This window comes from Cornus florida, unplaced genomic scaffold (assembly GCF_030987335.1).
Source record: "Cornus florida cultivar Cherokee Brave unplaced genomic scaffold, ASM3098733v1 CherokeeBrave_3.0.0_Hap2_Chr03, whole genome shotgun sequence".
Lineage (NCBI taxonomy): Eukaryota > Viridiplantae > Streptophyta > Magnoliopsida > Cornales > Cornaceae > Cornus > Cornus florida.
The window spans coordinates 46058867-46130955 of NW_026775573.1; the positions used below are offsets into that span (position 1 = coordinate 46058867).

General features: G+C 37.6%; 3 protein-coding genes and 1 pseudogene across 3 annotated transcripts; 2 read left to right on the forward strand and 2 right to left on the reverse strand.

Annotated features, from left to right (window-relative positions):
* Positions 1–6078: 6078 nt before the first annotated feature.
* On the reverse strand, positions 6079–8046 carry LOC132300414 (uncharacterized). Its single transcript, XM_059797459.1, has one exon. The coding sequence runs from the start codon at positions 7896–7898 to the stop codon at positions 6150–6152; it is 1749 nt and encodes a 582-aa protein (XP_059653442.1). The 5' UTR covers positions 7899–8046; the 3' UTR covers positions 6079–6149.
* A 3313-nt stretch (positions 8047–11359) lies between these two features.
* On the reverse strand, positions 11360–20771 carry LOC132300415 (aldehyde dehydrogenase family 3 member H1-like). Its single transcript, XM_059797460.1, has 12 exons — positions 20613–20771; positions 19493–19609; positions 16515–16773; positions 15935–16003; positions 15631–15727; positions 15025–15231; positions 14526–14641; positions 14318–14422; positions 14063–14235; positions 13896–13986; positions 13061–13210; positions 11360–11747 (listed from the first exon to the last, which is right to left on the reverse strand). Exons 1-12 carry the CDS (start codon positions 20651–20653, stop codon positions 11508–11510), a joined length of 1665 nt encoding a protein of 554 aa, XP_059653443.1. The 5' UTR covers positions 20654–20771; the 3' UTR covers positions 11360–11507.
* Positions 20772–28982: 8211 nt separating this feature from the next.
* LOC132301551 (uncharacterized) lies at positions 28983–33060 on the forward strand. Its single transcript, XM_059798794.1, has 5 exons — positions 28983–29227; positions 31638–31751; positions 31800–32074; positions 32216–32420; positions 32709–33060. Exons 1-5 carry the CDS (start codon positions 28983–28985, stop codon positions 33058–33060), a joined length of 1191 nt encoding a protein of 396 aa, XP_059654777.1.
* Positions 33061–61500: 28440 nt separating this feature from the next.
* LOC132302042 (small nucleolar RNA R71) lies at positions 61501–61599 on the forward strand (annotated as a pseudogene).
* Positions 61600–72089: the final 10490 nt, after the last annotated feature.

Below are 72089 nucleotides of genomic sequence, written 5' to 3' on the forward strand. Positions count from 1 at the left end.
AGAAGAAGGCGAAAAATAAAAAATAAGCCCACACATCTTGAACCACCTCATCTATTTTGTGAGACCCCAGTACCCATGTAATAAGGTGTGCTTGGCCGGTAGTAGCGAGCCTTATTTCGTGTAATAGCAAGCATTAGTTAGTCCTCGAACAGAGGTCGAGCTACCAAGTTAGAGGTATGGATGTCTCTATGTGTCGAGGTGTATAGTAACGTATGGGTTTGGATAGAACACATGGGGTCCATGTTGTTTACTTGAAGTGTCGTGAGTGAGCTTGGCAACATATTGAGTTGCAAGGCTTCTTGAAGCAGTGAGTGAGCTTGAGTTACAAGGCTTTACTTCGAGAAGGGTGTCGAGGAGCTTGAGTTACAAGGCTTTACTTCGAGAAGGGTGTCGAGGTGTTGGTTCCAGACACTGAGGAATGTCTTGATAGCTAATGTCAAGTGTTATGTATATATGCATTGAATATATATTTCCGCATCAGATATGTGTGTATAGGGAAGTTTGTACAAAGGAGATGGCATGAGAGTTGTGAGAGCATCCACGTGTGTATATTTATGTATATCATGACATAAGCTTACAAAATATGAGCACCAAAATGACAGGTGCTTCTTAGCTAGCAAGTGGACTTTTTTAATAAAGTGCCATGAAAACTAGTGCTACTTGTTAGAGGGTAACGTATAGGTGCACCTTTATATGCATATATATATATATATATAAACACTAATGTATGTAAGTAAGAGTAATTTGGAGGAGAGGAGCTTTGAAAGTTGTGCAACAAAGTCAAGTCCATTAAGTAAATTAAAGTCGACACATATGATCACGTGTTAGTGTAAGCTTTTGTATGAATATTTATTTTTAATATTGAATGGGACTGTTTTTATGTCTACATGTATAAATGAAGTTGTGTCGTTAGTGAGTGTGAAGACATCTGACACGGGTGAGATGGATTTACGTGTACAAAATTTTATAATGCCATCGTGATGGTGTCTGCGACCCAAGTGAAAGGCATGAGACACTCCAATAGAAATGGTAAGCACCAGTGGATTGCGACTCAATATTGTGATGAGTGAGTGGTGCGAGAGTTTGAAGGTGAGCCAAGCGGCTGCTATTCCATTGCATAGGTTCTTGTTGGATTATGTAACTGCGCGTCGAATAGGAGGCATGAAGATGCCCACTTAGAAATTTGTGGTCGGCATTCAAGTCTTTAATATTTTTTTCGTAGCATAACATATAAGGAGAATAAAGTATTGACTTAGGGCCAGCAACACATATATGTGTGAATGTATATGTATGCATGGGCATGTGCTTCGTTAATGACGTGCTCAATAAAATTCAAGCTTATCTTTTCTCACTAATCTTTTGAAATGAAAAGTAGCTTAGAATTGCGACAAAGTAGACTGTGTATAGAGGTAAAAGAAAGTAAATAAATCCGTGGAGGATTTATAAATATATATATTTTAAAATGGGTTGAATATTGAGAGGAAGTCCTTCGAGACACATTTGTTTTAACCGAACACTCGGAGGTGCTTCGCGAAGTTCTGGCCTCGAGCTGCAATTGAAGCTGCGTCGAGGAATGCGAGGTCATCGATGAAGGTGTAACACGATGTGCCAGATCCGCGAATTGTTTAAGCAAACTAACAAGCTTGCAGACATAAACTCCTATATCTCGCACAACAGTCGAGCAAATCATGAGATTTGAGTTAGGTTTCTTCGGCAACTCCTTTCTTCGTCTATGTTGTTGGAGTTGTAGTAGTCAGCTGCGGGCTAAGAAGCCTCCTAGTCTGACTAGGGCGGTGGGGTGACTCATTCGAAAGTCATGAATAGAGGGCCCGCCGTGAAATTGACAGGTGGGTGAATCCAAACTGGTTGCATAAATGGAATCGTTGGGCCATCGACGAAACTGCCGATAAGAGAATTGCTGGGTCATCTACCAACATGGGTCTTTTGTCGACAAATAGAAGCGCAGGGTCATCGACCAAACTGGGTATCGCCAGAGATCGATGGGCTATGTTGACGTGGGGTAGCGAAAAAAAAAAATGTACGGGTGAAATCGACGGGGTTTTGTCGATTCATCCCTGTTATTTTACTGAATTTCTTATTCTTGGAGTGTAAGTCGATTTGGGTTTTTTCTTACTAGAAAATTACGTTTTTTAGAAATACACAGTCTTAATGCCTAAAATTTGGAATACATCAGAAGAATTCACATTAATATAAGAAGATAAAAGGACCCACTATGTCTATTTCCTTCCTAGCTTTCTCTCTCTAAGCAAGGAGAGAGAGAGAGTGTGGAACTGTCTGTTACTGTTTGCGGCTGGGAGTAGCAAAAATCGACGGTCGTCGAAAATCGGTGGGTTGTCGCTGGGCCTCGATAAAGACGATTGTCTGAAATCGAGGGGCTATATGGAAGTGGTTGAAATTGCAGTCTGTCAAGAAATCGACAACCCCCGATTAATCGATGGCGTCGACAAAGGGGGGTGACTGGTTCATCGAATAGCATTGGCGTTTGGAAGAAACGATTGCATGAATCGGTTTTGGCAGGCAAAAAACTGCCAGATAAGTGGCAGCGAACAATGATGAACGGGGCCTGTGGTCTGACGGCGATGGCGATCGACGAGCCCATCTACGACAGGCTGACAGAGACGGTGCTCGGCGAACTTGCATCTGTCCGGACCCGTCCTTGCGTTCAGTTATCCAACCGGCGAAACCGACGAGCATGGTCGTCCATCCAAACCGGTTTAACGACGATGGTGGGTCTCGGACAAGCTGGTTTGTATAAAATTTATTTGACTTTTTTTTTTTTTTTTTGAAATCGAGTGACGATTTTTTTTTTGGAAACGACATGTGAATGACAGAAATCGAGCGACGAGTTGCATGAAATCGACTATGTGGACTCGACGGGTGCATGAAATTGATAGGTGGGTGTAGTTGACAGTCGTTGGCGTGAAAATCGATGAGCCTTTGTCGCTTAAGACTGGTTGTTTGACATCGACAGGTGTCGGTGTTTGGCAAAACGGTATTCTAAAATCGAGAGGTTGCATGGTCGACAAGGTGGGTATCGGCAAATTGATGGGCCGCCGCTGGAGATCGTCAGGTTTGTAGAGTCTGATGATGAAGTTTTATTGAATCCTTCGCGAAGGACACTTATTGCTCTACCAGCAAGACCCATTGGGCCATAAAGAGAGTAAGCATTAAACGCTTCGACGTTCGGGGCGGGTCTGACAGAGCGGCCTCTATAAACAGGTGACGCTGTGTAAGGACTCGCCAGCGATGTGTTTAAGCTATCAGTGATGGAGGTTTCGTTGTTAAGGATGGCTGTTTAAATAGACTAAAACCAAAATCTGGGTTGCTTCGTGTGTATAAATAATGTTCTATTTATTTGTAGTTAGGCTTATTCCATATTTATATATATAGGAGAGAGGTAATGGGAACTTGAGGAATTGTTCTTCGAAGTTCAATTTAACAAGAGAATTGAGATGAAGGTTGAAGCTCAGAGATCGACCTTTTCAGGCGGTCGAGGCTACAGGAGCTCGAGGTCATCAGTAAGGTAGTAGCGAAAAAGATGGGGCCTCATCGTTGACAAGGTGGTAACCCGAAATAGAAGGCTCGTTGTCGATGAAGTTAAGCCCACAATAAAAGGCGTCCTCGTCGATAGCAAAAAATCAAAAGGTCTCGATCCCTTGTCGTTGACAAGGCAGCGGGCCAATATCAAAGAATCATTGACAAGGCTGGTAACAAGTTTTGCTGGGCGTGATATGCGAACTTGAACTTTGAGAAGTGTGGTCAAGTTAACAGTTTGGAGGCTCGAGAATCTAAATGAGGCGGGCTCGTGGGTAGTTATATTCTTAGATGGCGTTTGCTTTGTAGTGTAAAAAAAAATGGGTTTGCATACCGCGTATAATATGGACAATATACACAACAGTATGAAGAGAGAAAGCTAGTTAACCTATTATGTAATGTGTTACCAGTGACTGAGACACATATCAAGTGGTGTGTCTATGGTATATGCAGCATAGCATATACATGTATCTTTTTAATAATGCGTGGATGTCAAGATTTATGGAGCTCTAAAAAAAAAAGTTTAAGTTGATATGACCTTTGATTGATTAATATACGAAGCCAATTGTAAAAGCAACTTGGTAAGAGCTACTCGCATATGTGTGTGTCAGGTGGGTAGCCGTCAAGAAAGAAACTATACATTATTTGTAAAGCTAGATTGGTATGATTTTATACCCCCCTTCTAATTTTTTTAAAAAAGACATAAGCTTTGTAGGCATAAAAGATATGTGACAGAAACCATGGCGTGTGCAGGTTAAGAATCATACATATATATATATATATGTATATATATATGTGGAGTGCGCAAATCTTGTGTTTGCGTAATACAGTCTCCTGGTGAAATGAGTATACTGTGTAATGAAGTTGTGGGATTCAAGATTTGTAAGCAATTTGTCGGAAATTCATCTCATTGATTTTGAGCATGCCATGTGACATGTAATTTATTGAGAAGTCAGTATGCCTTCGTCAGAGACATATACATATATGTATATATATATAGGTTTAGAAAATATGAGTTCTCTTTTCATGAACGTGGGTCAGAATGATCCAGAGCTTGGTGTCAGCCAAATAAATTTTGAAGATTGTGTAGTAAAATCATGGCAGTATGGAGACTTGTAAAGTTGGACCTTATTGTCCATGAATATGATACTAAAGTGTGGTGTAGCTTCGTAGGTACGACGGATCATCCAGTATTACAGTGTATGTATATATATATATATTTGGGAAGGTAACATTGGATACTCATTATTGGAGAAGTTCGAATACGGTATAGTCGTGTGTGTGTCGACAAGCATATATATATATATATGCATGCTTTAGTGAAACAACTACTGAGGATTGATTGTATGAACAAAACAAATGAGCCAATTAGTAGGCAAATTATTCGTAGAACTATTAATCGACAACAGGCAATACCAAATTAATAGTGTATGGGCCTGAGTTTTTTTTTTTTTTTTTTTTTTAAGGAATATGCTTTAGCTTTGATGCTAAATTGATTGATTGTGCATCATGTATGAAAGAAGTGCAAGAAAATATTGAGCATGAGTTTTAGAGCAATATGACCAATGTGAGGGTGGTGAGTGAAGTTGTGAGCCCATACATTCTGACCGCATTGGCTAGTCGATTGAGTCCCTCGACTTTGTGTTGATATCCCCAGTGTAGTCGCCAAATTATAAGGGTTCGTTTTCGTAACACAATAAAATAAATATAAATGGTGATATCATACACAAATTTGAGTGATTCAGACAATATAATAGAATTCGAGGTGGACTGAGAGAGGTGGAAGCACAGGCAAACTCGAGAGAGAGATGATAAAAATGGCAATGTAAAAGTACACTATGGACTCCCTTTATAGAGGTGTTTGGATAAAGTGTAGGTGTAAGAGAGCGTGAAAGCTTTTTCTTTCTGAGAGGTTATTTCCTCTTCCTTTTTTTGCTCTACCTTCTACTTGGCGTTGGATCACCTCCTTATATAGGCCAAGTGAGAGGTTGGGTGATGTCGTATGAAATCACATGTGGGACTCATTAATATTATAAAATAATGTTAATTAAGATGGGTCTAAAATGTATGGGAGTCAAATGGTATCTCTCTCTCTACGAGTCAGGTCGAGGTTCGACTCAACGATCCTTGAACTTCATCCACCAAACCAAGAACCTTCTCGAATCCCAAGTAATCCCGAATCCTGCTCCCAACTCAGGTCTTCAAGTTTTCGATCTTCTGTTTGAGGTATATTAATAATGTGGTAAGTGTCACGTAACTTAGACCGTTTGACCGTTTAACTTGTGAGCCATCGTTTCTGATGTGGCGTCGCTTGTTGACCATTTGACCAAGATTTGTGGGCCATTATTAATGACGTGGTGTAGTACCGTTTGACCAAAAAATGTGGGCCATGTGAGTGAGATATATTCAACATACACCTACAAAAGCAAATTCTAATTTTCAAAAGCAACGGAAAAAAATCCAAAATGCTAATAAAAGATGTTACCGCGCAAGCCCTGTTTCATCCTTCATTATCTAGACTAATTTCTGTTTTTTTTTTTTTCATTAACAACAAACACTACTCACACACCCATCTAGACAAATTTTCCTCTCATTTAATTTTGAGCATTTACAATTTTCTTCGACTCCCTCGTCATCTCCATCTCAGCTGTCTCTGCTTCCTCCCTGAACTTCTTATATATATCCCCTCTATAGAATTCGCGAGTTCTCACCACCAAAACAAGCGAAGCAAGAGCTCCAAAGCACGTAACAGCTGCCAATATTATAAAAGACAGTCTATAACAACGAGTACCAATGCAAGTCAATTCCTTCGTCGTGGATGATCTCTGCATTCCCTTCCTTGCAAGCTCTTTCAAGGCCTCCCGATCGTAAAGAAGTCCTGTGACCTTCACACTCAGTACATATGAGCCAAGGGGACTAGCCAATTGGCCGCAATTGAACAATGTCGCGTAATGTTTTAGGCCAAACAGCTCAGAAATTATGATATTAAGTAGCGGAATTTGTGCCCCTAATGAGAATCCAATGATCACCGATGCCACATATACTGAACCGGGGAATGGAATGGCGACGAGGAGGTGGCCGATGCAGGACAAGAAAAGGACCAGTGTGGTCATAAGGGGCCTGGGGAATTTGTACCTAACGAGTAAAATTTCCGAGACAAAGCCAACTGATATCCTCCCAAAGAAATTCCATATGCTTAAGAGTGACACAAAGGACTTAATGGTTTTAGCTGGATATCCCAGTGATTCCGCAATCTGACCCAAGTTGTCGACTGCAGTTAAGCTTGCCCCGATTCCACAAACTGTTGCAATGAATAGAATCAGCATGTCCATGCTAATAAGTGCCTGCAAGATTGTGTAATCTTCTCCTCTTTCCGGTTTGTTGAAAATGTCCGCGAAGAAATTAGATACTCGCCGTGGCTTCTTTTGATCAGGCAGCTTTCGTGGTGATGCCGGTTTTGATTCTATCATGGTAGGATTAGTAGTGTGTTGTTTCTTTTGATTCCAGAGAACTAACTCTTCCCTTACGGAAATCAAAAGAGGGACAAAGAGCAAGAGACAAACCACAGTGGCACTTCCAGCATAAGCTGGTTGCGAAAATGATACTTCATTTTGTATTATGGTCATAATCATTAAAAGCACAGCTAGGAAAATGGATGCATATAGGAAATGATAAAAGACTCTGAGCTCATTTGGTTGCTTAACAACCTTTATAGTCCGAATTGTATTGACGAAAACCACAGAGATTGCAGCCGGAAGCCACGCAACAAGAAGGATGAGAGATTTAGAGTCATTTGATCCATAGATGGCCAAGTAAAGTTGGGTCATGATAGCTCCACTTAGTCCAGTGAAACCCTTCAAGAGACCGACCAAGACACCTCGATTCTCTGGGAAGTTATTGACAGAAGTGACAAGAGCTCCCGTGTTTGCGAAGTTCTGAGAATTGGCTCCAATGCATATGTATATGCACATCTGCCAGACTTTTGGCTTGGCGATTCTTGCGGTGACTGCCAGCCATACCATGAAGAAGCCACCGAAATTCATGGCTGCGCTGATTAGTAGCACAAACCATGTTGGGGTTACCTCCGCGATTAGGCCGGAAAGGACTCCAACATACCCGCCAAGATCTTTGGAAAAGCCGAGGAGGTTGAGTGTGGTTTGATCATATTGAAGAGAGACTTTTATCTCTTTGGAGTAGATTCCGAAAAGATAAGTTCCGCCGGCTCCAGCCATGACCAGAAAGGAGGCGAAAAGGGATAGCCATGGACCTCGAACAACATGTACAATCAAACCGAAGATGTCACAGCCACGTCCCGCACCACCACTACCACTGGCTCTGCGCATACTGCTATTGAAACTGAAAAGAAAATGCAAGAGATAGAAGATGCTCCAAATATATATTTTATATATGTATCTATGTATTTGTGGGCTTGTGGAGGAGTAAAGTTAGTGGGGATAGGGTCTCTTCCTACCACCACTACTTCATCAGATTTATTAGAACTTCGCAATTAACTGTGCTTAAGTGATATCTTACCTTACACGCAAATTGGAAGGAAAGTGACTCAAATTGTACTAATCCAATCACTAAAGTGAACTTACCTTTCTTACACGCACATGGTCATCGATGGTCACTGTATAAGTCATTGTCACGGCCCATTTTCTCAATGCACGAACGGTACAAATCCTTCAAGTAACAATCCTTGGGGTACAAGTGTGAAACAACTTCAATGGAGCTCATCATATTCAAATCCTATCATTCATATGTTCTCCAAATGAACCAAGTAATCATAGCCTTGAGTACTAAAAACAAAGCCACCAATGCTGTCCCTTGTTGGAAAGAAATCTTTCTTGTTGAAATGGAGCAAACAAAAATTCTTTAAAGAGTAACATGACTGCAATCTCGGAAGCCGAATATTTATCATTGAAATCAATTTTCATCTTATCTAGAACGAGCTGAAAATAAATCATTCTCACAAACTTCTTCCAATTGAAAAATGTAGGGAGCGGCAAAAATTCCAAAAAAATTGTTTTTAGAAAGTAGACTCGTGGATATATAAAATTGAAAATTTTCGTAATTTTTAAAAATCAGGAAGTGAGTCAAATAATGTTATCAAAATCTATTCTCAAACAGTGACACGAAGTTGGATAGTATTTCCTGTCGGATTTTTAAAAAATAATTACATATCCTAAAATCATAAAAAATAAAAAATAAAAAAAAATTAGTTTGTGTTGTATTATGGATGTAATGGGTGTTCTATATGTTGCATATCCATCAAAGTGATGTCATTTTAAGGCATGGTTATGTAACACAGAGGATCGGATCACTTAGGAAGGCCATGTGGAGAATTAGTGGGGTTTGTGTTGGCGAAGCTCACTCACTTGTAAGGATATATAGATCTCTTTCCTTTTCATTTTCTTTTTCAGTTTTTCTTTTTTCTTTTTTTATTATTCTGACCAACTACAAAAAATTAGCCAGTCAAAAGAATTGACTGGCAGTGAGCGCCTACCGGTCAAGATATATTACTACCAAAACAAAATATTACTATGGACGAGTCTTTAGAAAAGGGGGGCCCAATGCATGCGTTGGTCTCCATTTGAGGAATCTTTGTTTGATTTGTAATTAAGAAAATAATTTTTAACAGAAAATATAAAACTTTTTTGAGTTAATTATAAAAACATTAAAAATATGTCTTTTTAAATTAAATTTTTAAAAAATAATTATCAAAAGCTGTCAATCAAATATATTTTTGTATAATATATAATTATTTTAATAGTGCCATTGTATTTTAGTACTTAGAGCAACACCAGCGCGTGATAATAGTGTACAATATTTGAATCTGTGTGGAATGAAAGACTCTACTGTGCACATTACACACAAGTGGGGGCCCATCTCGTATTACACACTCCACACCCCATAGATGAAGAATGAAGTAGTGCTTGCTAGTGGGTAGTAGCGGCTCGCGCAGTGGGCCATTGTGTGTGATAATAATATAAAATGAAAAAGTAATATTATGGGATAATGTGTAAAATAATTGTTGTATGTGCAAAATAATAATATAATAAAGTGTATAATGAAAAAATAAGTGCACAACAAGAACTTGGAGTCTCCAAAATAAGTGTACAATCAATTACTAATGTGGACTGTACACTTTACATAAAATTGCTGATGTGACTGTACACTTTACATAAAGTGTAGGATGACAAGAGTGTCTTGCACTGGGGTTGCTCTTACAATGGTCTAACAAAAATTAATACCAAAAGAAAAGAAAAACATAATGGACCTTTCTTAAGCATTGATGTTTAAGATGGAGAGAAATTGAGAGAGATTCTATCTTTTATTTTGAGAAGCTTCAAAATAAATTTGTTTACTTTATAAAATAAGTTGGGTCTTTCCCAAATTCTAATTAAAATTTGAATTTATTTCAAAATTAACAAGATGATTAATTTTGAAGTTTCAAAAGATGGCACCAAAACAGCAATTTTCCAAGCCAAGGAGTAACACAACACAAGCATAGAGAGAGAATTAACTATATTATTGTCTTCTGTATATGTTTCAATGGTGAGAGAATTAACTATATTCTTGTCTTCTGTATATGTTTCAATGGTGTGACGACAGGTAAAGTACTACCATCAAGGCTGTACACCCTCTAACGAGCAATGATACTTATGTTATGTTTGACAATATTAAATAATTAAATATTGTGCCTTAATTAAATATTGTGCCTTAAATTTAAAATTAGATTTGATTCAGTGCGATTAAAAATAACTTTAGAGTATTCGGGGTGCGGGGAGTTAGTTTTGGCTCTTTACATTTGTCACCATCAGCATTTTGAACTGTCGTGCCAAATCTGTATGGCGCTTGCCACAAATTAATACCATACAATGATATACAATTAATCGGATTCCCCAAAGAAAGAGAAGAGCTCGTAGGGTCGCCGGAGTTTGGATGAATGAGATGGTGATCACGGATGGTTTGAAGGATTGTTTGCCTTTGGATCATTGGATGGGATAATCAAGTTTCTATTTCTCTCACAGAAGTGGGTGAATTTGGAGAACAAGAGATTTGATGATTAAACAGAACAAGTTGATGATTAAACAGAACAAGTGCGTGGTTTTGATGACGTGGCATCCAAGTAAACTCTGCTAAAGAAATCTATTAAATTTTTCAGTGCAAATATGTCGTTTGCTAATTCATTCACTAGGAATATAATAAAAATATTAAAACACATTCTCTGAAAAAATTAAACTTCCTAAAAGAGACATACATACATTTAATTTAGAATGGATGAAATATATAGTATGTCTAGATTGAAGCAAAGGATTTAAGTTAACTAGAAAGACCTTCTTTGGTTATACTACGTCCTGTAATATTATCTCATTGATGTTATCCTCTATTATATGCTCCTATCTCATAACAAAAAAGTGCATTTATTTAGCAATAAATGGTGGCCACACCAATCTTGTAGAAAATAAATAAAGATTTCATTCTTTGTACCTTGTCAGGTTCTGTTACCAAAAGCATAACCTTCCTGTGGGATGCTAATTATTTTTGCTACCAGGGTCCAGGGACCTACGCACTACGCACGTGTGTTTTGGATGGGTCAAGCCCAACATGGACTAGGTCCAACCCATTACACCACCTGATTGTGTACACACTAACAAAAATCACTATTCATTCATCTAAGCAAGTTTAAATATTGTACTATTACCCTTTTGCAGCTTTAGGCGGTTGGCTGCCTCAAATTTACTACACTGGGTTGAAATGCTTTGTGGCAATTTTTATATAGCATTTTTTTTTTTTTTTGGGTGAACTTTACCCCTACATAAAATCGTGAAATACTCTAATCAATCCAATTTTATAGCAACTATACTTTTTTTGTATATAATCAACAGCAAAGAAAATTTATGGATTTTTATTATCTATCTATACAGAAATATTTGTGTATCTATCAATCAATCCTTAGTCCATCCTATTAGACAAAGTATTGCTCCCAATATGTCACCATTCATTATGGCCTTCAAAAATCTGAGCTTTCCATGTGTGTATGGAGGATACCTTACAGATGAATCTCCTTTAAAACTTCTGTAAAGAACTGCCTTCTTGTGACTAAATGCATCAAAAGAGTATTTACCATGGTATGACCCCATCCCACTCTCCCCAACTCCTCCAAAAGGTAAACCAGAGACTGCAACCTGCATTAATGTGTACATAGTTTTAGTTCGTATACAACAAACTAAATCAAAGTTGAACATATTATGAGAGGCGTAATGATAGGGAGCCTTAACAGTCGGAAAAATCCGACTAATTTTATGTGAGTATGAGCTGACGTCATCATGATGTCGGGGATATCAACGACATCATGATGATGTCAGCCTTTGCTCACATAAATCAGTCGGAATTGTCGGACTTTCGACTCCTAATCACTTTCCTTATGAGAGAGGATGCAAGTATCAATTGTTCAAAATATATATATATATATACCTTCATATTACTAATATGCTTAAGCAAGTTTGCTTGTAGTTTGTCATGCTATTATGCTTTTTCTGTCTAGATATATGCACATTGAGATTACTCTAAAACAGTACTCCACCATATATAACAAACTAAATCAAAGTTGAGCATGAGAGGAGTAAGATAGGGAGTCTAACAGTCGAACAAATCTGACTAATTCTATGTCAGTGGGAGCTGATGTCATCATGATGTTGGGGAAATTAATGACATCGTGATAATGTCAGCCTCCACTCACGTAAACTAGTTGGAACTGTCTGACGTTCGACTCCAAATCACTTTTCTTATGAGAGAGGATGCAAGCATGAATATTAATAATGTGCCTATGCAAGTAGTTTGCCATGCTAGTATACTTTTTCTGTCTAGCTAGATATATTTGCATTGAGATTTCTAAAACGAATACTGCAAATAATTCCATGATTTTTTTTTTTTTTTTAATGTCAGTTATGACCAAAATATAATGCAGATTGCATGAAAATGAACTAGAAACTCTAGAAAGCACTTAATGGGCAGATTTCAAAATTCAAGACACTTAAAAAAGCTTGTTTACATCCAACATTTAAGGCTTACTTGAACAACTTCTTAAACTCTAATTATAAATGCAGTATTCAAAGAACTGTGGCTCACAGCACTTGTTCAATGTAGTGCTACTATGTTTTGTTTGCGATTTCTGCAATTGAATAAGTTTTTCGAGCACATTAAATAATCTTACTTTTGAAACTAGCTCCAGACTTTATAAGATATCTGCAGAAGTGTATTCAGCACTAAACAAAAACCTCTGATGAGTTGTTAAATTATATTTAGATGGGAATAACTTAATATAAACTAAACTAACAGCAAGTAAATATGTCATTTTAAGTCCTATGATCAAGATCCAACAGCAGAACAATTCATGAGGCATACGATATTGAGAATCTATGCAGAAGATTGTTGCCGTATATCTATATATACACACATGTATGGAAATTTTGAATGAGATTCAGGAGAAAATACTCACATGGAGGATAGTGTCATTAATAAGCATTCCTCCTGCTGATACGTTCCTCACAAAATCCTTCTTCAGCTTCTCATCGTTTGTGAAGAGATATGCAGCAAGAGGTTTAGATCTTGAGTTTATTACAGTGAAACTGTCTTCCGGAGTTTCAACCTATCAAAATCAGAAGTACAATTATATTGTTAATATTTCATGTTAAATTGCAGTTATAACTAAATGTTAGAAAAAAAGAAAATAAATTAATATGCCAACATTTCTTCTAGCTTTTTTTGTTTTTGGTAAGTACATTTCTTCTAGCTTGATTCCATTTTCCATCACAAGATACTAGATGGGAGTGAAAAAAAAAGGTCTCAAAGAACAAGTTCCGGAGAATATACAGTATTCTTTCACCATGAGAAGGAACAATATTACAGATGATGGAAGCTTCGAAGCCCCAAAAATGAATGAACAGAAATGAAGTAAAAGTACTCTCCTAAAGGTTTTTTTTTATTCTTTATTTTTTTTAGGAGTACTCTTCTAGATTTCTATAAAAGTTGATATTAGTTTTCTTATGTAGCAACCATATAGAGGGTTTAAATCCTCATCCCACCACTTAGGCTCTATTAATTTAGATCTCAAAAGAAGGAAAACGAGAGAAAAAGATAAACCAAAAAAAAAAAAAAAATGAAACAGCATCCTTTCTGCCTTTCTGGACCGTTATTATTATTTTTTTTTTATAGCATTTTCATTCCTTTTCCTATTTCTTTCTGAGATCCAAGCATAACCTTACAAGCAAATCTCGGGAAAATATATATATATATATATATTTCTAAAGACAATGTCAATTAATTGATCTCACAGTGAGAATGGGTAGTAATGGCCCAAATATCTCCTCCCTCATTATCTGAGAATCTTCTGGAACATCCAACAAGATGGTTGGAGCTATCTTTCTGCAATAAACAGAAATAATCTTAGGATTGGCTATAAATCTGAAAACATGGGAATGAGACTATAAATGCAACTCACAGTTGGTCTTTGTTTCTTTGGCCTCCAAGCATGATTCTATCAGATACCTTGTCCTCATCCATAAGATTCGTCAAACGTGTGAAGTGATGTAAGTTTACAATGCGGGATATGTCCTCTGATTCCATTGGGTCATTCCCGAAGAATTTCTCCAATTCAGATCGTAGAACATCTATCTGTTGAACAAACCGGATAGTGATGTAAGCATGAGATGAAGACTACATATATAAACATTTGCTTCATAAGTAGGCATCTTACCAACTTTATGGCAAAAGATTTTGTGGTTATTAAATAATCAGGAGCAATGCAAGTTTGCCCATTATTGCATCCCCACTTGCCTGCTATTATCCTCCTCGCAACAACCTTTAGGGCAGCATAAGAAACAAAGACGCAAGAAGTGAAACGGATTAATAAAATTTAGATGACACGAACAGAATTAAAAGATAATATATAGCTCGTTTCATACTTGAATGTCTACATTTGAATCCACAACAGCAGGGCATTTCCCTCCGAGCTCTAAAATTACCGGGGTGAGGTGCTTTGCAGCAGCAGCCATCACAATCCTTCCAACTCTTCCACTACCTGCAGAATTTGAAAAATTTTAAAAATAAAAAACGATTGTTTAAAATTAAAAACCAAATGTTACTTATAGTAATGGCGAAAACAAATAATTCTTCACTACAAGTTATTTCCACCAGGACCCCAAAAATCTGCACTTGGTACACTAGACAAGAAAACATTATTTCTTAATCAAATGTACACAAGTAGTTTTCATCAAATGTAAGTAATCTTCATCAAAAGTAAAAATCATTTCAGAGTATATGTAAACAATTTAAGTTTTCATAATATCATAGAAAAATAATTGTTATGGCATTTTTTATATGAAATCAAGAAACTAAGAAATCTTTCAATCTCTTAGAATCATCTTATGCAAAAAGTTCTAACAACTATTGAAGGCTAACAACCTGTATAGAATATTTTATCCCACTTCTGCTCCAGTAAGGCAGATGTTTCAGGAACAGACCCCTCAACGACTCTTATGGCAGAGTTATCGACATACTCCTCTAATAAGTTAGCAAGCAGAGACGAAGTGGATGGAGCAATTTCTGATGGTTTAAGAACCACAGCATTTCCAGCTGCAATGGCTCCGATCACAGGCTCAAGAGATAACACTGAACAAAATTTTGAAACAAATCTTGTCACAAAATAAACCGAATTTAAATGTCCATATATTTAGATCAATCAATATCAGAAACTCCAATTGTCTCATGGATTATGCGGCTTGGTATAAACCGGAAGTATATGCATGTGGAGCATGAAATGCATTTGTAAGAGCAACTATAACATTGAGAGCAAATGGTTAACCCCTAAAACGAACAAATACGAAATGAGAAGAAATATAGAACTAAGTAAACATAAATTCGTGCAATGATGTGTGGGAAAAAGAAAACATAATTGATAAAAGCATATGTAAAATTATTTTCCTTTCTTAGTTGAATAGAAAAGAGAAAATATGTAGTATTTAGTATCACTAGATATGACTCTTATGCTAAAAGATTTGTTTTACATACTGAAAGGATAATTCCATGTGGAAATGACCAACACAACTCCTAGTGGTTCTGAAACAACTTCTGCTGATGATGGATAAGTCGAAAACGAAGTTTTGACCTGAAAAATCCCAAAATGGATCTTAATGATGCTAAATAGTTAATTTGGAGCACCAAATTAGCCGTTTGAATTTTGAATTGGAGGAAATTTAGAACAAATTTGAACAAAAATTCCTCCAATTCCAAATCCAAACAGCCGATTTAGTGCTGCGAAACGCAACATAATTGTCATTCGTATTCTTTAGGAGAATGGGTTAGCAGGAAATACCCTTTCTGGCGTCATCCAACGATTCAGTTCTTTAATTGCTAAATTACAAGAACCTTTCGTCAAAGAAATCTGGAGAAAAATTCCATATGAATAGTAAATGGATTACTCCTTACATTATAATAATAAGAACAAAGACACAGACAAAGACATAAATGTTACTATGAAAAATTAATCTTAAAAGTTATTATTATCTCCTACCAGATAGAAAAATTTGGGTCCGATTCAGTTTGCAGATTAAGTTAACGAAAAGACACAAAAGTTCAAAGGAAATCATTTTTCTTTCTGTCGGACAATACAAAAAAACTAATAAGTGCCATTTCTTACTCAAAGAAAAGTTCTCAAGAATTCAAAAAATAAAACTATTTTAAAAAAAATATATAAAAACAGATTTTTTTTAATTGAATTTTCATATAACAAAACTAAAAATACTATTTGCAGTAAATAATTTGATCATATATACATTTGAATAATATAAAATCTGTTAGTCCTATGCAATTTGAGTACAGGAGAAACACATACATATATATATATATATATATATTCCGGAGACGGGTATTGAGAAAAGAAAGAAAAATAAGACCTCGGAAACGAAAGCTTCTGTTTCGGGTTTGGAGAGATCGTTATGAAGAGCTGCAAGGATGTCCTTCTCCCTCTCATCAATGAATTTGGCGATTCTCTTTAACTGCTCCACTCTCCATTCGTAGCTCTTTGTCTTCCCAGAATTGAAACACTCTCTCAGCTCCTTCACCACCACACCTGCTCTTTCTCCATCAAACATTGAGCTCTCACTCTCTTTCCCTTTCTCCGCCATAATTGACGATGCACTCGCCCAGCAACAACTTTTAGAGAAACACACGGAATGTCCGTACACAGTTAATATGTGTGTATAATTTACCCACTAGTATAAACTAACTAATCCCTCAACTTTTAACATTTCACATATTATTTCCCTAAACTTTTACTTTTGCACAAAATAAACTTCCACTATTCCAAAACTATGCAAATATGCCCTATCAGTTGCCAGAGGAGGTAAGCAACATTTTTAATCTACCGGTAATGTAAATAGAAATGTTTTTTTTCTTAGTGTTAGCAAAAAAGATCGAGTCAAGCCAAAATATGCAATTAAGATTCCATCTATTGTTCTTTTATAACTTTACTACTACAGTTGTTTATTGATATCTTTAAGGGTAAAATGGTAATCAGATACTAACACATTAACTAATTGAGCAAGTTGCAATTTTGTATTCGTTGAGAGGCATTAGTAAATTTTTAAAAATTGAGCGAATTTTTATTTTTTATCCCAGTTTATCCTGATTAGGACTGTAACTCGGGTAAGTTGGGGTTCTAGCTTGACCCCAACCTGACATATAAAATGTTTACCCCAAGCTCAATTCTAATCCTACCTTCAACCCTAACTACTCAATTCGATCCAAATCTATTCTTCTACTTTTAAACTAAGTTTTAACTCAGGCTTAGATTTTAACTTCAAAAGTCGGGTTACCCATATGGCCAATTTGATTAAATTACTCTTAAAAAGAAAAATTAAAAACTTATTGTAATTTTTTAATAAATTACTAACAAATGCTTCTTCTTTTTTTTTCCTCAAAATACGTATATCAACCCTACAACATATGAACTATTCAAGTCAGGAGTGTCATTCGAAAGCGAAATTTTAAAAAATTACCTCCTTGATCCTTGCTAACATCGCTATGCTCGAAGACTACTAAAATAAATACTTATAAAAATAATTCTACTAAATGTTAATTTGAGTTGAGATTTTTTTAAAGGCAAATTTCGTAAAATCCCCAAAACTATCAATAAGTGATCATAAAACCCCAACCAGTTTTTAAAATCCCTAATAATATAATAAAGTTATCATTTTACCCCAACTCTGTCAATTGGGCGTTAAGGGTATGTGAAATGACTAAATTACTCTTATTATATTCCCTTTTATTTAAAAAACTAAAAAAATCGTATTTTTGAAATTACAATATTATCTTTTAGGTCAAAACGACCACGTTTAGTGCCAATACTATCTTTTAGGACAAATTATTGTATGAACCATTGTCGCCTTCACTGGAGTCTTCCCCTATGGTCACCAACGCCGATCTCTGTTCAATGCTGATCATTGGCTTCGTAGTCTAGCTCCGCCATCGCCCGATCCTAAAATCGACGATGTGAATCTTCATCGTTCTGTAGGTGGCTTCGAAGATTGCTTGGTTTGCCGTCAAATAAGCGAATTTGGAGTACGGTGAACTGGAATGGGGAGGGAATATGCAATTACCTGAGAGGGCTCGTCGGCGATGGCGACTGTGACTTGGAGTGGTGCTGCCTCATACAATAATTTCTCATCCTTTAGGGCAAATTTCTGTATATTTTTGCTCCGGCACCAAATATCCCAAAGTCCCCACCACTTTCGTCTTGTTCGGCACCTCCCCTTGCGTATACAACTTCGCTAAACCAAAATCACCCAACCGACCTCTCATGTCAAACCCCAACAAAATGTTGCTCGACTTAATGTCTCTGTGAATCACCACTTGGTCCCAACCATGGTAGAGATAGTTCAAGCCCTCTGCAACATTGGCGAGGATTTTTCTCCGATCATCCCAAGCCAAAAGCGTCTTAGGTTTGTCGAATATCCATCGATTCAGGCTACCTTTCGGCATATAATCGTACACAAGCATCAATTCGTTGCCCTTTTGACACCAACCTCGCATTTGAACCAAGTTCTTGTGTTGAAGACGACCCATACTCGAAATCTCTGCCATGAATTCTCTCAAACCCTGCTTCGAATCGTGGTTCACGCACTTCACGGCGACGACTGTGTTGTTGGGTAGTGTTGCTTTGTATACTTTGCCGAACCCACCAGTCCCGAGAAACTCATCTTTGGAGAAGCCATTGGAGGCCTCACTGAGCTCTTCATATGAATATCTGTGCGGCCAGTATTCGAGCTCCCAATCTTCAATCTCATCCTCTTCTTCTTTCGTAGTCTTTCGCCAAAATCAGTAAAACCCAGATAAGCAAACAATGAATACAACAGATGTAATCGTGATTCCGGCAATAGCTCCAGGAGAGAGCGAAGAGGACGATGATTGAAATTTAAAAACCGGTAAATTCGTAATGAAGTTAACTTTGGTAAAACGTGAAGTTAACTTTGGTGGGTTTTTATTATTACATAGTTGGGGGTATTTTCGGTATAACAGATTTAAATACACATAACTTGTTTGGCACATGTGATAGCAGGGGTATTTTCGTCACAAAAGTCAAATTGTCAAAGCAATTGTTAATCACGCGCTGGGTTAACGGCCCCAATTAACAAAGTTAGGGTAAAATGATAACTTTATTATATTATTGGGGGTTTTAAAAACTAGTTGGGGTTTTATGATCACTTATTGATAGTTTTGAGGATTTTACGAAATTTGCCCTTATTTTTTTAACTCATATCAAACCTTAATTATAATAATAATTGTCCAAATCCACAAAACAGCTGGGTTGGGGTTGCCATCCCAAGTTGCATCCCTGATCCTAATACTAGTATATACTTGAAAGAAAACGCACCAAGAATGGCTGCTATTGGTGAGAGGAATCCTTTGTTGTACTATGTGTAGTGGAGCGCCACTTTTATTTGTAAAACAGTTTCTCAACCACACCCTGCTAGAGCTTTTCGCACCAACCCTGATTCATCACATAATGCATACATATTATTATATTATATTATATTATATGAATAAATACATACTCAAAGCATACTAGTAGTAAATCTAAACAACAGTCTTCCAATTTGGAGAGAATAAGTAAAATTAAAAAGAATAAAACTATTCCAAATGACATTGGAATAGTTTTGGTCAGAGCAATAATAGGTAATAAATATGGAATATAACTCAACTAATTTTCCAAAATTGAATTTGAAATAGAATAAAATAGTGGGTCTCAATTGCATAATGTGTACCGTAAATATATTTAAATAGTGACACATATTTTCCTTCCAAAAGTGCAACGATAAAGAGTTAAGTTTTTCTAATAGTATTAGGGGAGTTGTTAATTAATAATACTAATAACAAGGGTAAATTGCTTCAAACTTTTCATGACTTATAGGGTTTTGCAGTAAATTCCTATTTAATTATTTTATATAATATATAATATTGTGGGTTATGCTTTATAGTATATAGTATTATTATATTATATTTAATTGGGCAAATTGTATAACCCCTCAAACTCGGTAAGGGTATTATATAGTATTATTATATATTATATTTAATTGGGCGAATTACATTACGAGGGGGTTATGCATTATATTATATAGTATTATTATATTATATTTAATTGGGCGAATTGCATAACCCCTCTAACTCAGTAAGGGTCGTTTAATTGGGCAAATTGGTGCACAACTCCCTCGTAATATAATACTATTATATATTATATAAAATAATTTTTGCATATGTCAAATATAATAATTAATTTAAAAAAAAACCAATTTCATTAAAAACTCATCGCCAAATATTTAACATGATTTGGGTATTAAAATTTTGAAAGGGTACCTGAATTAAGCTGTCAAAATGGCAACCAACCCATGAACACTGGTCAGGAGTGGATTGAATGGAAGAACAAAAAATAAAAATAAAAATAGTAAAAGGAAACTCACACATACAATTGTGTGAACTGGGAATATTGGGAGTACCTGCAATGAATAGCAACAAGGTCGACGGAGAGGCTGCTCATGATAGTTAGTGAGAGCTTGCGTGGGTACTACATATGCAATTAGCTCCCTGAGAATGAGAAGTATGATTTTGCTAGGCCTGGGTGAAAACTGGTCAAAAGCCTTTTCTCAGCCATTAAAATTGAGGATAATGTTATGATGGGTGGGTTTGTCCCTTATGCACAACAACCTTTGTTTTTTTTTTTTTTTTTGTTTTTCTTTTTGTATAACACGATTTCCATGCCCCCCTTTTTTTTTTTTTTTTTTTTCACATGCTTAATCTTCCAAAAACAAAAAATGATTTCCGTGTCTCTTTGGTCATTCACATAACTTTTATACGTACATAAAAGTAAAAGAGACCATGTGGTTAGGGGTGACAATATTTTACACCACACACGCTGTAACGACCCACTCCACCACATGGTATGATATTGTCCGCTTTGGGCCTGAGTTCGCATGGTTTTGCTGTTGGACTTTACCCCAAAAGGCCTCATACCAATTGGAGGTAACACACTTACATATAAGCAATTCACCTTTCCTCTACCCAGGCGATGTGGGACTGTGCACCTGTAACTCGCTAGTGTGGTAGTCTGATAGTGTCTCTCGCACCAGCCCACGACACACCCGCCCACAAGGTCTTCACAATCCACCCCCCTTGGAGGCCCGACGTCCTCGTCGGCACACTTCCGGCTGGGTCAGGCTCTGATACCATTTGTAACGACCCACTCCACCACATGGTATTATATTGTCCGCTTTGGGCTTGAGCCCGCACGGTTTTGCTGTTGGGCTTTACCCCAAAAGGCCTCATACCAATTGGAGGTAACACACTTACATATAAGCAATTCACCTTTCCTCTACCCAGGCGATATGGGACTGTGCACCCGTAGCTCGCCAGTGTGGTAGCTTGACAGTGTCTCTCGCACCCGCCCACGGCACACCCGCCACAAGGTCTTCACAATCCACCCCCCTTGGAGGCCCAACGTCCTCGTCGGCACACTTCCGGCTGGGTCAGGTTCTAATACCATTTGTACTGACCTACTCTACCACATGGTATGATATTGTCCGCTTTGGGCCTGAGCCCGCACGGTTTTGCTGTTGGGCTTCACCCCAAAAGGCCTCATACCAATTGGAGGTAATACACTTACATATAAGCAATTCACCTTTCCTCTACCCAGGTGATGTGGTAGCTTGCCAGTGTGGTAGCCTGACAGTGTCTCTCGCACCCGCCCACGGCACACCCGCCCATAAGGTCTTCACAATGGGCTCAGGCTTAAAGCGGATAATATCATACCATGTGGTGGAGTGGGTCATTACAAATGGTATCAGAGCCTGACCTAGCTGGAAGTGTGCCGACGGGGACGTCGGGCCTCCAAGGGGGGTGGATTGTGATGACCTTGTGGGCGGGTGTGCCGTGGGCGGGTGCAAGAGAGTCAGGCTACCACACTGGCGAGTTACGGGGGTGCACAAGTCCCATATCGCCTGGGTAGAGGAAAGGTGAAGTGCTTATATGTAAGTGCATCATCTCCAATTGGTATGAGGCCTTTTGGACTGAAGCTCAAGAGCAAAACCGTGCGGGCTCAGGCCTAAAGCGGACAATATCATACCATGTGGTGGAGCGGGTCGTTACACACGCTAATATAATTCGAATACGATACAAAATAAATAGTTTTGTGTTTAGCTTAATCATGTTCACGTCATAATCATGTCGACCCGTATTGACATGATTATTAAACGTGTCGTGTTTGTGTCTTATCCATCAACTCATTCATAACCCGATAAAGATACCAAAAATGGCTTGGGCTGGGTACAACCCATATCACTAAAGATTGAATGAGGAGAAAACATTTAGCCTGATCGGATGACAACCCATCAGGCTCAATATCTATTAAGACAATCTCCAAGTCCAATCTCAAAGTAAAGGAAATGAGCCTATGTTCGTAGAAGAGCCCAAAGGATCGGTCCAACATGAAAGACTAAAGAAGAAGCTTCTAGAATATTTGTAAAAGTCTATAAATAGAATGAAAAGAGAGGGAAAAGCAGTTGAGATATTTTGAAGTGTAAGGAATTGGTTTTCCAAATAGAGAGAACATTTTTCATTGCATCTTCAATGGCGCCGTATGTGGAAAATGAAGGAGAGATCCAGTTGATCCTCAAGTACACTGTAAGCAGATTGATCAGCGAAGATCAAGGTTAAATTTATGGAAGTTGAAGCTTGATTTCTGAAAATTGGACTCCGACCTGAGGAGATTGTGATATGTTTTGCGGAGATATGATCTTGATTGACGAAGGCCAGACCCGACGAATTCACGGCAAAAAAGATTTAGATCTAGCTGACGGAGATCGGGATTCGGCCAGGCAAAGGCCAGATCTAGTACACTTACGGTAGTAGAGTTCAAATTTTACCAAGATTTCTCGGTTGATGACTCTGCTCTGATCAGGAACGATGATCGGAGGTGAGAGTTCTTATCCACAAGAAAATGAACAACACGCAAAGCTTGACAAATTGATGAGCCTGATTGAGGCTCTAAGAAGAGAAAATGCAGAATTGAGAGCCAGAATGGAGCGACGAGACACTTCGGTAAGAGAAATAATTTTGCAGCTAAATGTTGTTCACCAGGGTGAACAAAAGGAAACGTTCACCTGGATCTGCACCATGAAGAGTTCAAGCCGAAAGTTTTTCAACCGAATGTCCATCACATGGAAGATCGAGAAGGATCTGTCCATCTGGATCCACATCGGGAAAGGATCAGGCGAGAGGAACCTACAGAGTTTGGCCACAATAAGGCTACACCGTTATGGCAGAGGGAGTTAACTAAGGAAAGATTGTTCAATCCAATTTACCATTCGTCAATGGCCATGTATGACTATAGGAGTTCAGGCAAGAGACCTGTTGAACAAAAGATACTCCCGAAGGAGAACGAAGCCCTCCACATGGCGGCTCGGACTGTTGATTCACCATTTACAGATGAGATCTTGAATGCTTCAAATCCAAGAAAATTCTCCATGCTAGTTTTTACTTTATTCGATGGAACGAGCGATCCGATCGAGCATGTTTATCACATTCAGATAAAGATAACTCTGAATACAGAAAATGATGCTTGATGTGCAAAGTTTTCCCCACGGCCTTACTGGACCGGTGTTTAATTGGTTTAAAAACTTGGCAAGAGGATCGGTGGAAAGCTTCCGGAACCTGTGCAACAAATTCATAAGCCAATATTATGGAAACAAGCGGCCGGCCAAGGACATATCAAGTCTGTTTACAATGAAACAGTTAGAAGGCTAACGTCTCCAAACTTTTCTCACTAGATTTAACCTAGAAAAGAGCATTGTAATAGAGTGCCATCCATCCACGGTGGTTCAAGCATTCAAACTGGCCATAAATTGAGGAACACCATTCCACACAATTCTAGCGGTGAATACGCCGAAGACCATGGATGAGATAAACCAGAGAGCTAATGGTTTTGTGCGCTTAGAGGAAGAAAAAGTTGCTAACGCAAGGAAGACATCAATGGTCGCAGTGGGAGAAAAGACCAGAATAAAGATCAGTCAACAGCAAGTTGCACCATAGCGTCCGATCCCCTAGAAATCAGAAAAGAGGCCTAGGGAGGAAGAATCGATCACTCCACTCAAAGTCAGCCTGGCGAGGTTATTCTAAGAAAATAAAGACAAGTTTCACCCTCCTCTACCGATCAAACAACCGCTTAAACAAAGAGATCAATCCAAACATTGTGCTTTTTATAGTGATTTTAGACATCTGACTAATGAATGTAAGAATTTAAGAAGATAAGTGGAGATGCTAATAAAAAAGGGAGAGTTCACTGTTTTCATTCAAGGACCAGCAGTAGAGCAAAACCAACCGGCAAAGTAAGTGAAGAGAAATCAAAAGTCAAACTATCATAACGCTCAACCTGTTCGTATAATATATGCAATTCATGGCTAGCCTGAGTTGACCGAAGAGTCAGAAGAGACAATGGAAGGCATATCATTCTACCGTTATGCATGAAGCAAAAAACTTTGATCAAATCAAGTTCACCCAACTGCCAAGAGAATATAATAAGGATGCCGATCAGCTAGCCTGTAGTGCATTGAGTTCTGGAGAGTCACTGGTAAGGGTGATTCTAGTTGATGTGTTATGTCAACCCTCCTTCTTTGAGGAACCACTGGGCTCGGATCCTCGGCAAGTAAATGTCATACCGTATGAGCCAAGCTTCATATGAGATGGTGTGTTGCCTGAACAAAAAGATGAGGTAAGGAAAATCAAATTAAATGCTGCAAAATATGCCATTATCCATAATAAATTGTATAGGAGATCTTTCTCGGGTCTATATTTGAAATATGTTACCCCCTCAGAGGCTAGGCATATTCTGCGAGCTATCCATAAGGGTGTATATGGCAACCACTTAGGAGGAAGATCTTTGGCGCACAAAGCAATGACACAAGGATATTTTTGGCTGAACATGTCGCGGGATATAGAAGAATTCTCTAGAAGATGCGATAAGTGCCAAAGGTTTGGACTACTGATCCACCAACCACCTGAAGATTTGCATGTAATGGTCAAACCATAGCCTTTCGAGCAATGGGGGATGGATGTGGTTGGCCCTCTGCCAGAGGCTAGATTACAGAACAAATTCGTTCTGCTTGCGACAGATTATTTTACCAAATGGGTAGAAGTCGAGCCGTATCCTAGTGTAACCCAAACTCAAGTAAGACTCTTCATCTGGAGCAATATCATTTGTTGTTTTGGTGTGCTGAGATTGATCATTATGGACAATGGAACTAATCTAGACAGTAAGCAAGTAAGGAACATACTAGTAGAGTATGGAATCAATCAAAAGTTGGCAGCAGTTAGCCATCCGCAAGCAAACGGTCAAGCAGAAATCACAAACAGAACAATCTTTGCATGTATCAAAAAGAAGCTTGAGGACAAGAATGGTAAATGGTTGGACGAGCTTTCGAACGTTTTGTGGGCTTATAGAACAACCTCTAGACGACCAACTGGTGAGAGCCTATTCGCTATGGCATATAGTACTGAAGCAGTAATACTGGTTGAGCATTTAGTTCCAACTGTTCAAAGTTTGGCATGGGATCAAGAGCAGAACGACAGTATGCTGAAATTTAACCTTGATTTACTAGAAGAAAAAAGAGATCTAGCAGTAATAAGGCTCGTTTTTTTTTTTTTTTTTTTTTTTTATCAATAAACACTTATTAATAGTCACAACAAAAAGGTAAAGCATAAAGATTTTGCACCCGGTGACTTAGTTTTGAAAAAGAAGGTAGGAATCGTCAAAAAGATGATGTTACCCTGGGAAGGGCTATACAGAGTTATAGAGGTTATAGGAAAGGGGACATACAATCTAGAGACCATGGCTGGAAGATTGGTCAATAATCCATGGAACGCAATGTCACTAAAAAAGTACTACCAATAGAATAAGATTACAAGATTAAATTCCATTTTGAACAATGTTCATTTAGAATTGTGCGTATGTGAATGTATCGATCAATCAAGATTTATAAAAAGAGTTCATCTTGTTTCAAAATTGGTTGAGCAGAAAGCACTTAGTAAAAAGTCAAGTAAGTGGCAAATGGCATTATTAGCCGAATTTCAAAAACTTGCACAAAATGAAAAGTCAAGTGGCAAGTGGCATTCTAATCGAGCGCCAAGCACTTAACTAAGTAAGTGGCAAATGGCACTATTAGCCAAACCCCAAAAACTTGCACAAAATAAAAAGCGAAAAGTTAAGTGGCAAGTGGCATTTTAGCTGAGTGCCAAGCACTTAACCAAGAAAGTGGCAAATGGCACTATTAGCCGAATGCGAAAAACTTACACAAAATGAAAAATCAAGTGGCAAGTGGCATTTTAGCTGAGCACCAAGCTCTTAACCAAGTAAGTGGAAAATGGCACTATTAGCCGAATGCCAAAAACTTGCACAAAATAAAAAGTGAAAAGTCAAGTGGCAAATGGCACTATTAGCCGAACGCCAAAAACTTGCATAAATGAAAGCTTGAGTGGCAAGTGGCATTCTAGCCGATTGCCAATCACTTAACCAAGTAAGTGGCAAATAACAATATGAGCTAAACGCCAAAAACTTGCACTAATAAAGGCTAAAGTTGTTGGTCCTAGCTGTCTTAAGGAAGTTTGCCTATTTAATATCAAAAACTTTGTTTTCTGTTGATTCAAGCATGATCTCTACTTGCATTGTGGTTTGAAATAAGGTTTAGGGGTAGCATTGTCAGTTTCTTATGGATACACATGTTATACACGGATCTGAGATAGTGTATTACAATTTGCTTGCTTGTGTTACTGAAATTACTGTGACAGTAAAGGTTTGGCTCTTCAAATTTAGCTACAGGTGTTCACAGGGGTATTATGGTCTTTTCTCAGTTGTATTCTATGTATATACATGTGACTTGATAGCTGCATTACACTGAACAGCTTTAGTTGAGCCTATATTGTGAATTATATAGCTGAAGGAGTTCTATTTTGCTGAGAAGGTTAAAACTATTAAAGGGGTATTTTGGTCCTTTCTAGCTGTGTTCAAGAGTGTGTCACGTTTCAGTGGTCCTAGAATGATTGCATATGCAAGTGTGTTACATTTCTTAGAGGCTAAGTCTAGATAAAATTAAAATGTCAGCATATAACTTGTAACTTGTTAAAGCTGGTGAGAATAGTGACAAAACAGTTGAGGTGGCAGGCCTTCATTGGTTCATTGCCTTAAAAAATATCTAAATTATGCTCTCCCAATGATTGGTAGAAGGTGACAGGTGTATTCTAGTAGCTGTACAAGGGTTGCAGTGTGTATACTGATATATATATGCTATGATAAGGTCTTTAGCCTTTTGAATAGATAATGAAATAGAGTTACAGTTGAGAACCCTCGAGTATACTATGTTAAGCAAGTTTTTCTCTGTTGTTTGATGATGATCCATGTAAGAAAAACTCATTGAATCAACTCTAGGGGTGTTTACTAATTGCTGAGATGATGCTACTGTCAAACTTACTGGTGCAAGGGCTAGATTGAGTAGTGGTTTTGAGTTTCAAGCTGTTGTAGTCATTTTTGAGGGCTGTCACAGGTATAAACAAGTTATTTACACTTGCTCAGTATTTTGTTTTGGATAAAAACTTGCTGGAACTGAATTTGAATCTCTAGATCATCATTTAAGCTTATTTTCTGGTTGTATCTGTGATTTAAGTATAAAATGGTTAAGACTATCAGTTTCATGAATTATCTTCCTGCTAGCAATTTTATTTTGATGATTTGAAGCTGTTGAAATTGGTTATGGAACAATATATTGGCACATTGTGATATTGCTCTTATAAAACCCTAAAACAGTGCTGTATTGTGCTTGTTCAAGCATTGTAACTGAATTTGTTGATATACTCATGCTATGCTTGACTGTTTAAAGATATGAACATGAGTACTACAGAATAAGACTATGGAAGCTACTGGTGAACTGATATCGAAGGGAAATTCCAATTTTACCCCTCAAACCCTAGCTGCAGCATATTAGTGTTTTGAGTAACTTGGAGTTTTGAGTTGTTTATGTTATTCCACTGATAGAGAAGACTTGATTACATTGTTTTACATCTGTAATGGTGTGTATGGTGAGCTATGAGAGCTTATTTGGTCCAAGCAAGGTTGCTTAGGATAAAGGGAGTGCCTGCATGCACTATGGTGTACTAGTGTGTGCATTGGTTGTGAAAACTAGTGTCTATTCTTGTGTTTGGGTGTGTGCAGAGAGTGAGACAGCTGACAAGATACATGCAGCTAGTAGCAGATTGCATATTGGCTGAGGCTAAGAACCAAGGTTTTCTCTAGTTGAGAGGGTTTCCTTGTAATCCTTGTTTGCATTTCTATATATGTACTTGCTTTCTGTGATGACTTAAAAGGAAAGGTTTTAACCAATTCACCCTTCTCTTGGTCCAACAATTGGTATCAGAGCTTTGGTCTGCATTATAAGGTTCTAACAGGCCTGCAGTTGATCCTAGAAATGGATGAAGGTCAGGTTATCACCAAAGCCCTAGGGTTTAAAGGTTTAAACTATGATTCTTAGAAAACTAGAATGGAAGCTTTTCTAATGTCTTAGTCTTATGATGTGTGGCATGCTACTATACATGGTGTTATGATTCTCAGTCTAGATAACCACTCAGCTGAAGACAAAATAGTTGTGGCCAATTATGGAAAGGCAAAACATGTTCTTTTCTATGGCTTGAAACAATAAGAATTCACTAGAGTCAAAAATTACAAGACAGCCAAAGAAATGTGGGATTCTCTTTAGGCAGCTCATGAGGGTAATAATGTCATAAGGGATAACAAAATTTAGCTATTCAAAGTCCAATATAAGATTTGTAAAATGGAAGAAAAGGAAACTATTGCTGAGTACATATTTAAAATCAATAACCTTGTCAACAACATAAAATCTCTTGGAGAAGATATTAAAGACTCTGATGTATGCAAGAAGATACCCAGGTCTCTTACTTCCAGGTCCAATCCTAGGGTTACTATTCTAGAAGACAAGGATTTGACAAACATGAAGATTGATGAACTTCAAGCCTCTTTAACAGCCTATGAAATGAGGATTGGTCCTCCAACTTTACTGTGAGGACTTGCATTTTTGCATTTTTATCATTTTCCACACATGGTGGCATTCATGCATTTTATTTTTATTATTAGAAATTATGATTCAAGTTGCAAATGTGTTTAATTTAATTTAATGTTATTTGTTTGTTTCCTAAATGGCATTATGGACTTTTTGTTTTACAAATGGTATATATGGTATTTGATTATTTTATAAAGGGCAAAGTTGACTTTTATTATTTCAATTGGCATATTTGGCATTTGGTATTTCTTGGAGGGTATTCTAGTCTTTTGTTGTAAGAATGACCTAGATGAAAATTTGTAAATATGTGAAGGGCCTTTTAGTCATTTCATGGGGGCATGCTTTGGCTAGATTTATGCTTGACATGTGGAGGGACACTTGGCTGTATTTTGGGTGTGTGTATGGTGACTATTGTAAGGTGATTAAAATGTTTTTTTTACAAACTAAAACAATCTGTAGAACACATTTTTCGTACCTTTGTTTTCCTCTTGAAAGTCATTTCATTTGCAAGCAAATTTGGAGCTGTAGTGATAGGATTTTAAGAAGGGTTTCTGAATGAAAAGTGTAGTTGATGTCTTGGGCTTCATTTTGGTATCCACTTTGTGTTACTTTCTTCATTGTTGGGGTCTTACAATCTGCCTTGAAAGAAGTGGGTTTTGGTAGCAAACAAAGAAGAGATTGTTCTTCACTTTTCATCTTGGATAGCTTTGATTCATCATTTGGGTTGCTTTAAATTGTTCTTGCAAGGGTTTTCAAGCTTTTGTGAGGTAGGATTACTTAACTCTCACACCGTTTACCTTTAAGGAATCAATTCTATGTGTGTTTTGTGCTTAAAACATAGGCTACTCTTTGTTTTTTTCACAATTCTGGAATCACAGCAACCTGAAATTCAAAGGATCATATCTTTCTCATTTTAAGTCCAAATTGAGTGGTTTTTGAGTCTAAATTGATTAACTCGAAACAAGCTTTCCAATGATATCAATTTCAGCCTTAAATTCCAACTATGTAAAAAGTTATGACCCTGTAAACATAGGTTGTCAGGTTCGCGCATTAAATCTGCAGAATTTCCTAAGCATCGACCTGAACTTCAACTGGCCATAACTTTCTCATTTGAAATCCAAATTGAGCAAGTTTTGAGTCTAAATTGATTAGCTCAAAACAAGATTTCTAATGATACCAATTTTAGGCTTAGATTCAAACTGGAGAAAAAGTTATGACCTTTTAAACATAGGCTGCTACTTGAAAATTAGAACACTGGTTGTTATGATATTTCAGAAGTTGGGTACTTGTTTTCTAAATGTTATTAAGCACTATGGAAGTTGTTAGGTGGCAAATGTGAAATAGAAAGCATGTTTTATTGTGTTCTATAATTGTGCTTAGTTAGACTGTTAATTTAACGTGCTCATGTGTGGATTAAAATGCATACCATGATATTGTATATGAACCAAGATTTCCTTACTTACTTCATTACTTGTATATCATATTCTATAAATGTACATGCATCACATGAGCATGGGGATGATGTTGAAATGAAAAAGGAAGTGAAAATGTTTCATTAAATGGTTTTGAAAATCGGATAACAAGGAAGTGCCTTTTATCTGTAAATTTGGAAAAGGGATTTGAATCAATGATTTAAAAACCAGATAAGGAGTTGCCTTGTCTGTGTAGTTAATGGGAATCTAGAGGAGATGTAGGGAGTGGCTCTTCGCATAGTTGTGTCACTAGAGCCCCAAATAATCACAAGGAGTGGCCTTGTATCAGAGATAGATGACCAACTCTCTTCTCGTGGTACTGGGGAGTAGCCCTGGGCGGATTACATTAAATTTTTTTGTAATGGAAATGGGATTTTTTGGGAAGTGAGAAGTGTCAGTGGCATTAGCATTGGCATTGGCATTGCATGACACTTTATTTTATTATCTCATATTATATTCTGTTTTCCCGAGCTTGTATGATCCCATTATCCTTTGTCTGTTCTTTGTCTGGATTCACGGAGGTATTAAGGAGTGCATTTTAAGTAACTCCCGCTGAGCTGTGGTTGCTCATTCCTATTTTATACACATCTTTTCAGGTCATGGCATGGATGGTGTGGAGGGTGTTCCTCATCAGCTGTAGACAGAGTCGGGGCTGGTGTTGTTGTGTTTTGTTCCGCATGATAGACTATGTTTTGTTTTATATTTCTTTAGAGTATTCCTGGCATGTAATAAATGTTATTTCAGACTTTAAAACTTTAAAGTTGTAATATGTGCGTCTTACCTATTTACTTTCAGTCTTGGTTTTATAAAAAGGAAATAGATAGGTGGATGTGTGGTTGAGACAGGTTACAGGGATATTAGTGATTGTGAGACTGTAATTGTTTACGTGTTGTGTTCACAATCCTGACTACGGTCTAGGGGCGTGACCTTTACACAGAAGAGAAACTACTCTCAAAGCCAAGGAAGTTGTTGAGGAAGTTGATACAAAGTCTGAAGATGATTTAGAAGAGGATGAAGTGCTTTTTCTTGCTAAGAAATTCAAGAAATTCAGGTTTAAGAAGAAATCTTAACTGTAAAATCTAACCTGTTATGGTTGTAGTAAACCTGGTCATGTGGTGTCAAACTGTCCTAGTTCAAAGGGGCAATATCAAAGGAAGTTTGAAGGGCCAAATAACAAGGGAAGGTTTGAAAGGAAGCCATTAATTACTGATTGGGATATAGCTCCTGAAGAAGAAAAATCTGAAGAACCACAAGAAGATGATTGTTTCTTTATGGCCATTCTTGAAACACCAATATACTCATTCCAAGTTGAAGAAGATAGTGACACTGAGATAGAAGAAATCCTAGAAGAATGTGAAAGACTTGCTGTGAAGTGTAATCAACAGAATTCTCAGATCAAAAGACTCAATGCAGATCTTGTAAAGTTAAAACAAATCCTCACCAAACACTTCAAGCTTAAGCTGTCAACCTTGTGTTCAATCTCTCTTATATTTCTGAACCTGTTAATGCCTTAAGGTAACACTCAATGGTCTACTAAGAGGTGTAAAGAAGAACTGCCTCTTATTCTTGAAGAGAGATCCTTAAAAATGGCTAAGATTTGGAAGCAATCTACTAAGCAAATTGGAAAGACTAGAATTGGCTATGTGTATGATACAGCCTTACAGTTTAAACAAAATCACTCTGTGCTTGTTAAGGCCACAACTGGTGAAGTGTATGCTAGGTATCCTATTGTAAAACCCCTAAGGTCCAAGTTTGATTTACTTGACAACACTTACAATACCTTAAGTTTTGACAGAAGAGATTTTGTTACCACAGCCATATAAAACTTCAAGGTTACTAAGATATATGTTAAGAAGTCTGATTTAACTCTAGCTCAGAGAACCAAGGACAAAGGGTCAATTGTGAAGTCTAAGATGATGTAGATTCCTAAGAAGCTGAACTCTGTGAGTCTCCTTATGTATACAACATTCAAAGCCTGTAACACTCAGGATAAATGGTATGTTGACAGTGGCTATTCAAGACACATGACAAGTGATGGTTCCAAATTTGTCTCTCTTAAACAATTTGATAGGGGAAATGTTGTCTTTGGAGACAATAAAAAGGCAAAGATTATGAGCAAGTTTGAAGAATTACCTGAGATCCAAGAAGTTCTACTTTTTGAAGGACTTAAACACAATCTCCTTAGTGTTAGCCAAGTTTGTGACAGTAGGAAAAGAATTTGCTTTAATAAGGAAAAGTGCAATGTGGTTGATCTAAAGTCCAAACAGGTCCTATTTACAGCTTGTAGATCTTCAGGAAATGTGTATCTTGTCACTGAAGAAACTCAGTCCACTCAATGCAATCTGACAACCTGTGATTAAGCTAAGTTGTAGCATAAAAGGTTAGGACACCTTCATTCAAAGAATCTATCTAAAATTCTTAAGTTGAAAGCTGTGAAAGGATTGCCTGACATCAATTTTAAAGAAGACCATCTTTGTAAAGCCTGTCAACAAGGCAAACAAACCAAGTCTCATTCCCTTCCAAGGAAACAAACTCTTCAAGAGCTCTTGATTTGATACATATAGATCTCTATGGCCTTACCAGAACCACTAGTGTTGGTGGAAGTAAGTATTTCATGCTTTTCATTGATGATTATAGTATAATGGTATGGGTTTACTTTTTGAAAGAAAAATCTGAGGCTATTACACACTTCATTAAATTTGTTAATCTTGTTGAAAATGAAACAAGTTGTACTATGAAGAGACTTAGGTCTAATTTTGGTTCATAATTCATTATGAAAGAATTTGAGCATTATTGTGATAACAAGGGGATTAAGAAAGAATTCTCAGCTGTGGCTACTCCTCAACAAAATGGAGTTATGGAAAAAGAGAAAGGGCAATCCAAGAAATGGGAAGAACGATATTGCTTGAAAAGGGTTTGGCAAAAGGATTTTGGGCTGAAGCTATGGTACCTCTGTACATAGAATCAATAGGGTTCTTCTCAGACCAAAAGTCACCCAAAACACCTTATGAATTATTATATGGAAGACCTGCAACAGTTCACTACTTCATGGTGTTTGGCAGCAAGTGTTATATACTGAATCACATTGATAATTTGGGAAAGTTTGATTTAAAGGCTGATGAAGGCATATTCTTGGGATACTCTACAAAAACAAGTCTTATAGATGCTATAATCTCAAATCTTCAAAGGTAGTAAAGAATCAATGTGAAGTTTGATGAGAATCCTCAGTCAACACTTCTTGAAAACAACACACTTGGGTCAAATGAAACCAGTACTTCAGTATCTGAACTTAAAAGTCCAAGAGAAATTACCTATCCAGTGCTGCAAAAACAGGTCCAAGTTGAGAACATTATTGGTCCACCTCAAACTAGATTTTAAACAAGGAATAAAAAGAAACTAACTGATCTAGTAGCTAAAGATGGTAAAGAATATAGTCATTTTGCTATGTTGTCATCCATTGAACCAAAGTCCTATTTTGAAGCTCAGAAAAGTGAGGATTGGAAAGCAGCTATGCAGGAAAAACTTAATCAAATTCATAAGAATGATACCTGGACACTTGTACCTAGACCTGAATATAAGAATGTAATTGGCTCAAAGTGGATTTACAGAAATAAGTTGGATGAGAAGGGGTTTGTTATCAGAAATAAAGCAAGATTGGTATGCAAAGGTTATTCACAAAGGGCTGGAATTGATTATGATGAAACTTTTGCTCTAGTTGTTAGAATGGAATCCATATGAATGCTTTTGTCTTTTACCTATCACAAGTAAGTTAAAGTGTACCAAATGGATGTTAAGTTTGCCTTCGTAAATGGAGACTTAAATGAAGAAGTTTACTTGGAACAACCTGAAGGCTTTGAAGATTCAGAGTATGCCTCTCATGTGTTCAAACTGACGAAGACATTGTATGGTCTCAAACAAGCCCCTAGAGCCTGGTATGAAAAGCTACATCAGTTTTTAGTTGAACAAGGATTCCACAGAGGCAAGGTTGATAACACTCTCTATGTCAAAATTCATTAAGAACAGTTTCTAATTTTGTAAATATATGTTGATGAAATCATGTTTTGTGTCCTAGACACCTCATTAGCATCAGAGTTTGCTAATCTCATGAAGACAAGGTTTGAAATGCCACTCTTGGGCACTCTCAGATATTTTTTAGGCCGACAAATTACTCAAACATCCAAAGGAATCTTCATTTCTTAACAAAAGTATGCCTCTGAGCTACTTAAAAAGTTTAAAATGGATGAGTGTAAGGCTGTCTCAACACCACTGTGCCCTACTACCAAACTCTTACTAGAATGTACCACAGAAGCTATCCCTTCAACACTTTATAGGTCTATCATTGGAAGTTTGCTATATCTTATAGCTTCAAGGCCTGATATAATGTACTCAGTAGGTTGGGTAGCCAGGTTTCAAAGTAATCCAAGGGTTTCTCATCTACAAGCTACTAAATTTTTTTTAAAATATGTCAAGGGAACCATTTCCTATGGTCTATCCTATTTTATCTCATCTTCAATGTCTATTACAGCCTTCTCAGATGTTAACTGGGGTAGATCTTTACCTGACAGAAAAAGTACCACTGGTTGTTGTTATATTCTTGGTTCTAATGTGGTTTCTTGGCTAAGTAAGAGTAGGATACTGTCTCTCTTTCAACCTCTGAACCTGAGTATATAGCTACCTCACAAGCTAGGTCATAACTGCTTTAGATGAAAACAACACTCTTAGACCTTGGAATCCAATTTCCAAGACCTCCTAAGCTTTTCTGTGACAACCAAAGCGCCATTGCTATCAATAAAAATCCTACATTGCACTAGAAGAGTAAACACATTGACATCAGGTATCACTTTTTCAGGGATAAAGTTCAATGAGGCCTTATTAATATCACTTATTTACCTACTGAGGATTAATTAGTAGATATTATGACCAAACCTCTTCTCCCTCAGAGATTTTCAGCCCTCAAAGAGCTTCTTGGGGTTGTTCCTCCTTATTTATGAGCCTATTAGTGTTGGTCCTTTTCACCTTTTGAACTTCAATGTCAAAAAGGGGGAGAAAAGGACTGAAATAAGGATAGTTTGTATCTTTAGACTATTTCTTTTGCATTTGGGTTGCTCTTACTATATCTCTGTGGTTCTCAGTCTCATAGACCTTATTCAATTAAGTTATTGTTGTCATTAAAGGCAAAAAGGGGGAGATTGTTGGTCTTAAGCTGTCTTAAGGAAGTTTTCCTATTTAATGTCAAAAACTTTATTTTTCTGTTGATTCAAGCATGATCTCGACTTGCATTATGGTTTGAAATAAGGTCCAGGGGTAGCATTGTCAGTTTCTTATGGATACACATGTTATGCACTGATCTGAGATAGTGCATTACAATTTGCTTGCTTGTCTTACTGAAATTATTGTGACAGTGAAGGTTTGGCTCTTCAAATTTAGCTATAGGTGTTCACAGGGGTATTATGGTCTTTTGTCAGTTGTATTCCATGTATATATGTGTGACTTGATAGCTGAATTGCACTGAACAACTTTAGTTGAGCCTACATTGTGAATTATATAGCTTCAGGATTTCTATTTTGATAAGAAGGTTAAAACTGTTAAAGGGGTATTTTGGTCCTTTCTAACTATGTTCAAGAGTGTGTCATGTTTCAGTGGTCCTAGAGTGATTGTATATACAAGTGTATTACATTTCTTAGAGGCTAAGTTTGGATAAAATTGAAATGTCAGCATACAACCTGTAACTTATTAAAGCTGGTGAGAATAGTGACAAAACAGCTGAGGTGACAGGCCTTCATTGGTTCATTTCTTGAAAAATATTTGAATTGTGCTCTCCCAATGATTGGTAGAAGGTGACGGGTGTATTCTAGTAGTTGTACAAGGGCTACAGTGTGTATACTGATATATATATTGTGTGATAAGGTCTTTAGGGTTTAAGCTTCTTGAATAGATAACAAAATAGAGCTGTAGTTGAGAACCCTCGAGCATACTATGTTAAGCAAGTTTTTCTCTGTTATTTGATGATGATCCATGCAAGAAAACTCATTGAATCAACTCTAGGGGTGTGTACTAATTGCTAAGATGATGCTGTTGTCAAGCTTACTGGTGCAAGGGTTGGATTGAGTAGTGGTTTTGAGTTCCAAGCTGCTGTGGTCATTTCTAAGGGCTGTCACAGGTATAACCAAGTTATTTACGCTTACTCAGTATTTTGTTTTGGACAAAAACTTGCTTAGACTGAATTTGAATCTCTAGATCATCATTCAAGCTTATTTCTGATTGTATCTGTGATTTAAGTACAAAATGGTTAAGGCTATCAGTTTTATGAATTATCTTCCTACTAGCAAGTTTATTTTGATGATTTGAAGCTGTTGAAATTGGCCGTGGAACAATATATTGGCACATTGTAATATTGATTTTGTAGAACCCTAAAACTATGTTGTATTGTGCTTGTTCAAGTATTGTGACTGAATTTGTTGATATGCTCATGCTATTCTTGACTGTCTAAAGATATAAACATAAGTGCTATAGTGAAATAAGACTGTAGAAGCTACAGGTGAACTGATCTCGAAGGGAAATTCCAATTTTACCCCTCAAACCCTAGCTGTAGTAGATTAGTGTTTTAAGGCAGTAACTTGGAGTTTTGAGTTGTCTATGCTATTTCACTTGTAGAAAAGACTTGATTACATTGTTTTACATCTGTAATGGTGTGTGTGGTGAGCTATGAGAGCTTATTTGGTCAAAGTAAGGCTGCTTAGGACAGGGGGAGTGCCTGTATACACTATAGTGTGCTAGTGTGTGTATTAGTTGTGAAAACTAGTGTTTATTCTTGTGTTTGGGTGTGTACAGAGAGGGAGATAGCTGATTGTGTAACAAGATACATATAGCTAATAGTGAATTGCATATTGGATGAGGCCAAGAACCAAGGTTTTCCCAAGTTGAGAGGGTTTTCTTGTAATCCTTGTTTACATTTCTATTTATGTACTTGCTTTCTGTGATAACTTAAAAGGAAAGATTTTAACCAATTCACCCCCCCTCTTAGTCCAATAAAAGTGGCAAGAGGCATTCAAGCAGAGTGACAAGCACATAACTAAGTAAATGGCAGGTGGGACTATGAGCCGAATGCCGAATACTTGTCAAAATAAAAGCCAGATGGCACGATGAGCCGAACGCTAAACACTGGGCAGAGTTAAATTAAACACTGGGCAGAGTATAGGTCAAAATATGGACATTTGGCAAAACTAAATTTTCATTTCATTCATCACTACCAAATAGTTCTGGGTATACAAAAATTGACATTAGAATGAAATAAAGTGAACACAGAGGTGTGCAAGACCTTAATCTGTCCTCTCTTCTCCTACAGTCGATCCATTGTCCATTTCACCATCATTGGCAACTTCATTGTCTCTGGTTGATCTGTTATCTCCTTCACCATGATTAATCATTTCCTCGCCTCTGGATGGAGAATCCAGATGAATGACCTCCTCAGATGGCAGAGCTCTATCATTAGTTACAACAACAGGAGGAACAACAGTGGTAATGGGAGAGATACTTAGAGGACGAACGGAAAGAATAACCCCAAAGGTCGTAATTTCATTGCACTCTATAGATATACGTTCGGCAGCGTCAGGAATTTGATCGGTGTAAACGTTCGACGGGTTAATCTTTAAAAAGTCATCAACATCATTTGGACCAGCATAGGAGCTCGTTTAACCTTCAGAAGGAGAACAATCAATGAAACCATCTCTGTACCCTACGGCGTATCTGAGAGCCCTAATTCAAGAAAAATGAGCATAAAGAGCCTTCATACCACCATCAACTCTGTTTATAACATCTAACAGAGCGGTACGCTCATTTAAAGATATCTCTTCAGGAATAGATCGGGTTAGCTGCTCAGAGATTAAAAAGTGCTGGAGGTTCCCCTTCTTAACTTTCAGCACATCTTTCTCAGTTTGCATAACATTCCTTTCCTTCTTCAAGGCATCCATCTTATCATGAAGAGAGTCCTGCTCGTTCTTCAGAGCATCTTTTTTAGTCTTCAAAGTATCTATTTCTTTTTCTGATTTAGCTAGCTTAACCAACAGTTCTGTATTTTTGGCCTCTACTATTGCTTTACTCTTGACGGATCTATCAAGTCCAAGGAAGAGGGCTTTTACTCTTTTGTTTGCCCATTCAAGATTCCTCTAAAAGGTGATCATTTCGAATAAAGTTTTCATAAGGACACAAGCATTTTGATACATTTAGTACGAGTATGAAAGGGTCTGAACGAGGAAACAATAAAAGTTTGTCAAAGGGCAGAAAAGAGTTACCTCAATAGCAGCCGAGGGAAAACGGTTGAATATTTCATTGAAGGACATTTCTTTTTGGGTTTTTAGGTCTTGTGGGGTCCAAATTCTTTTGTAGAAAACAAATAAAGTGGCACCATCATTGAGCACATAGTTTGTAGGACCTATAATCGACCCATCTTCTTGTTTGAGTATAGGGCGCCACTGAACCATTGCTAGGGAGGAGGCAGAAGTTCTAGTTGCTTCACCTCCCGGATTGGACACTTGTGATAAAGGGAGAGTAGTGGTAACCCTGAAGGTCCTAGCCCTTCGAGAAGAAGGAAGGTCATCCTGATTGGACCTACCCTCAGGCTGGGGTCTCTTGCCCAGGCTTTTTTTTGAAGCAATTGTTCAGACAGGAGTAAATCCCTCAATATTTGGAACAGTTGATGGAGAAGCCTCAGAAGGATTATCGTTTGGCATGGTAGGCGAAACCTCAGTTGGAGTGGATGTGAGAGGTTTAGGAGTAGGCTGGCTAGGGTTTAGAGAGACAACATAAGTAGTTGGAATGGCTACAGGAGTAACTGGGTAGCCATAGAAACAACTCCAGAAGGATTCATCCTCCTGCTGAAGGAAGGGATATGTATTTCTTCCATGGTGGCACCTAAAATTGATTTGTCGGAAAGATTTTTTGGAGTGAGCAGATCGGAAGTGGAAGGAATGACGTTCAACACTTTTTCCTTCAGAAAATCAAGTCTAGCTTGCAAACACTGAAAACCAATTCATTATGAGGAATGCTAAGGCAATGGCAAAGGAAAGTGCAGAAACGCGGAAGGCAAATTTCACAGGGGCAATTGTTCTTTTGTTTTTAATACTTTTTGTATAAGGGGCAAAACACTCCAAAAAAGTGGTCGGGATAGGGGAAATTCGAGCAATTAAAGTCTGTCAAGCTCCACTAACCCCAATTAAATTACTTCTCCAACCTTTTTCAGAGGCGAGTTTATCTGTGCATATGGATTGTTTTTCGAGGGGAAAGAAGTGGAAGTACATGTCATTTGTTCTGATTTTGGTAACTCGATAGCAAAGAAGAAGGTTTAGGATGTTAAGATCTAGATTTCTATCACGATTTAAGATTAAGAGAACTGATATTACTTTAAGAAAATTGAGGTTAACTTGAAAAGGGAAAATCCCTAATTTATTAAAGACATAACAAAAAAACTGGATGTAAATGGAATTTGATTATGTTTAAGTGAAGAAGGGAGAAGAGGATCTCTCCGGGAAAAAGACCCTCACCAGTTCTCTCATCCAAACCCTCAGGATAGAACCTAATAGAAACGTCGTTGGGTATTTCATACTTCAAACGAAGAATTTCTAAGTTAGGAACCATTGCAATGGTGGAAGAAACTCTCGGATTTAGGTTTCCTTTTTTTTTTTTTTTTGTTTTAAAAAAAAAAAAAACATAACGAACAAAATCCTCAAAAAATAACAAGGGATTGGGACTAACTTTAGGAAGAAGATCTGAAGAGTACACTGCAACAAAGTGAAAGATGAAGAATCGCAAAAGGAGCGGTCCCCGGAGAAGACCTGGTTATTGAAGGAAAAGATCAAAGGAGATGATAATCGAAGATAAAGATGGGAAAGATAGGAGAAAGGAAAAAAAATGGGAAGTCAGGGGTTCTAAAGAAGAAATGACTTAATAACCAAAGAGTCAGGGAAATGATGATATTTCAAATTTCGAAACATGGGCATCTAAGCCAACCATTTGCTTCCCCACATCATGGCCTCGAGCAACCGTGTCATTATTAAAGTCTCTTCAATAATTTCACCCAAATCAATTAGAGAGAGATTAAGGGGTATGTGAAGATACCAAAAATGGCTTGGGTTGGGTATGACCCATATCACTAAAGATTAGATCAGGAGAAAACATTTAGCCCGATCGGATGACAACCTATCAGGCCCAATATCTATTAAGACAATCTCCAAGCAAAATCTTAAAGTAAAGGAAATGAGCCTGTGTCCACAGAAGACCCCAAAGGATCTGTTCAACATGAAAGACTAAAGAAGAAGCTTCTAGAATATTTGTAAAAGTCTATAAATAGAATGAAAAGAGAGGGAAAAATAGTTGCAATATTTTGAAGTGTAAGGAATTGGTTTTCCAAATAGAGAGAACATTTTTCATTGCATCTTCACCCGTTTAGTTAAATGTGTCGGATAAATGTATCGTGTTTTGTGTTAAAAATAGCCCATTTAACAAAACGTATGAGATAATGTGTCATGTTCATGTCAAAAATAATTTAAACGTATCATATCGTGTCGTGTCAAGTCTTGACCCACTTAGTGAATGGGTTACGCGTGTTGTGTCGTATTACCCATGTATAATCGTATCGTGTTCGTGTTAAGGTTTCTTCACACGACTAATAATCGTGTCGCATTCATGTCGACCCATTTAACAGAATACCTATGTCTTGACACGACACAAATACGACCCGCCAGCACGAATTGACACTCCTACCTATGGTGTACATGATTAAAATTAAAAATTACTTTATATATATATATATATATATATATAGTCAAATAATGCTTATGAATTTTTTAGCATCCAAATGAATACAAGAACTTCAAACTATATCATGATAATAAATGTCATTTACCAAAAAAGCTATGTTAATGGTTCTAAAAATATATTTAAATAAGTGATGTAAGACAAAATTTTCGACGAGTTTGTTTTGATTCGAACAGAAATATTCTCGAGTGAAAACGAACCAATAAACAAAAAACACTAGCACTAGCTAGTTGCTTATGCTGGTTTTCGGCCAAATCCATTCGTTTAAGATCTTAAAATCATTTTTCTTACTCCAATAGGAACACTGGAATAATTCAGGATTTTTGTTCTTGGCCTAAACGAAATCGCATTATTACAAATTTTGGTATTTGGTGTTCTTTACTGATTCTCGAGTGAAAACAACCCAATAACCAAAAAACACTAACACTAGTGTTACAAGGGGAAACTTGTCTTATAATGGATTTGGATGGGAAAATGTATGAGTATAAATGGGTAGGTATGCAGCACTACCCAATAGCTTAAGCTTTTGGGTAAATGGGCAAACATTCACCCGTTATAGTTAGTATCAGAGCCAGACCCAGTTCTTGATTCAGTGTCACGCTAAACGCCTGGCTAGAAAGATGTCCGGGTAGCTACACTCGGGTAAGAAGAGTGGCCTAACCGTAATGAGGGCGTTGCGAGTTCAGGTGGGGGAGAATGCTGCAAGAGGAAACTTGTCCCATATTAGAACTGGATGAGAAAATGTATGAGTATAAATAGGTGGGTATGCAGCAGTACCCAATAGCTTAAGCTTTTTGATAAATGGGCAAGTTCTCACCCGTTACAACTAGTTAGTTGCTCATACTAGTTTTTGGCCAAATCTAGTCGCTTAAACTCCTGAAATCGTGTTTCTCACTCCTTTAGGAACATTGAAATATTTCAGGATTTTTGTTCGTGGCTTAAAGAATTCACATTATTCTGAATTTTGGTATTTGGTGTTTTTTAGTGATTAGGTTTCTTATTAGAATTTATTTTTAGACTTATTTTTACAGTTTTGTTTATATTTACTTATGATCTTAGGTTTGCTTATACTATTAGTTTTCTTTTTAAGTGTTAGTTTCTTCTATTCTAAATATGTATGTACTCATAACCAGTTCAATTATGAATAACATATCAAAATATTTGGCAATTATTTTTTAACTCTATGAATTTAAAGTTGTTCTCTTATTCATTCATGAAAGTTACATAGCTTTATCAAGAAATAATCAGTGTGACCAGGCACGGATCTGTTAAGGGCTCAGTGGGGACATGCGCCCCCACTGAAATTTTTTATTTTTACATTTTATAGCCATAAAATTATACTTTTTTGTATTTATACCCATAAAATTTTGAAATTGCCCCCACTGAAATTATGAAAAAACCCCTCTATATAAAGTTTCCCTCGCTCATATGAATTCCTAGATCTGTCCCTAAGTGTAACCATATAAACACGCCCAAAAATATATATATAAAAAAAAATAGGGAAGGAGCAAAAAGTGATTAAATTCATTTTTTGCAGATATAAAGTGTTAAACCTTTAGGGACTTTGTAGATTCCCAACTAAGAGAACACTCTAATCTCCTTTTCGAAGCTCCAAGCTCCAAGCTCACCTTTAATGGCTTATTGCCCCTAAATGCTTCACTACTATGACCATATCTTGAAAATAGCAAACTTAAAGTGGTGGGACTCTTAAGAGTATAGTAAGCTTAGAGAGCTATGTAATGTGAATAGAGAGAATGTCTCATATATCATGTAAGAAAAGTTATGGTTAGTAATCCATAATACAACATTTATATAGAATTGTCCTAGGAGTGCTCTCCCCAAGTCTTACTAATATAACTCCCTTGCTGTATTTTAACCTTGGGCTAGAAGTGAGACCTAGTTGGGCCCATCCACTTGGATTTATTAGGTTTTTTAAAAGACCTAGTCATCTCATTACCAAATTAAATGACTTATTAACTAAATTTAACTCCACCATATAAGAATGGTTGTAGTGAATAGTAAAGCCACCATGTTAATTTACAAGATGACCCTTCGTGCATAATTAGCCATCAAATTAAATAATGCCATCAAATCATTGTCTTTGATTTTCTGATTAATCTGCTAGATAATATAAAATTTTTTCTTTGATAAAATAAAATAATATATTTAATAAATAAATATTTAATAAAACCATTTAATAGAAAACACTAAAGCCATGTTTGGTGTGGGTGAATGGATTCAAATAAGGGGGAATGTAATGATTTTCTATCCATTCTTGTGTTTGGTGTGCATTATTAAAGGTGGAATCGTCATTCCTCACCATTCTTAGAGAATGGTTATACGATAGCCCGAATGTCATAGAACGTGGTGTATAAGCGAGTAATCCAAAAATTGACCCGATAACAAGTCCGAAATGCGGAAGCAAGAAAAAAGAAGAGGTCACTAGAGATAGACACTACCTCTAAGATAACAAAGTGACCTCCTAAGACGTCATGAAACTCAAAGAGAAGATGAATGCAGAAGCTAAGAATGAAAGAAACCAAAAACAAAAACAGGGCTAAAATGGTCATCTTACCCAAAGAAAAGGAAATTTATCTCCCAACAAGTCAAATGAGATCAAAACAACCCAATGAGTCTTTTGGTAACCTCATATGAAGTCCTAAGGTCATTGGAAGTGAATTCCCATGGAAACCCTATCCCGATTCGAATAAAATCCTGACACTATTCCACTAAAAGATCATATCTCTCAGTAGGAAATGAATCTAAAAATGGGATTGGTACCATTGCAAATCTGACTCAAAATTCTTGAGCTTAGACTCAAGAATCACCTAATTTGGACATAAAATGAGTAAGTTATGGCCCCGATAAAATCGGGTATGAAAACTATCCAAGTCAAAGCTGTATGTGACGGCCCCGAATTCCGAAGAACATGGTCCGACAGCGAGTAACCCAAATGACTAACCCAAAAATGGATCCAAAATGTGGAAACTAAGATAAAAGGTCAAATGGTACCTTATGGCACCAATGACACAACGAGAAATATGGACTAAGTCAAACTAGACCATATTTGCCATAAGATGGCTCATATAAGGTCAAAAATGTAAAATGGAAGTATACAATTGGATTGAATATGCTAAGACAACAAACCAAACAAAGTCTGCAAACAACAGCATTTCGGCCGACCAAATTGGCATTTCAGTCTGCCAAAATGGACCCAAAAGAACATCATACAAACAACGCGTTCTGGTCACTTGAAATAGGGAACCGGTTAACCGATTGTTACCCAAACAAGCCCTTGGCTATTGGAATTAGAAAATAACTGTTAAATTGAAATCCCAAATGCAACTGGTCATCTGAAATGATGTGTCGGTCGACCGAAATTGCTCAAAAATCAATAAAAACTTTACTGATGCACCAAAAAATGAAAAGGAACCAATAAGTCTTATTTTACCATCATGCGTTGGTCCGACATGTAAACTTAAAGGTGTACAAGTGCCAACAAACAAAATATACATAGAGAAATGAGATACAAGTGGTTTTAAGGCCTCATTACATATCAAGTCCAAAAGTGTAAACTATGCACCCAAGGTTGCAAAAATATACAAAAAGAGCATGCTAAACACTTTGCATGCATCCAAAGCAAAGGTATCCATGACACTAAATCCAAAACCAACTAAGAGAATTGGCCATCCATAAAGAGAACCTCTTTACCAGAAAAATATAAAATCAACTAGGGTAAGTAATTTAAATTACTAATAGAAAATGCATTTGTGTATAACCTAAAGTTTTGATGGATTTGCAAGTATAATATAAATGAATACATGTGGATCATGCCTCCTAATGTCAAAGTTCTAAGTTGAACTAAGGGATCATCCTAAAGCTACCTTGGAACATTTTGCGTATAATCCACAATAAATATTGATATAAACAACATTGGAATAACCAATACAGATAATAAGTTACAATGACTTAGTATTATCAACTTGGAAACAAAATGCGAAATCAAACATTAGGAATATACTTGGACATCACGCCAGAATAAAACCAACAACAATAGTTACTTTTGGGTTACTAGCCCGTGGGTAACCTCCCTCAGTGCGCATTAAATTGGGAAGACCTCATACCTCTTGCACTAGAGTTGTACTCTAGCCATGTCACGACAACGACATCCCAAGGATCCAAAATCAACAATTTATACACAACGTATACTAAGTATACATTGCACTTAACCACCTTTCATGCACAATCAAATTTTGAATCCATACAATCCATGCCATAAGTCCTTAACTTTAATGGCATTTATAATGACAAGTCACAATGTGAATCAAATCAAGTTAGTGTTATAATGTTAACATATGAATTCCATTTATGTTAGTATACAATGAGTTTCAAATCCATAATTTAAACAACAATATAATATCAACTACACAATCAAATCATTGGCAAGAATAATATAGAATTTCTATAATCACACTAATAAAATCTCTATATTTCAAATCATCACCAATTGAAATAATATCAATATAAGATAAGAGTTATACATAAGCCTTAAACAATATAAAGCCCTAAGGTAATTTCATGTAATATACATCTATATACAACCCTCGAATGTAAATAACATGCATACGATATATATTAACTCCAAATAGCACATAAAAACACTAAAGGTATAAACATAAGACACCCCCTACCTCACTAGAGAATTGTATTTCTAGAATCCCAAAGAAATGGAAGCAAAAAGGAAAAGCAAGACAAGGTGTGGTGGAGGAAGGTGTGGAGGATCTTTTGTCTCCTTAGTGCAAGACCAAAAGATGAAAAGAAGAGACTTGAAATCAAGCTTTTAAGGCTAATGATGGCTTTAGGTGAGAGGTTAGAAAAGACAAGCAAAAGTTTAAATATTCCACTAAGTAAAACACATGGTTAGTTACATATACTATACTAACACTACCTCTTTCTCACACACACACATCACACCCCTCCTCACAAGGCTAAAACTAGGCCTTACACTTGTTACCATCTTAGGCTTCCAAGTGTCCCCAACCAAAAGTCAACAAATGGTCAATGGAAAAGGTGACACTTGTCACACTTTTCAGAAATTGCAAAGAGGTCCTTCCTCTAAATATCTCAAAGAAATATTTGCAAAAAAGTCCCTAAAACAAAAATATCTCAAAAACTTAATAACATAAACAACACCGAAAAATGAAAATGTTTCTGAAGAAACTATGCATCCATATCCCTAAAAAATAAAAATAAAAGAACATGTTTTTCAATGAAATAGAGACTTACCCCAGTAAAAGATAAAATAATGCAACGCACGTGGTGTTAGAAATCAATTTCGAGCACCGAAGCCTACCTCGGAAGCAACAAAACCCTAAAGCAATGCGAAAAAAGAATAAATCAAATAAATAAATAAATAAAATAAAATAAAATAAAAAATGTTAGAAAATTGAAAAAGAAAAAGGAAGACTCAATTTTCGTAACCTCCCCTCTTTAAAAGGATTTCGTCCCCGAAATCAAATCATACTTGAAATCGCGAACAATCTGGGATACTAATTTGGAAACTCCTGCTCGAGCTCCCAAGTAGCCTCCTCGACCCTGTGATTTCTCCATAAAACCTTAACCAATGGAATGGTCTTGGTCCATAAGACCTGTTCTCTAGAGTCAAGAATCTACACTAGACCCTCCTCGTATGTCATATCCTCATCCACAATAACATTTATCCATCGTAAAATGTGTGATGGATCTGGCTTGTACTTCTTCAACATGAAAACATGAAAAACATCGTGAACTCTGTCAGGATGTGGCAGCAATGCCAAACGATAAGCAACCTCACTAAACGCAGTCCAAAATCTCGAATGGTCAAATGAACCTATGAGATAATTTGCTACTCTGTCGAAATCATATAGGCCCCTTGCGGGGAGAAATCTTGAGAAAAACGTGGTCTCCTACCTCAAAAGACAAGGATCTCCTCCTCTTATCGGCATAACTCTTCTATCTTTTCTGAGCTGTAGCCAACCCCTGCCGAATCAACTTGATCTTTTCTGTAGTCTTAATGACAATGTCAGGACCTAAGGCGACTGTACCACCTACCTCGGTCCAACAAACTAGAGATCTGTAAGGTCTGCTATACAACGCCTTAAAAGGTTCTATGCCGATACTGGCTTGATAACTGTTGTTGTAAGCAAACTCAACCAAAGGCAAGTAGTCTTCCCAACTTCCCCCAAAATCCAAGATATAAGCCCATAGCATATCCTCTAATATTTGAATAGTACACTCTGACTGACCATCAGTCTGAGGATGGAATGTCATATTGAAATGAAGCCCCGTGTCGAATGCCTCCTCAAAACCCTTCCAAAAGTGAGACATGAACCGAGAATTCCTATCTAAAATAATGGATACTGGAACCCCGTGAAGCCTGACAATCTGCCTCACATATAGTCCACTAAGTGTCTCTGCGTCAACTGTCACTGTCATAGGTAAGAAGTGAGCCGTTTTAGTTAACTTGTCAACTATAACCCAAACGGTATCATTCCCTACCTAGGATCTTGGAAGTCCTATCACGAAATCCATTGTAATGTACTCCCAGTTCCATTCTGCTATTGGTAGTGGTTGCACCAAACCTGCTGGCCATTGATGCTCTATCTTCACTTACTGACAAGTAAGGAATTTAGCCATAAATTGAGAAACATCCCGCTTCATACCCTTTCACCAAAACTGTTATCTTAAATTATGATACATCTTCGTACCACCTGGATGGACGGTAAGTCGAGAATGGTGAAAATCCCGAAAGACAACATCACGATAAGACAAAAGAACGAACATCATCCCCCTGTACCTAAGACCACTATCTGAATGTAAGGTCCAACCCTCTACATTCTTACCACCTGAAATCCATGTGCGGATGGACTTCATTGCCCTATCCTCCTGCTATGCCTTAATAACCCTGCTAATAAGAGCTGGTTGAGTCACAAGGCTAAACAAAATAGCCGGTGAAACATCCTCACATAATTGAAATAAAAGATCGGCAAGCTCTTCTAACATCTTCAATTTATGAATGGAAATGCTAGCAAGAGTCCCATGTGATTTATTACTCAAAGCATCAGCCACAATGTTGGCCTTCCCCGGATAATACTGCAACTCAAGGTTATAGACCTCCATGAATTCCACCAATCTGCGTTGTCTCAAGTTCAAGTCCTTCTATGAGAAAAGGTACTTGAGACTCTTGTGATCGGAGAAAACCTCAAACTTCTCCTCGTACAAGTAATGTCTCCATCCCTTAAGTGCAAAGATCACTGCTGCCAATTCTAAATTATGTGTTGGATAATTCAACTCATGAGTTTTCAACTATCTAGACCCATAAGCAATTATCTATTTTGTCTACATTAAGAAGTAACCCAAACCTTCTTGTGAAGCGTCACAAAAGATCACATAACCCAAACCACATTCAGGTATTATCAAAACTGGAGCTGATGTTAATCTAATCTTCAAGTCCTAAAAAATGAAGTTACAAGCCTCATTCCATATGAAATTGACTCCCTTGCGAGTAAGTCTAGTCATAGGTGCCAACGAGAGAAATTCTTAACAAATCTTTGGTAATAGCCAGCTAGGCTAAGAAAACTCTGAATCTCAAACACACTCTTCAGACATCCCCAATCCATCACAGACTCAATCTTAGATGGATTAACTAAAACACCACCCCCTAATACAACATGACCAAGGAACTTTACTTCAGGTAGCCAAAACTTGCACTTCTTGTATTTGGCAAACAACCGGTTATCCCTAAGGATCTACAAAACTATTCTCAAGTGATACTCATGTTCTTTTCTCAAAGATAAGTACACAAGAATGTCATCAACAAACACCACCACGAATCTGTCATGATAGTTACTGAATACATGGTTCATCAAGTTCATAAAAGGTGCTGAAGCATTGGTTAAACCAAATGGCATCACCAGAAACTCGTAATGGCCATACCGTGTATGAAAAGTGGTCTAGGATATATCCTTATCCTTAACCCTCAACTGATAGTACCCTGACCTTAAGTCAATCTTAGAAAAATATGTTGCCCCCTTTAACTAATCAAACAAGTCATCAATTCTCGGTAACGGATAACTGTTTTTGATCATAGCAAGATTCAATTTGTGATAATCGATGCAATGTCTTAAAGACCCATCCTTTTTCTTCGCAAAAAGTGCTCCGCATGGTGAAACACTAGGACAACTGAAGCCCTTAGCTTTCAAATCATCCAATTATCTTTTCAACTCATCTAACTCTGTCGGTGCCATGCGGTATGGTGCCATAGAGATAACATCAATGGCAAACACAACTTCCTGTAAATGAGGTAGCTCTATTAGCTCATTTGAAAAGACACCAAGAAACTCCTCAACGACTACCGAAAGAACATGGCCAAAACTCCTGTCTTTATCGACTAGCAAACTAGCCAAGTAAGACCTATGGTGACTCCAATCACCAAAGTTAAAAACAACTGCCAAGTGAGGATCACTCCGATCTCCAAAAAAATGGAAACAATCTCCCTTGGGAGTGCAAACAAAAACCATCCTACAGAAGCAATCAATCGTATCATGCAAGAAAGACAACCAGTCCATCCCAAGAATGATATCAAAGCTCATCATGTCGAGAAGGACAAAATTGAACTCTAAAGTCTGCCCTGTTATCTCAATAGCACAACCCCAACAAACTCTGTCCAAAGAAACTAGACTTCCAACTGGCGTGTCAACACAAAAAAAAAAAAAAACTGTCCTGAAAGGAAATCTCTAAACCCAATAAATGTGCAAATGATGATGAAATGAAAGAATGCGATGCACCCGTGTTAATCAAGACTCGAGCCCAAGAACTTAATATAGGAAAGATACCTCGAACAACTGAAGGTCCTGCGAAAGTATCTATCTAAGGAAGAGCATAGACTTGTCCCTAAGCCCTTGAACTCTGCTATGAACTGCCCTGATGGCCTAACTGATGTGTGGAAGTACTAGGCATCGAGTCTCTGGTTGGATAAGTGCCAACTGAGGTAACTGGCTGTGGTGCCTAAGGAATTCTAAACCCTGACTGAACCACTGTGAACTGTGCCGGTGCACCCTGTGAACCTGTGCCACTCGTTGCCTTGACCTGCAACTATGGACACTCTCTCTTGAAATGGCCTAGCTACTTGCAGTAGTTGTAAGATCCTTAAACTCCCTTCGAAGAAGCTGAAGGTTGATTGGCCTGAGGATAAAGCCATGGGCAACCAGGCCTAATGTGGCCTGGCTACTGACAATGGAGACAAATCACTCCTCAGACAGATCTTAAAGATATGGGAACTGTAGGTGCAGAACGAGCCTATTGTGGTGCCCCTTGTGAGTGAGTTCTATCTCCATCTCTAGCATTCTTCGACTGACTCCCAGAAGAAGAAGCCTCTCTGTGAAACTGCTTGTGTGTGCCTTTGATCCTCAACTGATCCCGATCCTCTACCTCAAATAACATAGCCATTTGGACAACCTCTCTGTAGGTCCTCAAATCAAGAAGTGAAACCCGTGGCCTGATATTAAGATAAAGATCATCCTGAAACTTCATTGCCCTGGTCTCGTCTATCACTGCTATCTCCTCGGCATAGCAAGAAAGAGAAGTAAACTGCGTCTCGTATTCAATGACATTCATAGTGCCCTGATAGAGACCTACAAACTAAATCCTCATCTCTCGCCTCATAGGTCTCGGAATGAAGCGCTCAAAGAAAAGTTTGCTGAACTCAACCCAAGTCATCGTCTCCACATTGTGAATGTTAGTGATCGATCTCCACCAAACCTCTGCATCACCCATGAACATGGAAGAGGTTAAAGAGATCCTCAACCTATTTATAGGCACTGCCAAACTGTCCAACTTATGAACCATAAGGTCAAGCCATTCCTTTGAAATCAACGAATCTGAACTCCTACAAACTGATCAATCTTAATCCTCTAAAGCTTCATGAAGTAGTCCAATGCCTCATTAACTACTGGTGTCGGTGCTGGTGCCAGTGCAGGTGCAAGTGTAGGAATCTGCATCCCCACAAATTGTTTATGAAACAGCACCTGAATGGACTCAGAAATCCCAAGAGTCACTCCATGAGCAATCTGTTCCTCATTCATAGGAACCCATTGTGGATTAGCATCTACACGTTGAGGTTGAGTTCTAGGCCTCTCAGAACCCCTTATGAGCTCGGTGTCATCAACATGCTCCTCAACAGCCTAACGTGAAGACTCTTCATGTATAACAACCATGATGCTAAATGCACGAAGAACAGGGTTAACAACAACACAAGTCGTTATGACTGAATGTAACTCACTCAGTGAATGTATAAAACACGAAGCAGACAATGTATGTAACATACAATCATACTAAAACAGTTAAGGAATGTGTTTAAACACTTAAGCACGTAAACACATCAAAGCATGTCAACAAAAAGCATGTGATAAACCCAAAATCCTATATGATAGGGAAAAATAGACCTAACCTACCTTGACCTAATGATAGAGGCAACTAAGTGTTAACTAGCCGCCAGACCTTTTCGACTTTCGAATGATGATATTTCCATTCAATAAGAATAATAATATTTCATTATCAAGGATAATGAAAGATGATGTGGTTCAACAGGGTAAGGATAACCTTGGCATAATTTGAGGAAGTCAAAGGAGTAAATCATATCCTGACAAATCTGGTAACAAATAGATCTCCTTTAATTTTGCACAAGCGGATGTTAAGGGAGACCTCAACCATCAACATTGGCGGAACAAATTTGATTCCAATTAGCAGCCATAAATAGGGTACCAAGCCTTTAAAGAAGGTACGAGAAAAAACCCCCTAAAGAGAATATACATAATTATTATGTGATATAATTACAAGTACTAACTTGATCGTCGGAGGGTCCTCGGCTGGCACCCCACCAATGCCATTCGAGATGACGTTAACGGTGGCCATTCCTATATGCTAAAATAATGTAGTGAATGCATGGTTCAAGAAAAGCCTTTTGGGTCAAGTTTAAATTTATAAAAACCACTACTACCACAACTACTAATGTAGCAAGGGTGAGCAGGGATCGTCCCAAGGGATTGGAGGGCTATTAGTAATGGAAATAATGCTTAGGGTTAGTAGGTCAAGTGATGAAAGGTAGATTGTTTGGTTGATTAAACTACAATTAAGATTAAACAAGCTCAATATAAAACAAGTAATTAAAGGATAAAAAAAATAAGAGATGGAGGTCTTGGGACTTAGAGATCACCACTAAGCATCACCTTTCTATACACTCAATTCACAATTAATGAGGGGGAAAACATATATTGCAACAATAGTGAGTGTGTGTGGTTGTTTCAATAAGCATGGATGATTAATTAAGTATATATTGTCTAAACAGCACAATGAATAGCACAATATATCAAACTAAGCCATTAATCCTTCTTTAAGCTCACAATCCAAACACATCACATAATTAGAGAAATATACTACTTGCATTCATAATTATGGAACATCAAACAACAAGCATGGATTGTCCTCCCATTTAACAACTAAGGTAACTACACTACATCTAAGCTAATGACATGAAAATTAAATTAATTAAACAAAGGGAGAGGCATAATCCATCAAGAAATGAGTATAAACCATCAAATAAACCACAAGAGCATTATATTAAGCACTATGTCTTGACAATCTCTAGATCTATAGCATCAACACACATAGACATGCATCAACAACATAACAGATAGAGATAAACATATGAACATCTATTCTAACATACATAAACATATGGATAGAATGAAATGAACAAGATCTATTGATATAAAGATGTCAAATCATTGAATAAACAAGATCTATGTATATAAAGATATCAAAACATGTATTACAACAAAAATCGCCTAAAAAATACATAAATTAAGGTAAAAAAAGCATGCTTAGGGTTAACTCTAGCCCCAAGAGGATGTCTAGCCACTCATGGATGGTGTCCTCCAAACCTCAAGGGCTATCTCCACGGTAGAAATGCTCTTCTTCTTGAGTTAGATGGAAGACCTCCCAAAAATGTATCTCTAGCCTCCTCTTCTCTTTTCTTTCTCTCTAAGAATAATAAAAAATTGTTTCTATCAACTTCTAAAAGCATATGTGTATATGTGGCTCATAATCCTTATATAGGTAGCTTAAATGTCACACCCAATGGTCTAGGCTCGTACACAAGGGCTCCTCCAATGATTGTACCATGAGACAACTTTTAATGAGCTGGAAAATGATTTAATTCGCACTTGAGAGGGTTTGATCGATCGAACCTATGCTAAGATTAATCGAACTTGGCTGAGATCTATCAAACTTTGGCTGGATCAATCCTCCCATGGCGGCGCCTTTTTGGATAAGGACAGATCTGAGATATTTTGGGGAAAGAGACAAAAGTGGTATGTGGGGTGGTATAACAGGATAAGATGGAATCTTTTCGATCGATCTGAGAATTGTTGGATTGATCGAACTTTGTGGGATCTTTGGATAAGGACAAAAGAGCTTGGATCCATCTTGGAGAGTCTAGATCGATGAACTTTCGATCGATCGAAGTATTCTTGAGATCGATCGAATATGTTGATTTCCACACTTTACTTCATTCTGCTTCCACTTTGCTCCTTTCTTTCATCTAGCTTGAGTTAGCTTCTTTTAAGCTCTTATTTGGCTGAATTAGCTTATTTTTGGGATAAGCACCTAAAAAGGACAATAACACGAAATTAGTCTAAAACGGGAAAGTAAGATAGATAAAGGTCCTAGAATGTCTAAGCTTAAGGGGTTTAAATGCGCACTTTTCTGTGCTCATCACACCCCCAAACTTAAATATTGCTAGTTCCTAGCAATAAACTATAAAGTAAAGGAATGAAATGAACAACTATACAATTATGAATCTAGAAAGCAATAAATGGATAACGCCACTTTCGTAGGGAACACGATTACATTTAGCATATGCAACAAGCTTTTTAAACCCCTAGGTTAACCCTAGTGGACGAGTGAAGTCTCGTGAGGGTTTCCAGAAATAATACTCATAAACATTAATCTCATTCTCACAAAAGAGGCACCAATATTGCAAACAAACATTGGGAGAAAACTACCTCAAGTATGCAATTTTTCAACCATTTTCAAGCAATCTCCCAAAATTTCAACATCAAACAAACAAATATGGTCCTCCACACATCAAGAAAATGATCATGCGAATCAAAATAACACTAGAATCCTTTTTGAGTGGACCAGCATCAAGTGTGTTGCTATTTAAGCCAACTAAAAAAATGATCACATCCTTACCCTCAAACTAGTATACAAATCTAGTCTCGATCATTAAAACAAAGAGTGGACCTTTTATTAAAGTTTTATTGTTCTAGGTGCACTTATTCTTTTAACTTGAATTTTTTTTTTTTTTTTTTTTTTTTTTTTTTTTTTTTTTTTTTTTTTTTTCCCCTATCCCTAAGGATAAAAGATGGAAGTATGGTGCAATGTGTTGATCTATTAAGTTTTCTAGCGATCCATGAGGTCGAGCGTTAAGTCAATGACTCCCAAACCGGACTGCTTTAGGGCATTAGGCCTTCAAACACCCCTAAGGACTTACAACATCAAATTAACTAGGCTACAAATCAAAATAATCTCCATTTAATCATTTCCCACTCTCGCCTTTTGGGAGAAGTCCTCACTTTTTTATTACTTTTGCTTTTTTATTTTTTATTTTATTTTATTTTATTTTCAAGTAGAATTCAATTATTAACCTAGAGTTTGGGCCCTCCACCTTTAGGCGTGAGAAATTCAGTGCTTGATGAGGCTAGAATCCCCGCTACTCAATGAAAAGGGGTTGTTATCCATTTTTGTCAAAATGAAAGCTTTCAATGCACTACTAGCCCAATTAGGATATAACCAATTCAATAATCAACAAAGCATGTACCCCATAAATGAATGCTAGTGTGCACCTGTGCTAGTGTAGAATCATAGAATGAATCTTAAAACAATCACAAAATCAGGATGATGTGGACCACAAGTGCAAGCAAGATATTAATCTTTCAAAAAAATTTACTCCTAAATGGCATCCACAAGGCATACAAGGAGTATTGGACTCTCAAGTCAAGTAATTTTTAAAGTTTAAGCAATATAGTTCTCAAAAGATCAAAATCATAGCTAGTTGTGGACCAATCATAGATAATCCCTCAAATACATAAGTCATGCTTAAAATTTTGAATTGAAAGCAAATACTGCAATTAACACCATTATCCTTAAACTTAAATGGCACAATGTCCTTAATGTGCAAAGAGAATAAAGGAAATAGTATACCAGTGTAGCTATGGCGAAGAATGACCGAGACACAAGTATTTAAAGTGGGTGGTATAACCCCCATAAACTTGGAATTAACTGTGGTCCTAAAAAGATGGCATTTGGATAAAATTCATTAGATAACAAAAGGGATAATAATAGTGCACAGTGCACATGCAAGTGTAAATGGGACAAGAATTGAAGTAAAGATAGAGGAAAAAGGGTGGTCTTGAAAATTTGGGCAGCACTCTCTCTCACTGAAGTCACTAAGATGCACCTGGTGGAGTCAATCATAGACAGATATATTAATACAAAGATATGACATCCAAAATATAGCATGTATAAAAAGATAAAAATAATGTACATCACAATGTTTGGGCCAACAGTCTGGCCGCAAAAATATCATAATAGTAGCAATGTATCATAAATATATGAAATGAAGGTATAGAGAAAAAAAGATTAGGAATATCATGCTGAGGAGGTAGGACGGGCAGGGCACGCTCCGCGAATATCTCAGGATATGTCTCACAGTGCAGTCATGACATCCATATGAAGAGATGAAATGTCAGCTCAGATAGAGACAGTGTCTGCTCGGATAGAGACTACGGCATCCTCCAAAGCCTGGATATACTCCCCAAAGCCGGGTATCTGTGCTGGAGCCTCAGGTACCACTGGATCAGGAAAATGACGTGCATCCTGAGCTTGCTCTGGGAAATGTAATGGTGACCTCGCTAGAAAGTGATGTTGTAGATCCTCTGCTGGACGCTCCTGTTCTAAGTGAATGCCCATATGTACTGCAGCTGCCGGTGCGACTGCTGGATTATCTGCTGCTGGATCTGCTGCTGCTGTTGCTGCCATCTCCTCCTCCTCAGCCTCCTCAGCTGCTATCACAGTGTCTTCCAGAAGACTCTTGATAAGAGCATTGTAGCTTTTATTCTAGTCCTTCTTGCCAAAGTGACAAGTTCCTATCTTTGGGTGCTCATCTGAACGGAATGGATAGCACTGATCTTGCAAAATTTGAGTAATAAAGTGGCTAAAAGGAAAGTACTTAGCCTGCTTGGGCTTGGCTTTGCTGATGTAGTCCCTGTAGAGTTTCTTCATGACGCTCCAATATAAGGCCGGAATAGAAATCCAGTACCCTATGTAGAAAGCATACAGGGTAGTCAAATAATCTCCTCGCCTCTGAATCTTGTGGCCGGCCATAAATACATTTCAGTAGAAGACCGAATCGAAGAACCACAAATCATCGGGCAAATAGGTCCGAGTAGCAAATGTCTCACCCTCACTGTAATGGCCTGTACGTGCCACAGCCATGTCTGGATAAGAAGGCCTCCTCTCCAGAATGGGATAATCGAGCTCAAGATCAGAAGGGCAAACATGTGGGCATTGGCAAGACTTGGCTAGAGTCTCCACTATAATGCAGATAAGATGGCCATCGACCGTAGTGCATAGCTCCATCCGGTTACTTGGGGCAGGTTGAAGGTTTTGGAAGAACATCCGAACAAGCCTTGGGTAAACTGGGTATGTGACAGGGGCTAGAATAGTTGAAATGCCCCTTCGGTCTATATTCTCGTAGGCTGCCTGGGTCAGAATGTACCGGGAGAAGAAAGAGATGTCGAAAACTAACTCATGTGCCACTGTAAGGTGTGAGTATCTCGGCAGAAGTCTATCTAAGGCCTGGCCTGGCTGTGCATGAGGCGGAGATGGAGAAGGCGATGGTGTATGCTTAACCTCATCATTGGATAATGAAGATGCAGAGGCTGAAGACTATAGTCTAGAGTCAGCTAAGGGGGATTAAGTTGGATCTGCCTCGATATAATCCTCTAACTACTCCGGCCGCTCATCCTCAACAGGCTGCTATGAATCCTGGACATGAGATGGTCCTGCCTGATGCTTAGGCTACTCCTGAGCATGAGAGGGCTCGCCTAGACCCTCTATCCTGGGCCTGACTCGGCGTAGATGATGCCTACATGCAATAGTCTTTACCCTAGCCATGGCCTGCAAAACAGAAAGAAAAATACTTGCAATATAAGTTAGTACCGTCATGAAGAAATGAAGCACAATATATAGAAACATGTATGTCAAATAAGATAGACAACACAGAATATGAATCTACGTAAGTGATGATGGAGCTAAATAAATAGTGACATTAAGTGAAGCATGCTAAACAATATAAGTATGGAATGCATCCAATGTGGAAAACACAGGCATTAGGCATGTATGAGATAACATGGAATCACAAAAGAGAGTGTGTGAAGTGTGGGATGCAAATATGTGAAGTTCGATTGGTCACAAAAATGTGAGATTGATCTCTATGAGATCGATCTGAGATAAGTTCGATCAATTTTTGAATGATCGATTGAAGAAAACTTCGATCGATCGAACTGGTACGGGAAATTCGAAAAGTCACAGATATGTGATGTGGATGGCACGGGGGCACCCAAGCAAGCTTGTGGGGCCCTCTCACACAACAACACAACAAAATTAGTCACTTGTCAACTCAAAATCATAGTTGGAAACAAATATATACACAAATCTATATAAAATATGTATATATATATATACATACTTAAATCTTCAAAAATGGAAAGGATTCAAGCATGACAACTCAGATCTAGCTAGGAAACATAAAAAATATGCAGATTGAAACTCAAAACCCAAGTTATAATTCAACTTACCAAAATGGACAAGAGAAGTGGTGGTCGAGAGAGAGACGAGTAGATCTGAGATGAGGGAGAGAGAATCGAGGTTCGGGAATGCCGCCGGAGGTCTCGCCGGAGGTGGGAGAGGTTAGGGTTTGCAGCGGCGAGGGAGATAAGGGCTTAGATCAATCTTGAAATCAATCTAATGACCCTAGGGTTTTATTTTAAAAACTAGTCCCGACAAGTTGATCGATCAGGGAAAATTTTCGATCGATCGAAGATAGATCGATCTGAAAAATGTTGAGATCGATCTCCCCTCACTAAACAACAAATTTTTTTTTTTTTTTAATTTCAATTTAACATGCAGTCAAAACAAAAGTTAACAAAGGGTATAGATCAATCAAGCTGAGATCGATCGAGAAAATGGTTTGATCGATCTAACAGGTGAAAACCTGCAAACAAGTTCGGACGATGCACAGAGAGGCCTTTTTTCATGGATCTCAAAAATTTTCTAAGTGTGGAGTGAAGATCAATCCAAGGATAATTTTGATCGAAAGAAATTTTTGAACAATACATAGGGAACTAATTTATGTAGGAAACTTCAGATCAATGGAACAGAGCAATGATTGGATGCAGGGATGGGTGTTCGATCGATCGAACCTCATTTGAGATTGATCGAACTGGGACAAAATGCCTATTTTCAAAATGAAAGTGCATGCATACTCAATCAAAATCCTAGCCTTGTGTATGAATTCTAAAACATATCTAGACGACGCAATAAATGAAAGATAAAATAGAAATGAGGGAGGAATAAGGTTGTAAACCCCACGAAGCATTTACTAGTTATTAACGTCTCTAGCAAGACGTTGGGCTCTTTTAGCCCGGATCAAATATCTTGTTATGCAACCCCTCCTTAATGGGGTGATAGGTACTTTGAATTCCACCCAACAAACAGTTCCCTAAAGAACTTGTTGGATTAGGTTCAAAGGAGATTGTTAGTCCTTTGTCAATGTGATCTTTGGGCTTCCATACCCTCTCAAAGCAAGATTTTGAAACATCATTCTTTAGTTTCAAGGTCGAAGATGAACTTTTTGAAGTTTTGGTTTCAAGCAAAGACTCTATTCTTTCACATTCATTATCTAGACATTTTTCTACAACATTTACTTCTTCATGTTTGTCAAATGAATTTGGGATCGGATTGAAGATATTCAACTTCACTTTCATATGCCCAAATGAGATTTTCATTACCCCCATCCTATAATTGATGTTGGCATTAGCGGTTGCCAAGAAAGGACGGCCAAGGATAATAGGAATTTAACTCTTGGGATTCGGAACTGGTTCCATGTCAATGACAATGAAATCAACCGAGAAGAAGAATTTATCAATTTTAATCAAGACAACCTCAATGACACCCCTAGGCTTTTTGATGTATCGGTCGGCAAGTTGTAAAACTACCGACGTCGGTTTCAAGTCTTTTAAGCCTAATTTAACATATACCGAGTATGGAAGAAGGTTAACACTTGCTCCTAAGTCTAAGAGAGCCCGATTGATGACATGGTCACCAATGATGCAAGAAGTAGTAGGTGAACCAGGGTCGTTGAACTTTGGGAGGGTGTTATGTTGCAAAATAGAGCTCACTTGCTCGGTCAAGACCATTTTCCTAGGTGCTTGGCTCTTGTTCTTCCTCTTTTGGGTGCAAAGATCTTTCAAGAACTTGGCATAAGCCGGAATTTGCTTAATTGCATCTAAAAGTGGAAGATTAATCTTCACTTGCCTAAACATTTCAATGATTTCATTGGTCTTGGTCTTTTGTTTATCAAGATAAATGGATCCTTTTAAGGCATCCGGAAATGGAGCTCTTGGCTCAAAAACTTTTTCAAAACTTTTGTTTGAAACATCATCAACACAAGAATTTTTAAAATCCTTTTTCAAAACTTTGTTAAATTCATCCTTCAAATCAATTTTGGACTCACTTTTCAAATCAGTTTCTAACAGTTTCTCATTTGAATGATCATGCATATTCAATGAAGGAGGAATATGATGAAAAACGTGACGGGTGTCAACTTTTGGTTGCACCAGTTCACTCTCTTCATTGGACACACCTACTTGGTTGTCCACAATCTTCCCACTTCTCAAGGTTGTCACCGTATTGACATGCTCAATTGTGGGACCTTCCGATGAGGAATGAGTCTCCACAACACATTGTTACTTTGGTGGTGCATTCAACGGCATTTTCCCATTCTCTTTAGCATTTAAGGTACTAGCTATTTGCCCTACTTGGGTTTCTAGCTTAGCAATAGATTGAGAATGAGAATGAAGCAATTGAGTGTTCGCCTCTAGAGTGCCTAAAGCAGTCAAAACTTTTTCTTCAAAAGTGGGACTCCTAGAATTTCATTGAGAATACGATGGTTGATTAGGAAAATAAGAATTAAAGAATTGGTTTCCATGTGATTGAAATGATGATGATTGAAAACCTTGGGAACCTTGGCTTTGCATTGGAGGCGGAACATACTTTCCTTGAAAACCACCTTAGGGAGGGTTTAAGCTTTCCCCTTGGCTTTTCCAAGAAAAGTTCGAATGGTTCCTCCAACTTGAATGTAATGAGTGCCATAGGGATTATTACTTTGATTAACAAATGTAGCATTGACTTGCTCATGGAGCTCACTTTGCACATGTCCATGGGGACAATTGGAATTAGAATGTAAGACACTTGAACAAGTGATGTAAGATTCATTAGATGCACAATGATGAATATGAGTAGGGGAGGAAGATACTTGATTCATCAAATTTTGGTTGATCAAACCTTTGAGATAAGGATTTTATCTCGGCGGCTATGTCATTGGAGTTGTCAACTTGATATAAGCCGACATTCTTCCTTCCACCTAGGTTTCTACCATTTTTAGAAGATAAGACCTATGCATTGAATTCTCACTCATACTTTCATAAAATTGCCACACATCATTTTCATACTTATCAAGATAAGAATTATCCATAGATGCATCAACCATACCCTTGTGATTATCCGGTAAACTTTCGAAGAAATATTGAACTAATTGCCACTTAGGTATGTCATGATGTGTGCACTTCCTAAGCAAGTCATTGAATTTTTCCCATGCCTCATGAGACATTTCCCCATCCCCTTGAGAAAATTCTCTAATTGAAGTTCTCATGGCATTGGTCTTAGAAATCGGATAGTACTTTTTCAAGAACTCTTGTTGCATTTCCGCCTAAGAGGTTATCGAAAAAGGCCAAAGATTGTTGAACCAATATTTTGGCTTGTCTTTAAGGGTGAAAGGAAAAATTTTTAGTCTTAAAACTTCTTCTGGTATGTCTGTGTATTTCACGGTGGAACACACTTCAAGAGACTCATCGAAATGCTTATAAGGCTCTTCATTTGGAAGTCCATGACAATTAGGAAGCATTTTGAATAGTTTATGGTTTGATTTCATAGTGATGTGCTCTAAATAGGGGTAATTGAATGCAAGTAGGTGTATTATATTCATTAGGCACATAGTGGTCTCTTAAAGCAAGAGGGGGATTTACAACCGGTGGTGCTACTCGAACACCGTGGTTAGCTTGAACCATAGGAGGTTGTGGAACAAAGATTGGTTGAGGCATTCCCAATGGAATTTGGCATTGTTGTTGTGGTGGAATGAATGGTCTAGGCATGCCTAATGGTACTTGGGTGTTTTAATGATGCACATTAGGGTGGAGGATGCCTTGTTGGTCTATTTGACCAAGGTCCTCCACATGGTCGTCATTCAAATTCTCCATTGGTGAAATGGTGTGATGAGAACTACCTCTTCCCCTAGGATTATGAATAACCGACTCAAGATGAAAATTAAGAGGGACAAGAGTAGGATTTAATGATCTACGACCATGCATGCACTAGCAAAGACAAATAATAAACAAATCAGCAAGTAACAAACACTTTGCCCCTACAACAAATCAATCAACAAATATCTACATACAATGATCCCATACTCCCATGCTTGAACAACATGCAAGGAAAAGTAAATAGCCTCCACGCGGGCCGACGATTTAACTAGAGCTTGAGTTAGAAAGATCTAACAAAGGGTCCTTAAGCAACTTTAATTCATTTTCAACTTCCAAGCTTTGCTATGCTTTGCATTTTTTTAGATTTTTAGTCCTTTCTGTGCTTAGCTTAGCTCCTTGCTTTGAATTCTCCTTTGCTCAACTTCCTTCACTCAATTAACCTAGCCAAATAAGAACAAACATAATAAGTAACCAAAAATAAAAATAAAGTAAAGACACAATCAAAAGAGTACTAATTCCTAAATGTTTCCAAAACACGGCATTGCCAATTCGATCCGCGGCAACGGCGCTAAAATTTGACGGTGGCCGTTCCTATACGCCAAAATAATGTAGTGAATGCATGGTTCAAGAAAAGCCTTTTGGGTTAAGTTTAAATTTATAAAAGCCACTACTACTAACGTAGCAAGGGTGAGTAGGGATCGTCCCAAGGGATTGGAGGGCTGCTAGTAATGGAAACAATACTTAGGGTTAGTAGGTTGAGTGATCAAAGGTAGATTGTTTGGTTGATTAAACTACAATTAAGATTAAACAAGCACAATATAAAACAAGTAATTAGAGGATAGAGAAAATAAGAGAGAGAGGTCTTGGGACTTAGAGATCACCACTAAGCATCACCTTTCTATACACTCAATTCACAATTAATGAGGGGGAAAACATATGTTGCAACAATAGTGAGTGTGTGTGGTTGTTTCAATAAGCATGGATGACCAATTAAGTACATATTGTCTAAACAACACAATGAATAGCACAATATATCAAACTAAGCCATTAATCCTTTTTTAAGCTCACAATCCAAACACATCACTTAATTAGAGAAATATACTACTTGCATTCATAAGTATGAAATATCAAACAACAAACATGGATTGTCCTCCCATTTGACAACTAAGGTAACTACACTACATCTAACCTAATGACATGAAAATTAAACTAATTAAACAAAAGGAGAGGCACAACCCATCAAGAAATGAGTATGAACCATCAAATAAGCCACAAGAGCATTATATTAAGGACTGTGTCTTAACAATCTCTAGATCGATAGCATCAACACACATAGACATGCATCAACAACACAAACGATAGAGATAAACACATGAATATCTATTCTAGCATACATAGATATATGGATAGAATGAAATAATCAATTGGAAGAATTAAACCACACAAATCATTGACTAAACAAGATCTATGTATATAAAGATGTCAAAACATGTATTACAACACAAATCCCCTAAAAAATACATAAATCAAGGTAAAGAAAGCATGCTTAGGGCTAACTCTAGCCCCAAGAGGATGTCTAGCCACTCATGGATGGTGTCCTCCAACCCTCAAGGGCTTTCTCCATGGTAGAAATGTTCTTCTTCTTGAGTTATACGGAAGACCTCCCAAGAATGTGTCTCTAGCCTTCTCTTTTCTTTTCTTTCTCTCTAAGAATAATAAAAAATTGTATTTATCAACTTCTAAAAGCATATGTGTATATGTGGCTCATAATCCTTGTATAGTTAGCTCAAATGTCACACCCAATGGTCTAGGCTCGTACACAAGGGCTCCAGCAATGATTGCACCATGAGACAACTTTTAATGAGTTGGAAAATGATTTAATTCGTACTTGAGAGGGTTTGATCGATCGAACCTATACTGAGATCGATCAAACTTGGCTGAGATCTATTAAACTTTGGCTGGATCGATCCTCCCATGGTGGCGATTTTTTGGATAAGGACATATCTGAGATATTTTGGGGAAAGAGACAAAAGTGGTAGGTGGGGTGGTACAACAGGAAAAGATGGAATCTTTTCGATCGATCTGAGAATTGTTGGATCGATCGAACTTTGTGGGATCTTTGGATAAGGACAAAAGAGCTTGGATCCATCTTGGAGAGTCTAGATCGATGAACTTTCGATCTATCGAAGTATTCTTGAGATCGATCTAATATGCTGATTTCCACACTTTGCTCATTTTTTTCATCCAGCTTAAGTTAGCTTCTTTTAAGCTCTTATTTGGCTGAATTAGCTTATTTTGGGATAAGCACCCAAAAAGGATAATAACACGAAATTAGTCTAAAATGGGAAAGTAAGATAGATAAAGGTCCTAGAATGTCTAAGCTTAAGGGGTTTAAATGCACATTTTTAAATGCTCATTAGACGTCCTTTTGTTTTGCAGGTAAATGACGTCGTTCCGAGTGGCGAGGATTTTTTGCATCAACAGTTGGCGCCGTCTGTGGGAATGATTAGTTCTTTGGAGAAATAATAATCCTGACGTGACTTGGCTCGGATGACAAGACGAAAGTTTTCGATCATAGAAACCATCCCAAAGTCATCAGTTGACAATGGGTTTCCATGTTCTTATATAAGGACGGGTTTCTACATCATGATTACCTGTCCATCATATTAGGGGCAAAATAGTGGGTTACGTGATGCCACTCAGTGTACGATGACAATAATAAAAATTTAGCATGTCGACCTAGGCAGTCTAATGTGGTGTTTTCTATCTAGCGATGCTTGGTCCCCTCACTACTGAGGTTTAGTCATCTAAGACCAAACTCTATCTCATATCTGGCAGCAGCCAACTACCAAGGCCTGATCGTTGAAGACTAAGGCCTAGTCTTTCTGCGCCTACATAAATGAGTAGGTCTCCACCCATCAAGAAGATCATTACCAACAAGGGGGTTTCTACCTATTAGTAAAGCCTCTACCATTGAGGATGTCTCTAGCAACAGAGTCTCATTACTCCGTCCGTTCGTGTAATCAGGGTGGCCTTCTACACCCAAGAATGTATCGAGGCCTTCAGGTCCAAAGAGGTCTAATGTCCCTCAAGATCCCATATCCAATGAGGTCTGTATTCCTAAGGAGGTTCCTAAGTTAAGGGTGATCATTGGACCCAATAAGGTACTGGCCACCAAATCATCATTTATCAGCCATTGGGTACCACGCCCCCATCCACGAGGCATCAAGCCAATCGCTGGACACCAAGCCTTTACCTACCAGACGACAATCGTCACCTCTTTTCCCTTATAGGAATTGCATATCGACTTCAGATTATGTCGAGTTTTGGATTGATAATCCATTGCAGGTTAATTTTCAGTAATCATTTCTAACAAAATCTAATATTTTCAGACAACTATAAATTGTTGCAGCACCAGACACACCGTCCACTGTATAAACGTCTATATCGGGGGCAAAATAGTGGATCATACAATATTAATCATCAATCTACATGTGATGACAAGGTTTAGAAAATTGATGTACCAACCTTGGTACATCGAGCTAGTCGGGTTTCTAGTCTCTCTCCATTAGCGACCCCTAAGGGGCACTAGTCGTCTAAGACTGATGCCCGATCCTCCGAAACCATAACCTGGTAAGTCTCTACACACCAGGAAGGACTCTAAGTCTAGAGAAGTTTCTACAATCAATGAATCCACCGTGTCCAAGGTGGTCGCATGAGGTTTTTAACCATCAAGCACCAATGATGGTCTTTTCTACCAGGAACTAAGCTTAGTCACATGCACTTCAAATTTGACGAGTCACTACCACCATAGCCACAAAGCAAGGTAAGCATAAAAGATAAGTCCACGAAAGTGAAAAACTTTAACTCCCTTATTAAAGGGAAAGCATATAAAGCTTGGGCAAAACATCCCCTTATTAAAGGGGCGAGTCGTAAAAATAACCCTTTATTAAAAGGGCGGGCTGAGTAAAGCTTGAAATTATTACTTCCCTTATCAACAAGGCATGCTGAGTGAAGCTTGGACATATTACAAACTCCTTACTAAAGGAGTAAGAACGACTACTTCCCTTATTAAAGGGTCGAGACATCAATGGTCAAACAGATCTAAATACGAATCTAGAAAGAGAAAATAGTTCCAACACCAAAAGTTAAATCATAAGGGTACAACCTTTGGTTATCATAAATCAAGGCTTGGTTATCCGAAACCAAGGCCTTGTCAACTAAGAATAAGAATTGATTGCCCAAAGTCTATAAAGGCTTGGTCATCCAAGATCAGTGCCTGGTCACCCCAACGCTGGTCATCCGAGACCAAGACCAGGCCCTAATTGACAAAAGTATGGTCATCAGAGATTAGGATTTAACCGACAAAGGTCAGGTCAAAAAATGATCCTCCTCACAAGTTCCTGAGAACTTCATTTTTAAAGGGACGATGTTTATTGATCGGTAATTTATTATTTTAAGTGGAGGGTAGCTCCCTCACTTGTTATACCTATGTGGTAATTAATGCTTTACAAAAAGCTAACAAAAAACCTAATTCCCTTACTAATGGGATAAGCTGAGTGAAGCTCGTAAAATATAATTCCCTTACTAAAGGGATGAGCTTAGTAAAGCTCGTAAAACATAATTCCCTTACTAAAGGGATCAGCTGAGTGAAGCTCGTAAAACCTATTTCCCTTACTAAAGGGACGAGTTGAGTGAAGCTCGTAAAATTTAATTCTCTTATTAAAGGTGTGATGAGCTGAGTGAAGCTCATAAAATTTATTCCCTTACTAAAGGGATGGGCTGATTGAAACCCATAAAGTTTACAACTAGTATATTGGATTTTCAAAAGAAAAATCTAGTTTTACATCACTAAGAGTCATTAATCATGGGTTTGAATCCATGCCATTCCAAAACAAAACCTTTCTTTGGTATCTGTGTTAATTCTATCATTGGGAATAGTACCCAAGGGAAGATTACCCAAGGGAAAAATTATCCAAGGGAACATTATCCAAGGGAAGAGTACCCAAGGGAAGAGTACCCAGGGGAAAATTACCCAAGGGAAGATTACCCAAGGAAACATTACCCAAGGGAAGAGTACCTAGAGGAATATTACCCAAAGGAATAGTACCCAAGGGAAGATTACCCAAGGGAACAGTACCCAAGGGAATAGTACCCAAGGGAAGATTATCCAAGGGAACGGTACCCAAGGGAAGAGTACCTAAAGGAATGGTACCCAAGGGAACAGTATCCAAGGGAAGAGTACCCAAGGGAAAGGTACCTAAGGGAATATTACCCAGGGAAAAAAATAAAATAAAATAAAATTACTGTTCACATGAACAGTACCCGCGGGCACTCTTCCCGAGGGAACAGTGCCCAGGGCTAAGAAAAAAAAAAAAATTTCATGTTCCCAAAGCTAGACGAGCAAGCTTGGGAATGGGGGGCAACTGATAAGGAAAAATAAACCTAACCTACCTTGACCTAACGACAGAGGCAACTAAGTGTTGACCAGCCGCCAGACCTCTTCGACTTTCGAATGATGATATTTTAATTGGATAAGAATGATAATATTTCATTATCAAAGATAATGAAAGATGACGTGGTTCAACAGGGTAAAGATAACCTTGGCATAATTTGAGGGAGTCAAAGGAGTAAATCATATCCCTGATAAATTGGGCAACAAATGGATTTCCTCTGATCTCGCACAAGCGGATGATAAGGGAGACTTCAACCTTCGACATCAACAGAACCAATTTGATTCCAATCGACAGCCATAAATAGGGCACCAAGCCGTTAAAGAAGGTACAAGAAAAAACCCTAAAGAAAATATACATAATTATTATGTGATACGATTACAAGTACTAACTTGATCGTCGGAGGGTCCTCGCCTTGCACCCCACCGGTGCCATTCGAGATGACGTCCTTTTCTTTTATAGGTAAACGCTGTCATTCCGAGTCACGAGGATTTTTGCATTAACACCGTTGTCTCATGGTTTTTGAACCTCGAGCTCTAATACCACTTATGACGGCACCGAATCCTAGTGCGTCAGCGAGTAACCCGAATAACTGACCCAAAAATGGATCAAAGTGTGGAAACTAAGACAAAAGGTCAAATGGTACCTTATGGCACAATTGACACAACGAGAAATATGGACTAGGTCAAACTAGATCATATTCGCCATAAGATAGCTCATACAAGGTCAAAAATGTAAAATGGAAGAATACAATTGGCTTGAACAAGCTAAGACAACAAACCAAACAAGGTTTGCAAACAACAGCATTTCGGCCGACCGAATTAGCATTTCGGTCTGCCAAAATGAACCCAAAAGAACATCACATGAACAATACATTCTGGTCACTTAAAATAGGGAACCGGTCGACCGGTTGTGACCCAAACAAGCCCTTGGCTATTAGAATTAGAAAATAACTGTTTAATTGAAATCCCAAATGCAACTAGTTATCCGAAATGATGTGTCGATCGATCGAAATTGCTCGAAAATCAGCAAAAACTCTGCTGATGCACCAGAAAATGAAAAGGAACCAATAAGTCTTATTTTACCATCATGCGTTGGTCCAACATGTAAAGTTAAAGGTGTACAAGTGTGTGAAGATGCCAACAAACATAATATACATAGAGAAATGAGATACAAGTGGCTTTAAGGCCTCATTACATATCAAGTCCAAAAGTGTAAACCATACACCCATGGTTGTAAAAATATACAAAAAGAGCATGCTAAACACTTTGCATGCATCCAAAACAAAAGTATCCATGACACTAAATCCAAAACCAACTAAGAGAAATGGTCATCCAAAAAGAGAAACTCTTTACCTGAAACATACAAAATCAACTAGGGTGAGTAATTTGAATTACTTGTAGGAAATGCATATGCGTATAACCTAAAGTTTTGATGGATTTGCAAGTCTAATATAAATGAATACATGTGGATCATACCCCCTAACGTCTAAGTTCTAAGTGGAACTAAGGGATCATCCTAAAGCTACCTTGGAACATTTTGTACATAATCCACACTAAAGAAGGATATAAATAACATTGGAATAACCAATATAAACAATAAGTTACAATGACTAAGTATTATCAACTTGGAAACTAAATGTGAAATCAAACATTAGGAATATATTTGGACATCGCGCCAGAATAAAACCAATGACAATAGTTACTTTTAGGTTACTAGCCTATGGGTAACCTTCTTAAGTGCGCACTAAATTAGGGAGATCTCATACCTTCTGCACTAGAGCCGTACTCTAACCATGTCACAACAACGACGTCCCAAGGATCCAAAATCAATAATTTATTCACAACGTATACTAAGTATATAATGCACTTAACCACGTTCCGTGCATAACTAAATTTTGAATCCATACAATCCATGTCCTAAGTCCTTAACTATAATAGCATTTATATTGACAAGTCACAATCTGAATCAAATCAAGTTAGTGCTATAATGTTCATATGAAATCCATTTATGTTAGTATACAATGAGTTTCAAATCCATGATTTAAACAACAATGTAGTATCAACTACACAATCAAATCATTGGCAAGAATAATATAGAATTTCTATAATCACACTAGTAAAATCTCTAGATTTCAAATCATCACCAATTGAAATAATATCAATATAAGATAAGAGTCATACATAAGCCTTAAACAATATAAAGCCTAAGGTAATTTTATGCAATATACATCTATATACAACCATAGAATGTAAATAACATGTACGCAATGTATATTAACTCCAAATAGCACATAAAAACACTAAGGGTATCAAAATAAGACACCCCATACCTCACTAGAGAATTGTATATTTGGAATCCTAAAGAAGTGGAAGCAAAAAGGAAAAGCAAGCAAGGTGTAGTGGAGGAAGGTGTGGAGGATCTTTTGTCTCCCAAGTGCTAGACCAAAAGATGAAAGGAAGAGGCTTGAAATCAAGCTTTCATGGCAAGGTTTACAAGTCTCCAATTGTAGCTTTAGGTGAGAGGTTGGAGAAGATAAGCAAAAGTCTAGATATTCCACTGAGTAAAACACATGGTTAGTCATATATACTATACCAACAATACCTCTCTTTCACACTCACACATCACACCCCTCCATTTGTCATGATCCTAGGCCTCCTCATAAGGCTAAATCTAGGCCTTACACTTGTCACCATCTTAGGCTTCCAAGTGTCCCCAACCAAAAGTCAACAAATGGTCCATGGCAAAGGGGACACTTATCTCACTTTTCAAAAATTATAAAGAGGTCCTTCCTCTAAATATCTCAAAAAATTATTTGCAAAAAGGTCCTTAAGACAAAAATATCTCTAAAACTAATTACATAAACAACCCAGAAAAATAAATTTTTTTTGTAGAAACTATACATCCATACCCCTAGAAAATAAAAATAAATGAGCATACTTTTCAATGAAATAGAGATTTACACGGGTAGTAAAAGATAAGATAATGCATTGCACGTGGTATTAGAAATCAGTTCCGAGCACAGAAGCCTACCTCGGGAGCAACAAAACCCTAAGGCAAAGTGAAAAAAGAATAAATCAAATAAATAAAAAATGCTAAAAAACTGAAAAAGAAAAAGGAAGACTCGGTCTTCACACTATAGCTGCGCCCGGTCGCAGAAACGGGTGCCCGGTCAACCAAATGCTGAGATGCTGCCCTAGAAATGGAAGTAGACCTTCAAGAAGGTTTTCTAAGGTCTGAATTGGATATGCGATGCTCAAATATACCCAAATGACCCCGAGAAATCTCGGAATGGTCGGTTCGGTTGTCGAAAAAAAATTGATGAATAGTAACCATAACCAAACTTCAAAAAGATGAAAATCCAACATATAACACCATACTTCCCCTTGCCCAAGGTAGATCCTTAAGACCTCTAAGGTCAATCTGATAAAAAAATAAGGTAAGGGAAAAGACGAAAATGCCCCCAAGTGCATGATATGCCAAAAAGATAAATACTTGATACAAAATGACATAATTCACATACATTAAAAGTGCTTGGCCCTTGGTCGCATTACATACATGATAAGTTGACACAAAAGAGAGTGCTTGGGTACATATTACACACACAAAAGGAAGCAAAACATGCTTCTAATTATATTGCACATTGTCAAACTCAAAAGATAAACACAACATGCTAACACTTACATGCTAAAAAATATAAAAGATGTCCAAATGAAAAACAAGCCGAGCTAAGGGTGTTGTGCATCCAAAAAAGGTACCTCCTTGCTTGAAAAACAATAATCAACATAGGTAAGTAATTGAAATTACTTTGTAGGAAATGCGTATGCATATAACCTAAAGTTTTAATGGTTTTGCAAATGTAATATAAATGAATATACATGGATCATGCCCCCTAACGTATAAGTTCAAATTGAAGCTAAGGGATCATCCTAAAGCTATCTTTGAAACATTATAAACACAATCCATAATAGACAAAGAACTTAAACAATATTAGAATCTCCAATGCTAACAACAAGTTACAACTACTTAACATTATCAAGTTGAAATAAAAAGTGAAATCAAATAGAAGGACTATACTTGGACATCACACTGGTTATCAACCAAATGAAATTAGCTATTTTTGGTTACTAGCTCACCAGTAACTACCCTAGTGCACACTATATTGGGAAGAACTCGTACCTCCAGCACTAGAGCCGTACTCTAGCCATGTCACAACAGCGATGTCCCAAGAATCTAAAATCAATAAATAACGCCACAACGCATGCATAAGTATACAATACACTTAACCACTTTCCATGCACAACCAAGTTTAGAAACCATACAATCCATGCCCTAAGTCTTCAACTATAATGGCATTAGTAATAACAAGTTCACAATGTGAATGAAAATACACTAATACAATGTTGTCAAATTAGGAATATCCAT

What these genes read in the sequence shown, in the direction of transcription:
- LOC132300414 (XM_059797459.1), bottom strand. Translation starts at nt 7,898, where the DNA reads ATGCGCAGAGCCAGTGGTAGTGGTGGTGCGGGACGTGGCTGTGACATC.
- LOC132300415 (XM_059797460.1), bottom strand. Translation starts at nt 20,653, where the DNA reads ATGAGCAGCCTCTCCGTCGACCTTGTTGCTATTCATTGCAG. An exon ending in GTTGGATGACGCCAGAAAGG is followed by an intron (nt 15,728 to 15,934) that starts GTATTTCCTGCT and finishes GGGATTTTTCAG; the next exon opens with GTCAAAACTTCGTTTTCGAC. An exon ending in ATTCAAATGTAGACATTCAA is followed by an intron (nt 14,423 to 14,525) that starts GTATGAAACGAG and finishes GCTGCCCTAAAG; the next exon opens with GTTGTTGCGAGGAGGATAAT.
- LOC132301551 (XM_059798794.1), top strand. Translation starts at nt 28,983, where the DNA reads ATGGAAGAAAAGGAAACTATTGCTGAGTACATATTTAAAATCAATAAC. An exon ending in ATTGGTCCTCCAACTTTACT is followed by an intron (nt 29,228 to 31,637) that starts GTGAGGACTTGC and finishes ACCTTTACACAG; the next exon opens with AAGAGAAACTACTCTCAAAG. An exon ending in TGAAAGACTTGCTGTGAAGT is followed by an intron (nt 32,075 to 32,215) that starts GTAATCAACAGA and finishes TAATGCCTTAAG; the next exon opens with GTAACACTCAATGGTCTACT.